The 60948-nt window shown below is 42.6% G+C and overlaps 2 protein-coding genes across 7 annotated transcripts; one reads left to right on the top strand and one right to left on the bottom strand.

Annotated features, from left to right (window-relative positions):
* Positions 1-2773: 2773 nt before the first annotated feature.
* Positions 2774-39845, bottom strand: cngb1a (cyclic nucleotide gated channel subunit beta 1a). 5 transcript variants are annotated; one of them, XM_085278787.1, is made up of 40 exons: positions 39483-39839; positions 36947-37073; positions 36351-36390; positions 36201-36252; positions 34080-34182; positions 32892-32911; positions 32762-32776; positions 32362-32461; positions 31839-31863; positions 31682-31754; positions 31002-31102; positions 30400-30457; positions 30020-30049; positions 29772-29832; positions 29646-29673; positions 27129-27262; positions 26089-26186; positions 25800-25937; positions 25570-25611; positions 23878-23997; positions 22041-22055; positions 20967-21180; positions 18768-18804; positions 17459-17600; positions 15239-15340; positions 15003-15151; positions 14524-14754; positions 13162-13370; positions 13023-13073; positions 11987-12073; positions 11843-11907; positions 9042-9164; positions 8274-8415; positions 8020-8179; positions 7830-7927; positions 7640-7723; positions 7384-7502; positions 6908-7054; positions 5774-5966; positions 2774-4510 (listed from the first exon to the last, which is right to left on the bottom strand). In XM_085278787.1, the coding sequence occupies exons 2-40, from the start codon at positions 37070-37072 to the stop codon at positions 4250-4252; spliced, it is 3993 nt and encodes a 1330-aa protein (XP_085134913.1). In that variant the 5' UTR covers position 37073; positions 39483-39839; the 3' UTR covers positions 2774-4249. The 5 variants fall into 5 exon arrangements, with proteins under 5 accessions (XP_085134913.1, XP_085135072.1, XP_085134987.1 ...); XM_085278946.1 differs by lacking the exon at positions 32762-32776 and having other exon boundaries at positions 39483-39845; XM_085278861.1 differs by lacking the exon at positions 22041-22055 and having other exon boundaries at positions 39483-39841.
* Positions 39846-43906: 4061 nt separating this feature from the next.
* Positions 43907-53127, top strand: LOC146582709 (annexin A2-like). 2 transcript variants are annotated; one of them, XM_085278660.1, is made up of 13 exons: positions 43907-44001; positions 46753-46814; positions 47354-47447; positions 49024-49118; positions 50185-50298; positions 50426-50516; positions 50623-50702; positions 51148-51207; positions 51662-51755; positions 52110-52205; positions 52403-52461; positions 52553-52675; positions 52784-53127. In XM_085278660.1, exons 2-13 carry the CDS (start codon positions 46764-46766, stop codon positions 52841-52843), a joined length of 1017 nt encoding a protein of 338 aa, XP_085134786.1. In that variant the 5' UTR covers positions 43907-44001; positions 46753-46763; the 3' UTR covers positions 52844-53127. The 2 variants fall into 2 exon arrangements, with proteins under 2 accessions (XP_085134786.1, XP_085134852.1); XM_085278726.1 differs by lacking the exon at positions 43907-44001 and adding an exon at positions 46538-46674.
* The last annotated feature ends 7821 nt before the right edge of the window (positions 53128-60948 follow it).

Here is a 60948-nt window from a genome sequence, read left to right as displayed (position 1 = left end):
AAAACAAGGAAACGCAGAGATCGTTAATCGACTCGAGATCACAAACCGAAACCCCCCAAATACCTTCCTGTTTTCTAAAACAACAGTTTGCATCCATGCAGTGTTTATAAGAGACACACAGCCTCTGAGTGACGACCTAGACCTGCATTGTTTGCAACAGCCAGCAGGGGGCTACAATAACACAGAGAAAACCTCAACAATCACGCAACCCCTCTATGAGCAAGCACATGGCCACAGTGGGAAGCAAAAACTCCCCTTTAACAGGAAGAAACCTGGTAATCATCTGCTGTGGCTGGTCAGGAGTGAGAGGAGGACGTCTATGAGACAAGGAGCCTCACCTCAGCTCAGTGAACACTTACCTGATGACTTTGGTCTCAGTGCCTTCAGGTTTGTAGAAGCTATCTGCATTTCTACACCTGTGGTCATGGAAGTGATGGAACACATCCGGATGGTTGAGTGACAGAGTGCGAGCTTTAAAGGACCGACACTTGGAAGCAAAGTCCATGCTGATATTAAGCAGTCAGACTTGGTGTCACGAGGTTCATTTCCAGTCTTTGGGATGACCATTCTCAGAGGAATGCTTTTGTTTGCTTAAACCTCTTAATCCCAATCTATGAATCATTCAAGCATAAAAAGGCTCCCAACTGAAGGGATGAATTGGTGTTGTGTCGACACGTAACAGACAAGTTAGCAAAGAACCTGTTTGAGCTTCAGGCTCTTTGTTACGAGCCGCCTGTCACAGAAACACATCACTGATGGCTAATAAGTTTCTTAATTATTTTGTGGACAAGGTTGCTAGTTTGAGACCTCCGACTCTACCTATTGCTGACCCAGCCATGCATGGTTCTTGCTCAAGTCTGTTCTCTGCTTTTCTACCAATTGTTTTATCTGATTCAGAGAAACTTGTGCTGAATGCTAAACCGTGTGGCTCTCCAAATGACGTTGTTCCTCCCCGTTTTCTTAAAAAGGTATTTCCTATCATCGGACCACACATTCTGAACATTATTAATACTAGTCTTTTGTCTGGTCAGGTACCTAGGTAATTTAAGCATGCAGTCATGCATCCTTTACTTAAGACAGTTCAGTCATGTCAAATTTTAGACCCATCTCTAAGCTTCCCTTTCTTAGTAAGATTCTGGAAAGGATTGTTTATACTCAGTTGATGGACTACTTGAATGACTCTAAATTGTCAGAAATCTTTCAGTCCGGCTTTAAGCCATTCCACAGCACGGAGACAGCCCTCGTAAAAGTTATGAATGACTTCCTGATAGCAACAGACCGTGGTAAATATGCAGTGCTGGTCTTGTTGGATGTGACCGCTGCATTTGACACAGTGGATCACGATTTGCTGATCTCCAGCTTGCAGCACTGTGTGGGAATTTCTGGTTTGGCACTTTTGTGGTTAAAGTCTCTTATGTAGGACCTTTTGTGTTAAGTTGGGGTCGGCTTCATCCTCTGTGGCCCCTCTGCTTTGGGGTGTGCCACAGCGATCTATTCTTGGGCCGTTATTGTTTTCGTTGTACCTTTTGCCTCTTGTCGCGATTTTCCGAAAGCATAAAGTGCCATTCCATCTATACGCAGATGACTGCCAGCTCTACTTACCTTTTAGTCATTCTGATAGTCTCCCAACTGGACCTCTGCTTGACTGCCTTACTGATGTCAAAGCATGAATGGCAAAAAACGTTTTAAATTTTAATGATCGGAAGACAGAAGCAATTTTATTCGGCCCAAATCGTTCTTCTCATACTCCGGATGTTGATCTTGCAGCTTTGACTTCCCAACTAAAGAGTTTGATCACAAATCTCGGAGTTAAAATTCTGCACTTCTGTACAATCAGCATTTTATCAACTCAGACGTTTATCAAAGGTTAAGCCCTTTCTTTCCAAGCGTGACTTGGAAAGTGTTATTCATGCCTTTATTACCTCACGTTTAGATTATTGCAATTCTCTTTTAATAGGGGTTGGGCAGGGCAGTTTGTCACGCTTGCAATTAGTGCAAAATGCTGCAGCACGATTTTTAACTGGCAGAAGGAAATTTGATCACATCACTCCGATTTTGGCCTCTTTACACTGGCTTCCTATTGAATTTAGGATCCGTTTTAAAGTCCTTTTATTGGTTTTTAAATCTCTAAAATGGTCTGGCACCTGTTTATTTGTCTGACAGCCCCACGTCCCCACTCGTTCCCTTCGGTCAGCTGAGCAGTTGCTGCTTTCGGTCCCAAAGTCAGGACTGAAACTTAGAGGAGACCGAGCGTTCTCTGTTGCTGCGCCGATGCTTTGGAATAACCTTCCTCTCCATATTAGACAGGCTGCATCAGTGCCAGTTTTAAGTCTTTGTTAAAAACCTATTTTTATTCCCTGGCTTTTAACTCTGTGGATAACTGATTCATTATTATTTTTTATTTTATTGCTATGTCTGGTTTTATTACTATGTGCATATTGGCAGCAGCTTCATTTTCAGCATAACAATGCCGTAAAAGCACACCTGGTCTATCGGTCATGGGTCGGCCTCCCCAGAGTCGGACCTCAGCGTTACTGAAGCAGTGTGGGATCATCCTGACAGAGAACAGAAGGAAAGGCAGAAACACCCAAAGAAGAGCTTTGAACATCCTTCAAGAAGCCCTGAGAATAAAGGTGCTACACCAAATATTCGCTTTAAGCTCACCGGAGTCGCGCAAACTCTGATTTTGCCTTTATTTCCATGTGTGTTTGCATGTTTCCCTACAAAATATGAAGAAATGAAATGTGCAGCAATCTTAGCTGAAACACAGACGCTCGTTATAATCATTTTATTTACAAACTGGTTTTTAATTCTTACAGTGACGTCGTTGCTTCAGTACAAATACAATAAAACCTGAATTCTGAGCCAAAGCAGCACTGTCACATGTTTCTTCTTCTACTCTCGACAATCAGCAGTAATCACGAAGCTTCCTGTGCTGCATTGTTTCTGTTTTCCCGCCTTTTTCTCGGCTCGGCCGACACAGTTTCCTGCGCTTCCTGAAGCTTTTCCTGTCCTGTATAAACACTGCAGCAGCTCTGTGGGCAGGAGCTTCTACCCCCAGGCTCTTTATCCTATCATAAAGCTCAGCAGCGCCCTCCAGCAGCTACAGCTAAAATGACTGTAGGCTTTATTGTATTAAAGCTTGCCTCATGATTTCATTTTTAATTGCTTATTTTAGATTTTTCATGTGCGGTTTTTGTTATGAACAGAAGCTTGTTTCAGTACATTTTTGACATCATAAATTCAAAATTTCAGGTTCAGTATCCCCAAATTTTATCTTACTTAGTCAAACTTTTTGGGCAAATTTTGGTTCATAAATGGCAGAAAATCTTTTTTTCTATGATAGAAACAAGCTTCCAGAGTTCAAACAGTGAACCATTTGTTCTAACTATGATATTTTTTACTGTGTTATAGGAAAAGCAACATGTTCAGACATTAAAATATATGCTGCACTTTTGTGCGTGCTGATGAAGACCTCATGACTCAGAGGTCCAAACTGACCCGCTAACCCTGAACCGTCATCCTGGTGACCCTGAATGACCTGGAAGCTGCCGGCTAAAATCATTGGATGTCCTCAGAGCTCAGCTGATGTCAGACAGCGTTATCGAGCAGCTCTCGGTGGAAAATCAATCAGCGGCTGTCAGATCTCTCACACGCCACAAATACATGTTCAGTCTGTTTTTACATGAAGAAGACGCAGCTCACGCCTTTCTTCTTCTTCTTCCCGCTGCTTCCTGTAGTTCCCAACACATGCCTCTAAAATCAGCTGAGGGAGGGCCCCAGAAAGTCAGTGGTTAAGAAGCTGCAGGACAGAAACCGGGGATTCTGGGAAAATGAGTTTCTTTAATCATTTCTGTTACAGACACACTCCTCCTGCGTGGTGAAACAGCGCCCCTCTGGGTTCTAATGGCTGGTACATGTAAGTCAGTTCGTGTGGCCAAAGACGGTACTGCAGCCAGACAGTAACCTCCGTGAGATCAAAGTTCTCTGAAGCTCTGAGACCTGAAAAAACCTGAATTAAGGTGGGAGGAAGGAAGAAAAGAAGGAAGTATTCTTTCCGTCCTTGCTTTATTTCCTGCTTCCTTTCATTTACATCATTCTTCTCCTTCCTTCCTGTCATGTGACAGTTTAGATGAAATGTGTTTTTCTGTGACAATAAAATCCACCACAGAAGAAGAAGCATGTCCTACACCTGAGAGTGTCCTGTTTCCTCCTTGGAGCAGGTGGAGGGCAGCAGCTTCCTGTCAGCTCACTCCTTTGACGGCTCCTCTTCCTTCTCCTTCGTCTCCTCCTTCTCCTCCTTCTCCTCCTCCCCCCCTCTCTCTCCTGCCTTCATCTCCACGGTGAGAACCTCCTCCCCTTTGTGCCGCGGCGTCATCCTGATGATGACCGAGCTGTCGGCTGTTTCTGCCACCGTTTCCTCTCCGTCTTCCGGAGCTGGACTCAGGGGTACCGGAGACCGGCGGTGCATTGGAGAAGGGGGCGGGATTGGAGAAATGGAGGGAGGAGCCTGAAGAACAAAGAAGGAAAGGACAGGATGAAAGATGGAGGACAAAATGACTTTCCTTTGCTGCTGGTCTCTAAGGGCGTCTCCAAAACACACAGGAAAAATCCAAATCCTGAAAAACCCACGATTAATTTTTGATCCCTTTTAGCTTCCTTCCTTTCCATCTTTCCTTTACAGTCTTTCTTTTTACTTCCTTCATGCTTTTCTTTATTCCTTCTTTCCTTTCCAACTTTCATTCTCCTGTCCTTCCACCCTTCCTTTCTTCCTTCCATCTTTTCTTTCTTCCTACCCACTCTTCTTTTCTTCTTTTTACCTTCCATCCTTCCTCACTTTCTTCCTTTCTAACTGCTCCTTTCCTTTATTTCCTCTTTCCTTCACAAACATCCTTCCTTCCTCTTTTCCTTCCTCCCTTCTTTCCTTGCTTTCTTTTCTTTCCACCTTTCCTTTCTTCACTTCTTTATTATTTCCTTTCTTCCTTGCACCGTTACTTCCTTCCTCACCTCCTCCTTGCTTTCTTTCATCATTTCTACTTTTTTTCTAAAATTCCTTACCGCCCCCCACTGTTCCTTCCTTCCCTCCTAGTTTGTGCTGTCTCCCAGGTGCTTTGCTCCTCTACAGAACTCCATGGCTAACATTAGCTGACATGAGCTAACATTAGCTAACGTTAGCTACCTCTACCTAAGAAATGGAGTCTGCTAATTTGAGAAAACTCTATGTGGGCACAAAAATAAAAGCTGATCCAGGTTCTGAGAGCGTTTAACGTTATCAAGTAAGTTAAGGTCAAGCAGTTTTAGTGATTGAGGTGAATGTTTCCCGAAAACAAACGAGCAAATTAGCTTTTATATGAACATTTCTATCAAGGGATGATGTTCTAAATCTGTTTCTTACCAATCAGCACGCATTAGGACATGAATCGTTTCATTTCAGTTTTGACACATTACTGATATTCCTAATATGGCAGTGGACGCAGTAGCCCCTCCCACCTGCTGATCAAACCTTCTGTCCATGAAGAAGACCCAGTCAGAATAAAGCTGGTTTAAAGAGGAGGAGTTAAACAGCTCATTTCAGACATGGGATAACGTGAGGGCCTCCACAACAGTGCAGCATCAGATTAAGGTGGCTTATTATAAACTGTGAATCATTCAAAGCTGCTCTGGTGGAGTCACTGAATAAAGCACTGAAAAGAACCTTTCAGTCTCCTCACTTTATCTATCTATCCTTCCTTCCCTGCAGCTGCACAGAGGTGATGTGGTGATGCTGGCCTACCTGTGCCTCTCCCGCCTCAGACGGTCTGTATACTTTCTTCAGCTTGGCGAAGGTTCCCTCGATGCCTGCCTGCTCCGTCACCTTCAGGGCGGCCTTGAACATTTCTGGTGTGTCCGGTCGTGGCGGGATGACTGTCTTTGCACCTTTACCCTCCTCCTTCTCCTCCGGCTTCTTGTCCTTCGTCAGCATCTTCCTGCACAAAGACAAACACAGGGCGGCAGTCCAGACAAGCTCAGAAACTGAAAACCTTGCTCCTACATCTCCAAACCTCCACAATCTGACATTCAGCAGCTCCGGCGGCTGCCGCGGCTCCGGCCGGTCTGCTTCAGCGCCATGGCCTGACTGAGCAGATAAAGGAAGGTGGATCACCTCAATGAGCTGACCCGATTCTCAAACACAAACTAGAGCGAGCGCCGTAAGCTGATTAGAGGTGAGTCTAATCCTGTCCCGGACAGAGAGATCAGACAAACGAGAGGAAGGCGAGCTGAGGAAGCAGCAGAAACAATCAGCCTCCTATTAACTGATGGTTGTTATTAGCAAGTGGGGCTGCTTTACTGACATGCTGGATCCGCCTCCAGCCGGATGGTGACCAGAGTCCGGCTGGTTAAAGTACAAATCTGTCCTCAGGTATTCATCTGTAAACTGTGGTAACATAAGTGTGTCTCTACAGACTCTGCAAGGTCATGAATGCAGTGAATCAGTATTTATTAATAATAGTGTTCCTACTGTGACAGGACAACAGGACCTAACCCTTCCAGCTCAGTGTGAGAGTCTTTACTGCTGTTTATAAAACAGAGCTGGTGGGACGCAAACACTAACCTCGTTGTCTCTCCACCCGACGGCCGTGGTTTGGACAACGTGTTGCAGGTTAGCAGGTTCTGTAATAGTTCTCCACCTTAACTTCCCAATAAACCCTGACAATATGCTTTAAAAAATGCCAAGAAGGTTTCTTGGGGTTACGATGGCAGCCATAAACCAGAAGGTTGTAGCTGAAGTCTTTGCTGCTGCGAGAGTAAAGATGCTGACTCGAAGACGAGCTGGTTGTGTTTAAATGTCGTAATTCGGTGTGAAAGGACTCGCATTTGGATTAAAATAATTAAACTGCGTTCCGCTCTAACAGGGTCTCGGTCTTACTTGGCCTTCTTGCGCAGCAGTTTTTCGGACTCGGGGTAATGCACCAGGATCTCTGCCAGGTCATTCTTATCCAGGATGAACAAATTGGCAAATCCGTGGGCCTTCACGTTGGCTGTGCGCCGGTTTCCTCCGCCTCCCGCCAGCAGACTGACCAATCAGAGACCACAGAGAGTTTTTTCAAAACATCCTTTATTATGATTATTGATCATGAAAAACTAATCTACTGACATGATTTCACTTTTTTGAAACATTTAACACCCTGTTGGGTAAATTTCATTCTCCCTCTGTGGTATGAAAGTTGTCTTATTTTTATCATTTTAACAAAACATAATCACAGTATGATGATATATCTATAATATATTTCAGTCTGGCGTGCTGCCCAGCCGCACATCCTGAGAACGATTGAACGTCTTTATTTGCAGCCGCCACGTGCAGGTTTTTAATTGTTTAACAGGATGACGGGAAGCAGCTCTGACCTGATCTCTCCAAACACCGAGCCGGCTCTGATGGTGACGAACACCGTCTCCAGGTCAGGACCGCCCACCACCTGAACCTCGCCCTGCTTGATGATGTACATCTCCCTGCCGATCTCCCCCTGAAACACAAACACACACACACACACACACACACACACACACACACACACACACACACACACACACACACACACACAGAGTCTGTGTCACCATCAGCTCAGTAACACCTCTGCCGGCTCGACAGGTGCGTTCTTACCTTTTTACAAACAAAGTCTCCGGGCAGGTACACGACAGACTTGAGCCTCATTAGCATGTCAAACACCATCTGCCTGTCACAGCCCTGAGACACACACACACACACACACACACACACACACACACACACACACACATTTATGCATTCATGTGTATAAAAATGTTTTTATTTTTTATTCGCCGTTTCTGACCTGAAACAGGGCGACTTTACTGACGATGGCGTAGTTAACGTCCACGGCGATGTCCATCCTCATCTTATCGGGAAGCTGGATCAGAAGCTCCTGCTCATCTGCACACGGGACACCACAATGCTCACTGTTACTTTGAACTCGAGGCGTTCAGGGACCAGGTCTCAGACAGCTTCTCTCAGACATTTCTTACCCAGCATGCCCTGGCTCTTCCAGGTGTAGTCGTACCAGGTCTTGATGCGGTTCTGGACCTCGCGAGGGATGTTGTAGGAGGTCATGTACTTAACCGTGCTGTCCATACAGGCACGGTAGTAGTTCTCCCCGGCAGTCGCCGCTCCAACTACATCCCTCATCTGACACATTGCACCAAAAACCAAAGGGGGCGGAACCACGTTAGGTCATGGATGGCCAAAAAGAAGCAGAGCTGTAAATGGTGGTTTTACCGACCTGACCGATCATGATGGAGAAAGCAAAGACGCCAACAAAGTAATTAATGAGTTGGAAGCAGATTTCAAAGACAGTGGTTGGGTCGGGCAGTCCTCCAATGGTGATCAGCGTCTTCACGGCAAAGTAGTAACAGCGGATGTACCTGCAGGAATGAAAACAGTCCATCGATTCATGAAGAGCTTCAACTTTAGTTTAGTGGAAATGCACTTTTAAGATATTCTAACCTGATTTGAAGAACCTAGAACATTTTAAAATTCAAACTTCTACTGGGTTTTGATTCCTTCAAGGATTTCAGCAAAATGCAACATAAAGCTGACGAATCTGTGATAGTTAAAATTTAATTATATGGGTAAATTCAATCAATAACCCAGCCACAGCTGTGAGGCCAAACTAACCATCACCTGTGGATCAGAGACACAGTATAACACATTCACATCAGAAATTTCCTGTCAATTACAGTGAATAAAAGGTTTTGTTACAATAAGTCGGTGACCCTGATGTTAGTAGATCTGTCCACTGATGTCTGAGCTACAACTATAACCAAATCAGACATAGTGAAAATGAAGCACGATCACACTGCTCCAGTTTTACAGATGACGTAACTGCCATACAGTCTGTTTGCCCTGTTGAAGAGCAAACAGTTATGGCTCTTCTATATTCAGATTTCCTCTTTCTTCCTCATTCTGACATCCAGAAACAGACAGAATCAGTCTCACATCGTTAACATTGAACCCTTCTTATTGCAAAAATATAAATCTGAATTCTTACGCGTTGCCTTTTCCATTGTAGACCCACTTGGTGGATCCCAGTCCTTCATAATCGGAGCCCCAGTAGAAGAGGCAGGCGTTGATGTGCAGGGAGTACAGCAGGTACATTGAGGTTCGGATCACCCTGACATACAGCGGCAGAAACAAAAATAACATCAAAAATTCAAGAACAGCAACAAGAAAGAGATCTACTGAAATAAATTATATTTAACCTGGGCGTTCCTCAAGGATCCAAACTGGGGCCACTACGAATGCATTTAGGCTTTTTGCAGATGGTACACTGTTTTTGTTGCTCTGGGTAAAAACTCTTTTGGCCATTTTTTGGTGCCTAAATGACAAAACCTTCTCCCATCAAAATAAAACTAAAATGATGACCATTCTTATCAGCTGAAAAAACTGCACCATGTCCCTGAACCCTGCCACTGAAAACTAAACTAAAGTAAAAGAATAAAATAGTTTTTCTGGGTGTGTATTTTATATTTTTATGCTGTTAAATGTAATATTTTACCATTTTTATGTTGCTATTTTCATATTTTCTATGATCTCTGAGGTAAATATTTCTTACAGGGCAGAGTCAAAAAAACATTTATCCTGATCGGAGAAAAGAAGTTTAACGAGGTTTGTGACATCATCACTTGTCAGTTTAGATGTGTGAAGATTCATATAGAGCTAGAGACAAGACTGGCAACCTTCTGGGAACCTTCGGTAATCAGAGATGGGCAGTAATCTGATTACTTTTTTCAAGTCACGAGTAAAGTAAGGGATTACTATTGCAAAAACGGTAAATAGATTACCGTTACTTTCCCGTAGGAGCGCTGCGTTGCTGCGTTACTAAAACCATGATTTTTTTTGCGAGAATGTCTCATGACAGTGACGTAAGCGAGTGCGACGTTCGTGACAACAGCTGTGTGCAGATCAACAGTGGATCATATATCGAGTGCAGGAGAGAGTATGAGCGTGCAGCGTTTAAAGCGTGGAAGTACTGACCTTACTTTGAGTTTGATTCCATAAAAAGTGACAAAAACATTAGTGTCCGTTGCTCACTGTGTGGGAAGAAAACTTCTTTTTACAGCGAAAAAAACCCCCAAACTTCCAAGCAAGCACCGAGTAGCTACGACGTAATGGGAAACTCACAGAGAAACTCGCGGATTAATAATAATAATGGATTGCATTTATATTGGGATGCCTCAAAGCGCTTTACAATACCACTATTCATTCACTCTCACATTCACACACTGGTGGAGGCAGCTACAGTTGTAGCCACAGCTGCCCTGGGGCAGACTGACAGAGGCGAGGCTGCCATATCGCGCCATCGGCCCCTCTGGCCAACACCAGTAGGTGGTAGGTGAAGTGTCTTGCCCAAGGACACAACGACCGAGACTGTCAGCCGGGGCTCGAACCAGCAACCTTCCGATTACAAGACGAACACCCAACTCTTGAGCCACGATCACCCCCCCCCGGATTCTTCAACTGACCGCTGCAGCTCACCTGCACCAGGGTAAACCTCCGCCTACCCCACTCCTGCTTTACAGGTGAAAATAGAGCAACAGGACCGCTGAGTCTTTGATTTGATTTATTTTCTGCAGTGTTTTACTTACTTACTTTGAAAGTAAACACAAAAAAGATTTTATTTTATGAGCTGGAATGTGCAGAAAATAGGTTTAAATGTTAAACTAATTTCTTCCAGTCAGAGAATGTTGCATATAATTAAATTTTTGCTTGATGCATAAAGTTAAAAGATTAAAACTAATAAAACAAGTTTTAAAAAGAGACTTTTCCATTTGATTACATTTTGTATGATGGATTATGCAGAAAAAGTAGAATTGGGCTGAAAGATCTATCGCTTTATCACCTCTTCAGGTTGTAAATCGTGTTTTTAAAAAGTAACTAAGTAATTAATTACTTTTGAAAATAAGTAATCAGTAAAGTAACGGGATTACTTTTTGGGGGAAGTAATCAGTAATTAGTTACTGATTACTTTTTTCAAGTAACTTAACTTAGTAACAAATATAGAATGTGCTTCCCTGACTGGTTTGTGAATAGTTCCTGGTGTTTCCTGGTTATTGCTCACAGTAGGACTGCATGTGTCTGATTGTACACATCTTGGCATTATGGGCTTGGAGGCAAACGTTCTCCATTTCTTGCACTTTTTCAAGTTTCACTGCAGCTAAGAATTCAGTTAGTGTTTACAGACAATTCAGAGTCTTCCATCAAATAACAGACGACCGCAGCAATCCTATGGACGGTTTTGGTGCATCGCACTCTTTGGGACTGATGACATCCAGCAACAGCCAGCAACCACTCACCAGCCAGTCAGGGAATATGCTTTCGGTAAAGACAAAAGGCTGCTGGATGGACTGCAAGCCTGTGTGACTGAGACCTAAACGACTGATAAACCTGCTGAAGGTAAACGGGACAAACTACACCCTCAGCAATGAAGTGAAACACTTCCAGGGTGACCATCGTGCCTGTTACGTGGAGAAATTGAGGGCTTATGTTTACTTACTGCCTCCGGGCGTGTTTGATGCTGTGATGACGATTTCATTATGTCATCAACAACGCCTCAAATTATACGGGACAAGATCTGAAGACCTACAAATTTTGGGTGCGTCTTGGTATTTTGTGCCAGGATGGGTTCAAACATCAAACACAGGAACAGGAACAGGTGGACACCGGTCACTGCTGAGGTCTTTAAAACATTTTCTTTACATTTTCACCTTCACACCTCCAACCTGAACAGTGATCCTGAGTGATGTTATGTCCAGGACAAACAGTGGAGAGTGAGGCTGGAGACCTTCTCACCTATAGATGTACGCTTTCTTCATCACAGATTCCATTCTGTCGTTGAACTCAGAGAAAACCATGTACTGAGAGAGGAAAACAGAGGTCAGCTGTTCATCCCGACCACAAAGATCAGCTGTGAACAAAGCAGAAAAACCTTCTGACCTTCAGCAGGCGAGGGAACCTCAGCAGAGAGTTGACTCCAGTGAAATAGTAAAATACCTCCAAAGGAAACAGGCTGATGATGTCCATCTGCAAAGCACACAGCAAACACTCACCAGGGGGAAACCAAAGGGTTAAAGAAGTTCTAGAGATCTGAATCAATCCGTACTTTATATTCAGAGAACCTGAATATAAAGTACGGAGACAGCTGAGGTTGTGCTGAGTTTAAAAAACTGTGTGCACAATGTAAAGACGCAAAAATATCAAAGATGCAGACTCGTTTGTTTTGTTAGGATTCATGAATCTATAGGATTATAACATCTTTTTTCCAGCAGCGTACACATATTTTAGCATCCACATTACCAGATACATCAGCCATCACTAGAAGCCAGATTTTATAAACCGGTTTATATTTATACATCTTATAAACCCACTGGTCCTGTTTTTAAGACTTGTCCATTGGCATCTTAGATTTTTGAAGCCAGACCTCATAAATGTGCTTTATCACTTTTCCCCTGTAATGTGACCATGATTCACAAAATAAAGATCAACTTTAATGTACTAATATTTAAAACTAGAGACTGAGACTATAAACTGTGTTTACTGAGGTCAGACTTTACATTCGCCCCCTGCTGGACGTTAGAGAGAATGCAGGCTTCCACAGAGAGTTATGGTTTTTATATACAACAGCAGATCCTAAACTTCAGATGAATGCAGCAGTTTTAGAAATATGAAAATCTTTTCTATCCCAGCCGAAGCTTTAGTGACAGCTGTGTTTCTTTATTATTATTTTTGATCTCATCATTTTAGTTTTTCCTGCTATTTGAAAAAAGAGAGTTCCGGGTTGAGAAAAGGTCAAAGGGAGAATAACGTTTGTTATTTTAAGTGATTTGATTTGTTTTTTAAAAAGGGAATATTAAAATGTAAACCCAATTAAAACATAATTTTTTTTAAATTATTCATTGTATTTTCTAACTTCCTGTGGCCCGCTTGCAGTACCTTTACCATCCACCAGGTGGCCCTGGCCCAAAGTTCTCACCTTAAATCTCTCTGTGGTCATGTAGTGCTCCCTCATGTCCTTCTTGTCGCACTGTGGAAAAGAAGTTCCAGATCAAAGGTGTTTGTGAGAGTTTATGAGATAAAATCAAAGTTTTATTTATCGTTTCATTTCTGCTGACCACGATGTCTCCTCCGCGGACGAACTGCAACCTGGGCTGGAAGACGAGGATATCAATGATGTAGATGAAGTCGAAGGTGTAGTCGGCCAGCAGCCACAGGTGGATGTTTTCGGGGGTTTGGTAAGGAAACGCCCAGCGGACGGGGATCAGCCATACGTTCCAGTTCCACGCCGCCACCACGAAGAACAGCCAGATGACGTAGATCAGGTCTATGGGGCAGAAATCCACAGTCAAACGTCTCTCTGACCTCCGTACATGACGGAAAAAGAAGAACCCATAAAAAAACCCTGGTAGCAGAGAGCTGACTATCATTTAACTTCATGTTCTTACTGCAGCGCCACCTGTTTGTGGTGACCTGAACTTCAGATAACCAAGAACCTGATCTTTGTGTAGCGCATCGTAAATTCGTCCCCCCCGGTGACAGTCTGACCCGGGGGGATGACCTCACCTGACGCGTCATGTTTCATCTCAAACCAGCTCAGAAACTTTTTGGCCACCAGCGTGACCTTTGCTCACCAGATTTCACTTCCTCTGACTTCGTCCACGTCCCACAAATAAAAATCAAGTTCAATCAAATTTCGATCCAACCTTAAAACTTTATGGTCAGTGCGTCAAGTGTGACATCATCAGATCCCTGTGACCCCTGATACAGGCACTTACGGTGTTCTGGCCTCTCTGCACCTTCTGAGGTGTCTCCTCCACAGGATACATGAGAGACTGCACAGCTTGTGTTTTACACTTTGCTCCAGAAGGTGCCCTGATGCTGCTGCAGCATCGCCCTCTCACTCGTCTGGGACCCGCTGAGCTCCTCACTGATCTATCTCTGAAAAGATATTAAAGACCGAGCTGCACCTGCTGGGCCAGAGTTTGAAGATCCAGAGGTGCAAGACAAGGTGAAAGGACACCAAAGCAAGGTGCGCACTGCCATTCAACGGGGAAACAATCTACTTCTTTGTCTCTTGGCTCCTCCCTTTAGGGGCCACCACACCAGCTCTGTCACACCAACCCCCTGCAGTCCTCCTTCACTACATCCATGAACCTCCACTGAGGTCTTCCTGGCAGCTCCGTCTTCATCCTCCACCCTCCCTCCTCTGCACATGTCCAAACCATCTGAGCCTCTCTGAGCTGTCCCCCTGATGGACGCTCGCTCCCAATAAACATCTGAACATCTTCAGCTCGGCTTCCCGTGTTTGTGTCTGTGCCAACGAATCACAGCAGGTCTCACTGCCATCCTGTAAACCTCCCCTTCCCTTCTGTCACAAATTACCCCTGAAACTCATCTCCACCCAACTCCAGAAGCTGAAGCAGTGGGTGAATATGGCTGTCCTGAAAAGTGCGGTGATGGAGAACTTGATTTCTCACCGGTGAACGGGTCGATGCTCGAGGGGAAGCGGAACTCCAGGATGGCTCGGAGCCAGCCAGGCATCTGGGGAAGTTTGGGCAGATTGGGAATTTTGACCTCATATCCCAGAAGCTCAAATTTAAACTCCTTTTCCTCCTCCTTTTCCTCTTCTCCTCCTCCTGCTGCTGTGTCTTTCTTCTCCTCTCCCGGGGGAGGCGGGGGAGGCGGGGGAGGCGGAGCTTTGCTTGGAGCTGTAGGGATCAGACAGGAAGCGCGAGAACATCATTTTGATGGTTTTACACTGATGCAGCTGAAAATCATTCAGTATTTGATGCAAACTGTTTAATCTCATCATTTATTCAAATCCTTCATGCACGAATATTGTTAAACTCATACAATCACTGAGCAAACCACTGCAGCGGCGTTTTGATGCAGGATTTGGTTCTATCTTATCAAAGCTTCTGACTCGACCTGACTCGTGAAACCGGTTTCTACGTACAGGCTGTGGGACTTTCTTCCTCCGATTCGTCCGGGTCGATCAGCCGTTCTTTCTGCCGCTCCGTCCGACCTTTGAACAGTCTGACGAGCTCGTTGAGGCGGTCCTGGACCATCACGCTGCCGACGCTGGTCGCCGACAGCGGACGTGTCCTGCAGGAGGAAGAACGGGAAGGTAAACATGGTGGACAGACAGATGGAAGCAGGGAGCTCATTGTGAGTCTGTGGGGTTTCTCTCACTCGTCGTCTGCAGACAGGTGGTCTCCCTGAGTGGACCAGACTTTCAAACCGACCCTCAGCAGCTCGGGATCGTCCTCGTCTGCAGACACATCACCTGCAACACTACAGACATCAACACGGACACGTGGAGAGGAAACAATAAGATGTTCCAGCCTACATTTAGTCCAGATTCAGAATGGCAGAACACATTAAAGCTGTCAGAGACTGATGCTCTTACTGAGGTTAAAGGAAGTCCCTCCATCCAGAACACAGCACGATAAAAAATGCCTCTAAAACGTTAGTGAGCTCAACAAATCAACAACAGCACCAATCACAATACTGAAGAGAGCTCAGTCAAATCAGAAACTGTGAATCATTTTCAACATTTCCAGGAGACGCTTGGTGTTTCAAGGCCCACAGAGAACCCGAAGCTCTTGTGAGTTCAAACACAGACTTCAGACTTGCTTTTATCTTCATCAGACAGGGACCAGATGGGAGTCCTGGACAGAAATTTGTCTGCTCTTTCAACAGAGAGCCAATCGGGATTAAAATTTGCAATATTAGTGGGCGTGGCCTCTGTGACAGAGGGGGATGGTGAACCCTGAACTGGACCTCTGCACCGTGTTTGTGCTGTTGGAGCCTTTTGCAAAATAATTTTACTCCTTAGACTTCCCCTACACACAATATGTTTACTTTTTGTGTCATAGAGGGTTAAAACGGCAAAAAATTTTGCCAGTGGGATTAAATGGGTTAATGACATCATGTGACCAATAATATGGCTGCTTTGAGGTCACAGTACTATTGTACTATAGTGAGAGAAGTTCACCAAAAGCGCAGGTGTCCATATGATGCTCACATACCGTCTGTGGAGACAGACAATCTTAAAGATGTGTTTATCGTGGTACAACAGAACATCGCATTGGCCCCTGAATCAACTGATGGTTGTCTAACTTGTGTAGTAGAAGCAGAAAAAAAGCTCTTTAAACTGTTGTTAACTGGTCTCAGTGATCAATGACAATAAAGTCAAGACTCTCCACTGACTCATTCAGATAGTAGCCTTAGAATAACTGCCCCAATAACCACCCAAGACGTTACTCACACGGCTGCTGAGCGGCGAGACCAGCTTCTAATTTCGACCAGATTAACAAGTCAGCTTCATTAATGGTTTCAAACACAGTTTCAGATTCACAAAGCTTTTATTCGAGCTCTGTACTCCCCTACATTTACACTGTCAGACTCTCTGAAGCTAATCTTCAGTTGTGGCCACACATCTGAAAGCATATTGATTTGCTCTCCTGATATTTAGACTGAACCACTGTGAAAAGTGATTCTAATTTAATTCTTTGGGTTAAAAACTGCTTTAAAGATTTTGGCTTCGTGTAGCTCTGTTTTATTTTTATTCCACCGAGACGTCATCTGAACATACGACTTACCTCAAAGACCATCGGAGGCCGATACTGCGCAGGAAGATTTGGGATGAAGACCCTTCAAGCAGAGCAACCGTGCATTGCTCTGCTTGTCAATACTGACAAAGTTGTGTATATTGTAGTGTGTATTGACCAGCAGTGTTTGTCACTACTGGTCATTTACAAATATTCTTTGCTCCCATTGGTGCCTGCTTTCATTAAAGTTGCGAGAATATTGACTTGGGACCCGCCCACTGCGTGTTTATTCCGTCTCTTGTTGCTACACGTCGAGGAATTTCATTGATATCTGAAGATTTCTGGTTATCTTTGAGATCAGCAGATACAAAAATACCACCTACTGGCCAATCGGATCTCTGGAAAAGCACGTCTCCATTCCTGTAAAATTCCTTGGATGTTTGTGTGCTGAAGGTTAACTGGGTTAACTTATGGAGCTGAAGACCACCTTCAGGTGACCTCTGACCCTGACAGTGATAACATGGGTATGTCAAACGTCCTTTGGTGTGCAGGCCTCTGAACATGGAGATATGAATCAGTTCAAACAGTTTCAGAAAGGATGGAGCTAAAGAAAGATTTAAGGAAACCATTTACATTGATTTTAACTCAGAGTTGTGTTTTTAATCATATTTGGAGCTGTTAGATGTTTCGCTCAGCAACTTTTAGCAGGACAAGAACAACCATGAAAGGATGCAAAGTTGGACATGAAGACAGGATAACACAGACATTAAACATGGATTCTTTCATACATTTACATGTCTTAGCGTGGTAACAGCGCCCCCTGAAGGCCGTGAGCAGCAGCATACACGTTGTGTGTTACCTGAGCTCTGGGGCTGTGAGATTGTTCGGTTCTGGTTCTGGGGTGGTGATAATCTGGGGGATGTTCAGACCTTTCCCTTCCATCACATCCATCGCCTCCACCTTCAGCTCTGAAGCTTCAGCCAAACGTTTACTGCAGTTTTCTGAGGACCAGAAAATAAATGCAGTTGGACCTCAGGCAACGTCTTCCTACACGAATCAACTCGCCCTCAACTGAACCGCATTTCAGGTCGACGTGTTAAACTGCTGTTTCCAAAGCACCAGCGCAACTTTAAACTTCTGCTTTCATTTATTTGTAGATGATAAAATGCTGATTGTTGCCTCTGGACACATCCAGAGGAAAAAAAAAAAAGAACTGATGAGGTTTTATGGTAAGAAAAATGTGTATTTAAATAAATATATAAATTTTTATACGTTTACGGGCCAAGTGTGTTCTCCAGTTTACAGATGTGTGGTGTTTACAAGAGTTATTCATCACGCTGCTTCATGAAAATCCATCACCAGGGGCAACAACGTGGCAGATAAAGAACTCTTCAGTAACAAATCCCATCACACAGACTATCGCGAGGTAAACATGGAGATTCTGTTGCCCAGTTTTGTTGGTGATTCAGCTCTAAACGACTCATTAAAAACAGCAAAGGGACAAGCACACAGCCTACAGCAGCTCAGACATCCACCTCCTCCTGATTACCTGTGGCGCGCTTAGTTGGCAGCTGATGGTGAAGCACATCAGAGCTGCAGAGCATGATAGGAGTGAGGATGAGGGGGAAATAGGACGTTCGGAGGCACTGGAAGTGTGTTTGTTTGGTTTGGCACTTCAAAGGTTTCGATCTACACAGATTATCTAGTCTATAATCTATAAGGTGTCTCTAGGAGTCTGCTGGAGGGGGGTGGGGGTTACGGCTGCTAAGGATCCTGGGACTTGGAGTTAAGGCCCCTGAAGCGGCTGTAGATGCTCATACAGCACTGCTGCGCCTGCTTGGTGAGCTGCAACAGCTCCTGGGTCAGCTGGGCGAGCTCTGGCGGTGGTGCCGGCACGGACAGCGTGGGAGGGGTGAGGTTATGGTTACGCATCAGCTTTGTGCAGCTCTCCAGGCACTCGGCAGCATGAGGGAATCGAAGCAGAAAGCTCTTTATCGGAGAGCAAATGTCAGGAACTAGACAGAGAAACAGCAGTGAGAAGGGTTAGCGTTAGGGTCCTAAAACCGGACCAGTGAAGGTAACGAAGGGCAAAGAAATCCATGAAGAGAGCAGTCGGAACAAGAGAAACAAGAAGACCGAACAGATAAAACCTGATTTTTCAGTCTCACCTCCACATCCACCTTCTTCTGCTTCTGCTGTGCTGGTCTGAGAATTAAGAAGAAAACAATTATTAAAAACAAGATATAACTGTCAATCCGCCCTGCAGTCACAGGAACATGACATGGTTGAAATTTCCTTAGAAAACCAGTGAGTGATTCTCAAGTAGAGATGCTCTTTTCCAACTGTTTCCAAGGAACCACAGGAATTGGATTTCTCACCGACGTCCACACGAACTAATGACCTTTAACACCAACAGACTGATCTCCACGACAGCTTAGCCAGCTCGGTCCTCTGATGGAGACCACTCAATACACTGAAAGCTCAGGACAAAGTCAAGCAGCTGGAACTCCTTTCTGACATTTTAGGTGAAATATCTGGGATAATCAGAAGAAATTAATCAGAGATTAACTCTTCGAAGTACGTATAATTCAGGTTGTAGAGTGCTGGTTTAGGAAGTGAGAACATACCAAAAAAATTAAGACCAATAAATAACAATGCCAGTGGTATCTGGCACCAGGTCAGCAGATCTTTCAAGTCCAGAACTTTTTCTAATGTGTCCTCCAATAATAAGTTCTTCAAGTTCCTAGATTGTCTCTTTGACTTTCACCAGGTTCTTCCTCTTGCTCTCTGGGAAAGAAGCCACAAAGATTCAGAGCCACTTTGACTCGGTCTTTTGTACATTCCTCCTTACATTCCTCAGGTTCTCAGCTACACCTCCCTCTGTACTCTTCCACCTTCAAGCTCATGGAGGGACACCGATTCATTCCCAACTAGTCGAGAGACAATCTCTCCAGCTTGTGTTGGTTCTACCTCACATGGGGTCTCCTCCTGGTTCGACATGCAGCAGGCATGCAGGAGACATCCTGGGCAAATGATGAACCACTGCAGGTGGCTCCTTTTCAGTGTGTAGGAGTCATGGCTCTACTCTAAATGAGTTCCTCCCCTTCCGTCCAGAGTCCCTTCAGGAGAAGCTCTTTTCCACAGGATGTGTCCTCGATCTCATTCTTTGGGTCACTACCTCATGACTAGGGATGTGTACCGGTATCCGGTGCCATGATGGCACCGGTTCTGACATAAACGGTAGTAACCAGACCGAAAAGCAGCGCACATTTCAGTGCTTTATTTCGGTCCTTTTTTTTTTTTTTACTGAGATGTCACACACTTTGGATTCTAGCCAATCATTTTACCTTTGCGAGCGTAGTAGGCAGGCCCAGGTACGTCCGTTCTTTTAGAGCAGAGCTACAGATTAAAAATGCCCAAGGCGAAGCGGTCAAAGTCTGGCTGTACTTCACAGCAAAAGATGCAAACTCAGCAGCAACAAGTGCTTTAAGCTGATACTGTGATACTGTGCAAAGGAGGTAACACCTCGAATCTGATGAAACACCTGGCGACGCATAGCATTTTTTTAAAAGCCGAGAAATGCGCCGTATTTGATAGCTTGCTGCGAGACCTCACACCGAGCACATCTACTGCGGGTGTGGTGCCTGTTATCGGACCCGGAGTTAGCAATATCCCCCAAGAACCCAAAGAGGAGAGTCCTGGCCCCTAGCCCTGCCAGTGTAGCAGAAATGATGAGGATGATGATGCAGCAGCAGCCGTTCTTCTCTGCGTGAGTAGCTTAATGTTGTTCGTGTGTAATTTACGTTGAGTAGGCTAACCACGTTATTACATTAATGCATGTAAGGTGAACTAGCAAACACAGACGTAGTTACATGCGGCTGTCTTCTTGTTTGATGGCAGATACTCCCTTCACCCTGGCCAAAAAGGCTAAAATGACCAAAGAAAAAGTGGAAAACAGTTAAACATGAGAGGTTTAGGACAAAGTTTGTGTTTTTTCCATTGTTTAAGCACTGCTTCCAGCCAAGAGTGATACCATATATGCCCCATAGCTGCAGAAAAGGCTAACATTGTTATCTTTTTACAAAAAGACAGCTAAACGAGGTTTTTGGACAAAGTGTGTGTTCTCCATTCTTTGAGCACCAGTTCGAGCACCGTTTAAGCACCAGCACCGTTTCAAAAGTACCGGTTTGGTACTGGTATCGGATAAAACCTAAATGATACCCATCCCTACTCATGACCAAAGGTGAGGGTAGGAAACTAGATCAAACAGCCCTTCTGTCAATCTACCGCTCACCTGTCAACATACTCGAACTCTTCTGCTTGGATCAAACTACCATCTACTGAAGCAGAATCCAGGAGACCATCACCTGATCCGTGGTAGTGGGTGGAGTTTCTGGAGGCAGTGGCTCAGGTTGTTGGGAGACTGGTTCTGCATCTGTTGAAGGAGTGGCTTCCTCTGGTGCTTCAGATTCAGTGGGTGGAGTTGGGGGCTTGTGGGTTTTGTCTGGAGCAGGCTCCACCTTTTCCACTTGAGTTGTTGCTTTGATTTCATCTTCAGCTGGGCAGACGTCTACCATGCACCTGGTGAAGAGGAGCAGCCGTCATTAACATCATAGAAGAGCGAACCAGACCTGCACAAAAGCTGCAGAGCTGATCCTTCCACTGACATCATCTGCACTGACAAGCAACAATTCACAGCAACGTTCATGTCAGAGTTTACAGTGTGAGGTGAATATCTCAGTGAGTTTCCTATGAGAAGCACGTGGGCACAGGAAAACTTACAATTGCAATGTAAGTGGCTTCTGTTTGAGGTATAATCTACTGTGGAAGGATCTGATAGGGAAATACTGACATTTGTACTCTTGGGTCCTGTTTTTCTAAATTATGAGACAAAATGTTTGCAACTGGTCAAACATTCAGGCATAAGGTTGTACCCTGAACCCCATGGGGCAAATATCTGAGGTGAGATCTTTTCTCATTTTTGCCGTTCACTGGATAACGTTGTTATTATGGGTAAGTGTGTACAGAGGACACGAATCGCATTTAAACACATCAAATTCTTTCTAGAAATGGTGAGCCAGTTTAGTTTGGTTTATTTTGTTAATTGTTGGCGGTTATATTAGAAATAACAGGATGCTGTCAGCATTATTTGGGAACATCAATATAATCGATTACAATACCTGCCCTGTTCAAGCAACACTGCTAAAGAAGACAACACTGGGCTGTGTCTGGGCCTGTTAGTATTTTTTTGTTCTAAGTAATCAAGGTAATCGATTATACAAAGCAAAATGTGCCCTCTTGGCTGTATCTCGGACTGAATCTTCAACTATAGTTAACCATAATGAAGCCACCAGAAGCAGGTGAAACACAGTAGCTGGCTGACAAAAACAGAACTGCTTTATTCTGTGTGGTTATACCGCCTATAAAAAAATCCAACCTACCTTTTGAGATCTGCCCTGATTCACAGAAGAAAAGTAGGCAAGACGCAGCAGAAAATAAAAGGTAAATGTAATCACTGGAAAAACTGAAAGAAGCAACTTCTACAGGAGTAGTGCATAGTAAACGTCTGGGCATAAAAACTATTTGAACCAAAGTCCTGCCCTGATTTCTGGATAACCATAAACTCTGAAAGCCCCTCTATACATACAACAAAGGAAACATCTAACGACAGAAAGTTAGTTGTTGGAGACCAAAGAGAGCTTTACCAGGAGACTCCACGTGAACCCATCATGCCAGTTTGCTGAAGTCAGGCCTTTGTCAGCGTAACGAAACAAGTACAACATGCAGTGAAATGTGTTGCGTCCGAGCTGCAGACGTAGCCACACCATTCCAGGGCATTCGTGGCGATCGTGGCTCAAGAGTTGGGAGTTCGCCTTGTAATCGGAAGGTTGCCGGTTCGAGCCCCGGCTCGGACAGTCTCGGTCGTTGTGTCCTTGGGCGAGACACTTCACCCGTTGCCTACTGGTGGTGGTCAGAGGGCCCGGTGGCGCCAGTGTCCGGCAGCCTCGCCTCTGTCAGTGCGCCCCAGGGTGGCTGTGGTTACAATGTAGCTGCCATCACCAGTGTGTGAATGGGTGGATGACTGGATGTGTAAAGCGCTTTGGGGTCCTTAGGGACTAGAAAAGCGCTATACAAATACAGGCCATTTACCATTCCTTTGGACCTAGCCAGGACCCTTACTGGATACTCGGAAGGAATCAAACTTACCACTACACTATCCAGCTGCCAAAAGCTTGCCCATTGTCTGCTTACCAAACCCCAGGATTAAACCAGGGACCTTTAGATCTACGGTGTAACGCTCTCCCAACTGAGCTACTTCAGCTGGCTGTGTCTGACATTCACCGTTAACAACAGGAATCAGCTTCTTAGGTTAAATCTGTGGTGTGAGGTTGTGTTGTTCAAAGTCTGGCCTGCTGTGCTTTTTGGGGCCGAGCTGTTATGACAGCTGGCTACGCTGGTGCAGATTAGGTTTGAACTTTTTATAAATATGCATTTATGTACAGGTGTCACTGATGTGACACATTTAAAATGTTTTCACAGAAGCACTGTATGGCCAAAACACATGTAGGAAATTAAACAATGTGTGGGCTGGACGTCATCAGTGACCCATCATAGGAAGGGCTGGATTTTGTTTTAACTACATGGCAAATTTTAAAAAAAGTCTCTAACATTCATCTTGGGTATACAGTTTAATTCAATTCAATTTTATTTCTGTAGCACCAAATCACAATACCAGTTACCTCAAGGCGCTGAAAGTTTAGTTTAACAACCGAATGACAACTTGAAGATTTGAAATGACCATTTCTCGTTAGGTCTTATTCATTGGCGCTAGAAAGGAGCCAAATAAAACCGGGTAGTGTTTTATTTGGCCAACCAACTCCTGCAAATACATTGGACTCTTTAGTACCCAGGCAACATTAGTGCTATGGAAAAGTAAACGAGCTGTGAACCAAGTTTGAGGAAAAAGCTATGGGAGAACTGACAGCGCGGCCCTCTGGTTTTATCCTTCAGGATGTTCTCCAAGTGACAAAACTGATTTCAGCTCTTAGTGCAGCGAGTCAAGTTCGAACAAACACCTGTTAAAAAGAAGAGATACCAGCCAGGAACGGGGCAGGACTTCAGTTTGCTCTAAAAAGATGTAAAAGGTTTAAAGCTTCATAAATCTGATAATGCCAGCAGGCACATCAGCCTCTTAGTGCACACTTGTGTGTGCAAACTATTTGAGTATCTTTTAGTTTCTTACTCTACAAGCAGACCAAATTCTATGACCAAACTTACTGATCAGATTTAGTCTCTTCCTCAACAGTGGTCTTGATTTTATCTTCCTCTGTCACTTTATTTTCCTCAGGACTCTGATTCTCTGTGCTGTCTTCACTGTCCTCCTGCAGGTTTTGTAACCTGAACAGCGTGCAGCAAATGTTAAATAAGATGGAGAGTCCCAGTCAGACACCTGAGACAGCTGAGCTCATCTTTCAACCATTCTGAAGCTAAAGGCGGTAGCGACAGAGCTAAGCAGAGAGCAGCGAAGGTGCATGAAGATGAAGCCTGCTGTTAAACTAAAAAGGCTAGACCAGCAGAAACTGTCCACAAACTACACTACTGTTATCCATGGACACATGGATATGCACACAGCAAACCTTTGGAGGCCTTATGTTGAAAATGTTGATAAAATATTTCATAACTCTACAAGAACAGAAACAAGTCGCACAGAGCGACAGCAGCGATCTCAAATCAATTTTCTATCAATTTAAAGAAAAACAGGCTGAATCCAACAATAACGCTTCCTATTCCAACAGCCTGTTCTTTGAATGGGACCTGAATGTATAGTATTTTTACGATTTCGTGCTCTAATTGTTTTAGATGTTCTCATAATTATAACATATAGAAGTTGGAATTTTTCAAGGTTTTATTTTTTTTGACATTTAATAACTAGTCGACTGGTTTGCGGAACCTGACTGATGTGGAAGGTCAGTGTTCAGGGAAGGATCTTACAGATGGCGTGACATAAAAACAGCTGTTATGAATGACACACCGACATCAGGGGTCTGTATGACCTGTATGTCCTGTACAGTGACATTGATGCCATACACCTTGGCTTTGTGTTGTTACATGACTTACTGTTGGCTAAGGTCAGTACAGTATAATGTTACATGTAGTACTAGTTAGTGTTAGCAGTTGTTTTTAACTTAGATGTAGCCAACTAGCCAATAAGCATTTACATTCCAGTGATTTTCTCAAGTAGTAACTTGAGGACACTACGGTTAGCTAGCTAGCTAACTTAGCTTACATAGCTATCTACAGAAATATGTTAGCTGTGTTATTAGCTAAATATAACACTATTAGCTAAATATGTTAGCTAATGTTAGCTGATAAAGTAACTTAGAAAAAACTAATTTATCTGCACAAACAGCCCTGGGAGTGAGGTGTGTGAGGTAGCTTACAAATCTTTAAGACTAACAAGTAAGCTAGTTTTTGCTTATATTAGCCAAGATTGACAGCTTTCAATCAAAGAGCCCCCATCAATAAAATGCTCTGCTGACGATAATCCTCATTTCCCCACACTTCAATTTGGCTAGACAGCATTCATTAGATGAAAAAGATTTTTTTCTAGTTATTGTTATCTAATGTTGCTAGCTAATGTGGCATCCTTTGATTTGAGTGCAATCAAAGATGAGAGAAACCAGCCTGTTGTTAAAGGCATCAAAGAGAGCTGGGAAATTTCTCTTTTCATGAAAGCGTACATGTTGCTGATAGGAGTTCAGCAGTAGCATGTAAGTTATTTAACACACTGTTCAACCCAACACTTGGAATATAAAGTGCTATGTGGATTGTGTTTGAGATAAGAACATTGTCTCACCTGTCCCATCACTTTCAGGTGATATAAAAGCTGCAGCAGCCTAAGCTAGGAGCACAAAAGCAGCATGTAAGACCCACAGCATTGTTATTTGGGCTTCACCAAAGGAAACTTACTCTGGATCATCCTCATTTTCTTCTTCCAGGATATTGGGCAGCCTGTTCAAAGCAAACAGGAGCAATTCGAGGTTTCAGGTCACGTTGGACTGTTTTCTGTTTACCATACTACTGCTCAGATGTTTGAGATACAACAAGGATCTTTTTTGATAAATCCCAATAAGCTCATAGGTTAGAGCACTTTGCCATGGCGCTGCTCATGCGTGATGTTTTGAATTGATGTTACTTACTGTTCATTGGACTCTGGTAGTGTTTCTATTACAATCTTAGCTGAATGCTCCACCTCGAGCTGGCGGACTGCCTCCTCCGCTGCCTTTCTGGCCATCTCCTCGGCCACACGAGCTGCCTCCAGACGCTCCTGCTGCAGCCTGTAACAAGATCAATCAATAGTCATGGATAGAAGAATTTATGTGACTTAAATAACAAAGACATCTTGCTAAAATTGCTCCCCAAGAACGCCCAAGAGACATCATCATCATCATCCTTATTGCACATATGAGACAAAAGACTGAGGCTAACCTTTCCTCCATGTGAGCTAGGACTGCCTCTCCAGCCTCCTTTTTGATGCTGTCAATCAGTGGACTCAACTCATCCACCTGTGATTCTGCATCTCCAGTCTGCAACCAGCCATGATTTTAGTTACTTAGCAACAGTTCACTCGAGCAGTCATCAGTCACCTAATGAACTCTGGTAGCACCATGATAACATTTACACAAGGCCTTTGTTAGTATTACCTTATCCTTCCCCATAGTGCTGAGACTGGAGTCTGATTCTGAAAACATTGTCAGACATAAACTGGTCCATGGTGCAAAAAAGGTTGGGGACTGCTGTCATATATCACACTATTTACCACAGTGTTTACAGTTCTCCTGCCATTTCACTTTTGCCATGGTACTGGAATACTGGTATCCTGGGTCTGCAAAACATACTATGGTACAACCAGTACTACAGTGGTATTTGAAGTGCTGCAGTACCTAAAGTGCTTACTAAATAACTTATTCTGGTAGTACCAGTTTCCCACTGAAAGTGTTAATTCAAAAATGACCGTGGTAACATTTAGATGGCCACAGTACCAGCACTGGTATTAACACTTATCCTTCCAAATGCCACTGGGGTTATTGGACCCTTGTTCTTAAGGACAAAAGTTTATACACCATCTACAATATTTACTACAGTGGTAATAGAAGTGCTGCCATTACTTTGGTGCTACCATAGTAGAGTGCCCTGTAGTTACTGTGAAACCATAATACCAAACATGGTACCATATAAATAGACACAGTGCCTACACTGGTACTACCATGTTGATTGTCCCATGGCATTGGGATACTGATATCCTGAAGGACATGTACTGGTAACTGAAGTGCTGTCATGCCTTTCTGGGACTACGACTGCAGAGCTGCTACCATACCATTCTTCCACATGGGTTAGTACCATGTTAGTACCATGTTACCTGTGGCAGAACTACAATTTGATTTAAAATACTTGTGTTCATAGTGAGCATATTACACTGGTGTGGCTCAGAGCTGTGTGTTACAATCATGCGGTCAGGTCAGGCTCACCTCCTTTTTGGATGGCTTCACATCCTCTTTCTTCTCCAGCTGTGGCTCTTCCTTCACCTCCGGCTTTGTTTCCTTGACTTCTTCCTGTTCAATGTCCTCCAGCACCAGGTCTGTGTTCTTCTGTATGATACTGACTGAATGGCACATGGCAGGAAGAACAGGGCTGAAGACTTTCTCCATATTTATGTGTTTAGAAGTCTCCAAGAAGGTGCAGTAAAAGCTGGAGTATTCATTTAAAAGGTTGTAATAAGAAACATACATCAATCTAGTAATCCTAACAGATGGCTAGTATGAAACTTTTGCTTTAAAAAGGTTAAAGTAAAGAAATGGACTGTGTTTGGGGTAATTCAGGTAATTCATACTGAGTAACTGCATTTTCATTCGTTTTAGATGTGCGGGTTTAATTATTAGAACGTCTAGATTTTCAAACGGCTCCTTTTGGTCCATATTGTGAAGTATTTAAGCACCTGCTACTTAACTGGCATGTCTGAAATAAATATTTTAATTGAAGAATTTAGAAATAAATGTGCTTTGAGTCCTAAAAAAGCTTAAGTTGCTAGAAATGATTAGATTTTTGAACAGTTGATAACTGATTGATTGGTTGGTTGATTGATAGGTCTATTGCCCTTTTCAGGTTTATAACAACAACACAACAGACACCTTTTTTCCAAATAATGTCTTTATTATAATAAATATTAAGCAAAAGGCTTCCTTTGTAGTCGTCTGCAATGATTTAGCAAAAACCTTCAAAGGGGACCAGTTGTGCTTTACCTCAGTTTCTGGCTGGTATCATTTTAATATGAATAAACATATTTATGTTTATTTGTATTCAAAGTTTCAAAGACTACGCAGAAGTCACTTGCTACAGGAACAGCACCCTCATGACGTACAGGCAGTACATCTCAAAAACACAAGGTGCTGCCCCTCTGTAGGCTTCCATAAGTCAGGCAATCAGAAGGCATTGGGCTTTTAGAGATGGGTACCTTGAAGAGACGGGAGCTAAAGCAGCTAGTTTCAGACAGGAAACTACATAAAGGGGCAATATACGATAAATAAGAATTATTTTCACCTGAGAATCTTGCCAAGTTACTCTGGTTAAGTTCCAGGATTAAAAGATTAAAGAGCTGGAAATGAGAACAACTGGTCCCCTTTACCAAGCAAGCAGTTGACGTGGACTACCAGCAATCCAGAGTTCCCAGTATGAAGGGGCACCAAAGGCTTGGACTTTAAACAGAGCATAGCAATAAAGACTTCCTAATCATAACTGGTGTTCATTAAAGGGGACATATTCTGCTTTTTGTTTGTTTTCCTTCAAATATCTCCTGTTCAGATGGTGGAAGTTCATATTAAACATGGGCAAAGAGTGAGATTAACCCTAATATGGTCATCTCAGACACGGATGCCCCGCCCACCTTATAAAGGGCAGCTTATCATAAGAAAGGGGGAGGAGCTAACATAATGTTTTAGACAAAGAAAGAACTTTGTGAATGAACAACGACCCGGTGTGAGACAAAGGATTATTTTGGACTTTGAATCATGCAAAGCTACTCTGTTAGAGTCAAACAATCAAAACAGGGAGCAGAAGCAGAATGAGTCCCCTTGAATAAAATCATACAATTGTGCCCCTTTTCTAAGTTTAAGTTCCGCACGATGGCTGTGCAAAACAAAAGCAGTGCAGCTTTGTGAGCGCTACAGGACTGAATCTTGCCGTAGCTGTGCGCAAACAGCTCTGAGTGTCCGTCAGTCAGTTAAAGTATCTGCTGCTGTCAGTGTCAGTGTGAGCGACTCTGTCCCGCTCTTCCTTCTCCTTTTATTTTAAGGGGCTCTGTCCGCCTTTCCCCCCTGAAACAGAAGGAGAAGAGCAGCCCAGTTACAGTCTGCCTCATCACTGACACCAACCCCTGACCTACCACTAACCAATCAATCAATTCGCCAGTGCACGTGTCACAGAATAATATAAATGGGGTCTTCTAAAAAAATAGATGTAGTAAGAAAATTACTTTTTAATTGACTTAAATCTGTAGCTCGGTTTAGGGTGTTTGTCATCGAAAAGTTTGGTTGTAACAATGAAACGCGAGAAATTTCCCACCTCACTTCTATTAAATCAGTAAATGTTTTTATATAGAACTTTAGTATATTTAATGAAGGCATCCAAACAACCAAATGCATTTTACACCCACTCCAAGAGTCACAGTGTAAGGATGAACCAGGTTTTCAGTCAGCATGATTTCTATAACCAACTTTCAGCCAACTTCAGAAAGTCTATATTGGGATCTTCATGTGTCAGTGGTGGCTGCTCAAAACAAGCTACAGCATATAAAAAGTCTCCTTTTCACGTGCATTTATATCGGATCATCGAGCTGCGTTTCCTGTTGTATTGTTCCCTTTGGGATGGATGGATGTAAATTATCTGTATCTCAGTATTTTCTGTCCAAGCTGCTCATCGTACAATTGGCCACTAATAAACTCACAACTGAGTGTGATGCAACTCTGATGTTGGTTTGTTGTTGTACTTACTGGTCTGCACCTCGTCATTTCCTGCATCCTGTATGAAGGAAACAGATGACACCTTCAGGTCACCTGACCTAACTGGAATTTTATGGCATGTTTGCGAGAGCTGAGCGTCGTGTAACAGCAACTCACCGACTTCTGCACGGGCTGAGGCAACATGCGACCGATCCCATTGACGATCCAGCCCATCATGCTGGAAGAACAACAAGAAGAGTTGACTACAGTCAACATCCGCATAGAATCATGGAGGTATGGTTTGTTTGGTTTTCAGGACCAAACCTGACTCTGAACTGCTTTTCTTCTGTCTGGACTAACGCTAGCTTCCCTGCTAACAAGGACAAAATACTTTTCTATCTCAACATAAACATGTTTCCACTTACTTTGGTGGCTCCTCGGCTTCCTTGGTGGACCTGTGAGGACAAAAGTAGGAGAGACCTGAGCTTCCAGCTTTGAAAAATCAAGCAAAGCTGCCTTAAACCTGCATTCTTCCTAATAACCAGCAGGGGGCGACTCCTCTGGCATGATTTTGTAGAAGGCTGTGAGAAAATGTACTTCCTGCTCACCTGATCTCTGAGCTAAGTAACACCTTCCGGTGAGTTTATGGTCTCAATCACTAGTTTTAAATCTTACCGAATGAAACATGATGCTCATTTTGTAAATTATGGTCCAATTTAGAGTAAAATAGATCATTCCGCAGGGCCTGATTCCCTTTTAAAGACTTTAAAACAGGACACAACACCGTGACAAAGGTTTGACTCACTTCTCGGCCTCTGGGGCTGGTTTGGGGACAGGTGGAGGAGCTGGAGGCGGAGCTTCAGCTGTTTAAAAGGGGAGGAGCAAATCATATTAGCACAATTTTACAAAACGGCACCACTGAATCCTAAAGTTTTACATGTCCAAGAAAAGGCATCTGGCAGAAAGAGGCTAAGTAGAATTACAGATGTTGGACGCAGCTTACACTGCTGTTAGCAACTGCATTTATAGTTAAAAAAAAATCAGAAAGCTGTCATCAGTTCGTAAAGATTTTCTTGCTGAATAATATCTAAACATGTATTTCCATAAAATGCTGATTCTATTGGTTTTTGTGAAGGTTATCTACAACTATTCTGACCTCTGTGTTTTCAACCAGGACCAAATATCACAAAAGTACAGCCAGTCGAAGGTGATTAAATGTCCAAATGTTTGTTTTAGAAAGAATAAGTACTCTCTTTTCTCCAGCTGTCAGCAGAACATGATGTTTCAGGTGAACTCAACCAAGCAAAGCAGTTCAAATCAAACATTTACCACCACAACATGAAAGAAAATCTCTGAGCTAAATAGGTCTATAATGATGATTTGTGGCTGAATGAGAAGTAAAGATACCTTTAGCTGGAACTGGAGCTTCAGCCTCCGTTTTTGAGCGAACATGGATCTCTGGCTGAGGAACCACCTTCTCGATGCCCTGTTTGATCCAGTCTATCATGCTGTGAGTAAGAACACAGGCAGATTGAAATATCACATGAACAGTTAGCTCCTGTGAGGTGGCTGAGTTCTGTTTCTTTGTGTTAACCTTCTGTTTATGTCTTGTTTGTCTCATTTTCTCCTCTGTCTATCTCAAGTTTTACTTCTTGTTTTGCTTAATTATCTTCACCTGAGTCTCATTTACCCATCCATCTCTCACCTCTAACATCTGATGCAGCGGTCCACAACCTTTTATGCCAGACAATATTTTCACGGACCGGCCTTTAAGGTGTCAAAGATAAATACAACAAAATAAAACCAGAACCAGTACCACAAAAAAGATTTATTCATAACACAAGGAAAAGACCTGGGGAAACAGAGTTAACAATAAAGACATTTAAAAAATAAAATTAAAAAACGATAAAAATCTTGAAAACCATGAATTTCACACCTGAGCCTCAGCCCTAGTGGCCCGGTACCAAATGGCCCGGGGGTTGGGGACCGCTGATCTAATGTATAAATAGTTCTGTCCGCCCCTGCATCTTAATAAAACACAGACGCTTATTTAAAGGAAAGATAATGTTGTAAAACAGGACGCTGACCTCGGTGGCTTGTTTTCAGTTTTGTCATCTCGGTCCGGTTTCACCTCCACCACAGTAACCGGAGGCTCTGCAGCTGAAAGACAAGGAAACTGATGATTGACTGAGCAGCAGCTAAAATCCAGTCCGTGTCTGCAAACATATTCAGGTCTGTTCTCACCTGGAGCAGGTGCAGCCTGACGCACCTGAGGAGAAACAAGCATGTAACCAAGGCAGGAATATTTTTGGTAAAAAGCTAAAAATATGATCATGGAGATGGAAACACTGCAGAATCTGTAATCAATGATTTCCCAATGTTTAAGATTACTTTTAGCTTTCCACACACTGTTGGGGTTTCAGATTGTGTTCAGGATTTCTTTAAATGATTGTGGTGGATGTTGGACTTTAGCAGAACTTTTAAAAAAAGAACTATTAATGATCTAAACACTCCAGAGTCAGATGTGTGTTTTTGTTTAAAATAAAATTGAAATCAGAGATGTAAATTAGCTTTAATAACTTTAGCTGACAGTCGATGGCCGGGTTTGGTCAGATACTTAAAACAAACACTATTTACAACAACAGTGAGACCTTCAAAATATGCTGACTGCTTAGGTGCAATTAAGGACTGGCCAGGAGTAACTTGGCCGAGACATGAACAGCTTTCAGATGAAGCTGCTGGAGTCCATCAGTCAGTGCTGGCGTACCTCTGCCGGCTGCTCAGCTGTGGGCGGCTCTTTGCTCTTCAACTCAGGCTGAGGAACAACCTTCTCCAGACCCTGAGATATCCAGGCAATCATCCCTTTGCTAAGGAAGAAACATGCATTAATAACTGTGAGAGGGATTTTACGGGACACTAGGAGGCGCTGCAGAAGATCCAGCGAAGCTTAATGAAGGATTAAACAGCAGCTCGCTATCTGGCATCTGATCTATTGGTGCTTTTCGTAAAGAATCTCGATCTCTGGCATCCTGCCTTTGATAAGCTGCTCACTATTTGGCATTCCGCTCATTGATAGGCTTTTCAAGCTGCTCACTATTTGGCAATATGCCTGCTGATCGGCTTATGAATCAGATTAGTATTTAGTTTTTATTATGGTGGTTACTCACTCGTCTTCGGGTTTACTGTCAGGGCAGAAAATGCAAAGTCCATTACTGAGTCTAACAGTTCTGACGTTTCCGGCTTCTACACAAATATCACGAGACTGAACACAGAGCTGTTTCACACACAGCTGTTTACCTGGCTGGTTCAACTTCCTCCTGTGAGTAGGCAGCATGAGTGAAAAGAGAAGGAAACACTATGAGAACAATAAAAGAACTGCTGGATCCAGCTGCAGCAGATGTTCAAATCGATCAGACCAAGACTCGTAAAAACATCAGCGTTTTCTGAATCACAAACTAACTTCTCAAACTGGCCCTACGAGCGCTTTCAGAGAGACATCAAGCAGGTGTGGGGTTCAGATGAAGCTTTCAGGAAGGACTACAGGTATAATCCTGGGAAACTGTTAAGGTGAGATTGTTAGCCAATTATAAAGATAGTGAGCATTCAGGGTCAGGTCAGGTCTGGACACTAGAAGAGTCGATCATGCTTGGAGAATATAAGTCAGCAGAAGAAATGGGCAAAGAGATCAGTTTCTGACTGTAAGTGGTCTCTTTGTGTCTCTGCTTCTGTTTATTTTTGTCTTTTTGTGACTCCTATTATTAAAAGAAGGAACAGTTTATGTTCTGGAAGGTTCACAGCACACTTAAACCACTAGTGAGATTTTAAAAAGTATCATTATTATGCAAGACTTCCGTTTGCTGATTTCTCCTCTGCTTTTAACAAGATGCAGCCTCATATTTGTGCGAGAGCGCGAGTCTGTCCAGGTCCTTGTTAACGGACAAATGTCCAGTGGGATTGTGTGAAGCTCTGGTTCACCTCAGGGCTTTGTTCTGGCACATCTTCTTTTTATTATGTACACCGACATCTGCAGGACGTCTTATGAGAACAGAGCACTGTGATCCCGTTTTACCTGAATTTGTAAAGTGGTGTGATGATAACTATCTGGAGTTAAATGTGTCAATAACAAAGAAAATGATTATGTAGTTGATCATTTTTAGACATTTCTCCTTGTATTCTAGTTTTTATCTTACTTTTAATGTATTTATTTATTTATTGACCTCATTGTTGTCGATCTCTACCTTGACATGCAACAGTGTTTGTGACTAGTGGCTCTGTGTGTGTAAGCTGCGATCAATTTTCTGTTTTTTGAAAATCTAAATCTGAAAAACTGAAAAACTGACTAAGGGCTAAAATCAGGACTGCCACCTTGTAAACCAACAGAGATTTCATCTGATGTTTATGAAAACCTCACAGACTTATCTTTTTGAAAAATGAAGCTTGAGTCTGACTCTGCGTCAGACCCAGGGTCGTTTATCAGGACCTCACCTTGGCAGTGGAGTTTGCTCGGCTCATTTTCGGTGAGACTGCGGGTTGAGGCAAAGCGCCGCTGATCCACGTCAGCATGCCGCTCTGAGACCCAGCTGCTGGGCTGAGGATGTAAACGTTTAAATTCAGGCTTTTTATTCACTCTCCTGGAACAAAGCAAAGATTTTTTTTCCCTTCTAAAGTAACACTGAACCGAAATATAATCAGGGCTCAAAATCAAAAATGCTACTGAAATTATGCAGCTTGTTTAAAGGCTGAAAAACATAAAGAGATATTTAATCTTTAGTGTGTACAAGGAAAATGTCCCTGGTTACTTCCCTCACTGGAGTCAGAGGTAAGAAAAAAGGTACTAAAATCATTAAGAAGGGAAAAGTCTCTTAGCAAGCTAATGGTGCATTCTCCAGGGGAGTATTATCACAGATAAAATTAAACTATGAGACATTCACAGTGAAGAATCCATCATTAACATCATGTTTCCATCGTGTAGTACTGTATTTTTGGACCATAAGGCACACCGGATTATAAGGAGCAAAACAAAACACTTTACTCAACTAGTTCTTCTTGCTTCCTCCACTTCTGTACCAATGATTCATTAATATTGAATTCTCTCACAGCTGCTCTATTCCCATGTTATTGCAGTATATTAAAGACTAACTCGTATTGTGGATGGATTATCTCAGTTGTTCTCCTGACTGAAGTTTGGCATTTGTCCCTAATGATCGGGAACCCTCACGTTAACTTTTATTGAATGGAAAAAAGTTAGTGTTTATCCACCAGCTTCACGGTGTTTATGTTATGCTAACATAGCTGTGCCGCTAGCCACCACGTAGCACATCATTATATACCAGCTAGCCCAACTTCAGTAACCCTACAAACGTCACTACTGTTTAGTTTTCTGTCTTCATTTATGCTGGAAGTGATAACAGAGCTGTACGTTTGAATTGTTTCAGAAATCTCTCAGTCAGAACATGCTATATCATGCTCAGGTGGAAGCTAGCGAGCTAACTTCCTGCTAACTTCTAACTCTGTTAAATTTAATAAATCCTGTTTTCATGGATGCCTGGATTTTAAACTTAATTGTTACACCTGGTAAAGCAGCAACGCTGATCATTTTATTACAGATGAAAGAATTTAGACAGTTTGTAACTCTCAGTGATGCTGCAGTGTTCGTTTGACTTTGGGACCTGAAGCGGACGGAGTTTTGGATCCAGATTACTCTGCGAGGCTCCTGACTATGGCAGCCGTAATGCTCCAACAATCCATCAAGCGGTGCGGCTTCATAGCTTACCAAAGTCGTACTAAAACATTTTTTTGAAAGATTTTTGAGTGCCGTGTAGCACATAAAATCAGTTCGAGGTCAGTAAGCACAACCAGAATTCTTATATAAGGCGCACCGGATTATAAGGGGCACTGTTGATTTTTGAGAAAATTAAAGGATTTTAAGTGCGCCTTATAGGCCGAAAAATACGGTAACTGTTAATAAAGTCTAACAGCTGAATGAAACAGGAATTTTAGAGCTATTAGTACTCATTAGTAAATCTGTATAATATTAGGCTTTAGGATTAATAAAACCTTTAAGTTAGGTTTTACTGAAAAATAATAATAAAAATAAAAACAATAAAAAAAACATTTTATAAAATGTCATAAATATCCAGCTATTTTTTCTATAGAAGTATTAAGAAAATTCAGAGGAAAATTAGTTTTTCAGTTATCTTTGAAGGACTAGGTTAGCATTAGATTTCAGCTAATTTAGCAGCAGTTTAGGCTAATGTAGCTATCAGCCATAGCTTGAACTGGGAACTCAGAGTTGTATATTTATCAGTTGTACCATAATGTTTGTTATAATACTGTTCATGTGTACTTTTCCAAACAAATAAACTCATTTGGAAAAATATTTGTCCTTATAAATAAAACCAGTGTGTGTTGGGATTTGCTGGAAATACAGTTGTAACTTGCGTATAAATAACAACTAATTTTTATGCAACTATGAGGAAAGGTTTCAGGAAATAAGGAGGAAAATATGAGCTGCACTGCTGGCTCCTTTTGTATAGTTTAGGTTTAACATTGTGTTTAAGTTTAAACATTGTGTCTTGTGTGGTATATTTGCAGGTTATAACTTACCCATTCTCCGCTCCTGTCTGAGGTTCCTGCATTGGTTTTTCAGCTTTTGGTGCTGTCAGTCAAACATTGATATATGTTTAATATTTGTAAAAAACAAAGATGCCGACTGAGCTACACAAAGTTAAACGATTTGCATGTGAATGATCTTACTTTCACTTTTGACTTCATCTTGAAACTTCACTTTCTTCTCCTGTTTAACACACAAAGTCATCTTATATATATTTAACTAAAATAATGCATAAAAAGTAACAGTGCAAATACTACTTCTGGATAAAAGTATTAGTATCATGATGGACATTTAGCACACACACTTCAACACCATAGTTTACAGAATCATGATAGTCCATATGGATTTAACAGTGACCGTAGTGAATTTCCTGTTCATTTTCTCTGATCAGTTTCAGAAAAAAGAGTTTTAAGCCTTGAAACAAGCCAATTAGCTCCAAGCTGAATCAAGATTATTAAAAAAAATATTTGATTTTGATGATGAGTTTCAGGTTCAAATAATGGGTCTCAACATTTCCATAGTAACGGTAACCTCCGCCAATCACCAACATTGTTGTTTCAGTTTAATATTAGACATTGTTAATAACATGTGTTTTTGTTAAAGTGTGGCGGTACCACACAGACTTGTGGTTTCCAGAACAGCACAAAAATTTGAGTTATTAAGGCAAACAACCCATTCTGCCTCACAATGCTCCGTAAACATGACACAATAAAACATTTTTTAGTTGGGCAAAGCTTACAGTAACTGGAGGCGGAGCAGCTGCAGGGGGCGGGGCAGGAGCAGGGGGCGGGGCAGCATCCTTCTGTTCTTCTGATTTTTTGGGCTCAGGCGGCTGGGGAACAACTTTGACCACCCAGCTCAACATCCTCAAAGAAGAAGAACAGACACTGTCAGCCATTACAGTGTGAACCTATTACTAAATATTATCGTCTTCTTCATGTCAGGGCAGGCTCTGTGTTTACAATCACTACGGAAACGCCTGTGGATATGAGGACACATGGAAACCAAACACAATTAGCTTCCCGCTGCACTTAATGGTGTTTAGATCATGTCTGGCTGAGTGTCAGTCCGAATTAGATCAGACCGATGCTGACCCTAATCCTCCACAGGAGGCCTGGCAGCACAAAACGGCTTTTCACTGCAGCCATACGTTCATTTACACTGGTCTCCAGTTTGGCACTTTTACTTTCTAATTGGGGTATGTGCCAATTAACCAGTTGGGAAGCTGACTAATTTGTTAGTCAGTTTTCCTTTTTTCCAGTTCTAAAAAAGGAAAGCCAACATGGAAAGATGTGAACATGTTATATTTATATTCTAAAACACTGCATTTGATAATGAAATACAACAACATTACCATAAATTTAACACTGAAGTATATTGTGTTTACGTTATTAGTCTCTATCTGGCTTGTTTTCAACCACAGAACAAAGTTGACGCGTTAACTGGTAAAGCTGCATGATTATTGTGATAAAATGCAACGTTAGCATTATGCAATGTGTTTTTAGGGTACAGATGTTACCATTTTAGGGCTGTCCCACAAAAACCACCGACTGACTCATGACGACCTGGCATCAGGATCAAGGCGCAGCAATGTGAAAGTATGTTGCGTGCATTGAAATAATGGACTCATCTAACAGCCTGAAGTCTCTTTGTTTTTCTGGAGTTTAAAGGTTGGTCGACTAAAAATGTCTTTTTCAGTGTTTAGTTGGACTAAGTCACACTAAAGAATCAGCTGTTTATTTTTTATATTTATATTTAGTTTTAATATATTTAGCTAGGTTAGCTAGCCTGGTTTCATATGCTACAATTAGCATCTTGATTACCGTCGCAAAGCTAATCAAGCCAGGTTGTATTAGCAGATAACATCACAGACTCACCTTTTTTTTTTTTTTTTTAAATATACGCAAGTCTAGCTTTAAAAAGTAAAACTTAAGGATTCATCTGTCTGTGTCTTCATGGTGTCTGTGTCTCTCTCACTTTTTGTTTTTGTCTATAAAGTAGCTGCTAAGCTAGTTGGCTCTTTCGCCAGGTGAGCGAATCAGCTGGTTTAGGAAAGCAGTAGAGCTTTTCGAATTGACTGGTTATTCTTTTTAGACTTTCAGATAACTGCCAAAAGAGAGAGCTTCCTAACTGATCGAACCCTCAGGTTAAACCAGATTTATCAAAACTAATCTGGACCATTGTTTTCATCCTGTAAAGTAACTAAGTATATTTTTTAAGTTACTTTCATTTTATGCTTCTTTATGCATCATCACCTCCTTATTTATGAGGTAAATATTCTACCTTTTGTTGCATAATGATGCGTTACACAAACCGTAAACTTAACCAACGAACCATATAAAGAGATATTATTATATTTCAGGAGTGTAATATTTAAAAACAGAACACTTACACATTGAATTAGTGCATAAATGATATTTTTACTTTTGCACTTTATATTTTGGGTTAATTAATACTTTCACATAAGTATATTTTTAATATAGGCTGATTTTTTGGATTTTAAAATTAGTGTAGTGCCACTTTTTACTAAAAGATTCGATTTTTGTTTCCACACACTGCAGCTCATTATTTGTGTTAAGTCAGTTTTAACTCTGTCATCCCAAATTACAAATTGCTCTCAAAGGATTTCAGAGTCACCAACACCCTCCAGCTTCAGTTCAGGTAAAGAAAAACTCACAGAAGAGCACCTCTGGTGAGTTTACAGCAGACATAACTCGGAGTTTTAAACCATTTTGACTTCATGAGCTCAAAGTTACTTAAATATACCCCTCACCCGGTTCAATTTTGCGACTTTGGGAGCTCTCCTGTTGATGCTTATGCTAAAATGTTAAAAAAGAAAAACATCTTTTGAAAATTCAACAGAAACCACGTTTAATTAATCTCTGCCTCAGTTAGACCTCCACAAGACCCAAAACTGGGGATCAATATCAAACAAATGAGTGTGTGTTAGCAGAAGTTCACGGCATCAGCAGCAATCAAGTTTATCAAATTTACAGGACAACCTGATAAAACCACAGACCAAGAAGAAAACAATAGTTATGGTTCAGCCTTGTGTCTCCTGCCCTGATTCGTTGGTTCAGGAAGCTCAAATTGAACTATAAGTATAAACAAAATTAAATAGTACAAATCACCAGCTACTACCATTCGAAACCAGGGCATGCACCTGAACTGTAAGCGAAACAAGGCACCTAATCGACTTTATTTCATTGTTCTCAAAGCTACGCAGCATCCATGGAGGTGTCAGTGGTCAAAGTGTTGGGCGTCTCTTGTCCTACCTGAGTTGGTCAGTTGGGGTCCAGCAGCATCCCACAGAGCTGCGGGGAATAAGCCGTGTAGACCTGCAGGGATCTGAACACTGTGGGAGGATTACGCAGGAACTCTGCTAACAAGATTACTAAGCCGATGAAAGGCAGAGCAGGGCAAGACATGGAATCAGGTTACACTTTCAGAAGCTGAACCATGAAGGGAACCACAGTCCTCAAACCAAACCACAATGGTTTATCAATAAAGTTCAGATCTATCCAGCAATCGGACACCAAATAAACAACTGAAAAACAATCTTCCGATGGAAACCTTGGGTACCATCGATGTAAACATTATCCCCGACCAAGAACATCCCCTCTGTGCAAATGGCAACAGCCGACCCCTAGTCAGTCACTCTTTGCTAAGGAAGAGCTCACTGAGCAACAAAGAGCCCGAAGTGCTGATGGGACTGGGGATGATCAGTCTATGTTCCTGCCTCACCTATGGCCACGAGAAACAAGCTTCCTCTGGGCTTAGAGGGCTGAGGAGGTGCAGACCTGCTACTCCTCTATATCGAAAGGAGCCAGTTAAGGCGGCTTGACCATCTGACTGGGACACGTCCTGAATGACTCCTAGTTGAGGTGTTTTGGGCATAGAACAGACAAGGGGCAGAAAATGAAAAAGCTTTCTTTTGAGGTTCTGTTTTTAATGAAACGATCCACTGATTTATTTCTCTGTTGTTAGAATCCCACCTGCTCCATATGACTGAATCTACGTCAGGGAAAAAGCTTCCAGGTCCAACGGTGACTAACATGTCAAGTTCAGTACCATCTCTGTCGCTGACTTGTTGTAATAAAGCTGTTAATAACTCTAATTTACAGGTTTGATTCCACAAGTCAGAGGCCTCGTTTGTCCTCAGAGCCGTGGACGTTTCACTGCCTTTTTTGTCTCTGGTTTGGATAAAGGTGGTTTGGTAAGGGCCTGGTTTTGGTTCTGGAGCTTGTTTACAGCTCTGGGCTGCAGCACACTGTGGCGACTCCGTGTTAAAGCTGTTAATGTGGCCCTGAGGATTAGCTGCTAACGAGGTTAAGTCCAGTGTCAGCAAAACAGAGGATCGGATGAGGCACTGCAGATACCTGAGCGCCATCTCAGAGTGCACCTTAAATAAGGGTCGGACATTTTTCTGTCCTTCCTTCCTTCTTCTCTGCTTCTTTTGCTTTTCCCGTCTCCATTCTGTTTTTAATGTAATCTTCTCTTCTGTCCTTCCCTTGTCTCCTTTCCTGCACCCGGCAGATGTTTGACCTTCAGTTCTGCTGCATCATAAAAATTTCATCCTGTTTGCTTCATTTTTCTTTGTGTTGTGTCATGAAGTGTAATAACAGTCACACAATGAGCCTTTATGCTCTGCAGTGGACTCGGGTGAACTGGGCCTTTGCTGCCCTCTTGTGGATGATCTGTGTCGTCCTCAGTTCCACACACGGAGCAGACCTGGCTCTCGTTTCTCAGCTCTCATATCTCTGACGACATTGAGTTTCTGATTGTGTTATCAGCGCCACGCAGACAGCCCTCATTTTCTTTTTCTGCCCCTCAGAGTTCAGCTCGTCCCTTCGAGGGCAGCTTGAACTCAGCTTGCATTCCTCTGCATTACACCACTGTGTAAAGCTCCTCACCTCCCAGCAAGTAAACACCCTTCATCAGGACTCTTCACTTTTAGAGAACAGCTTTCAAAGGAGGAATCACATGTTTACATTTTTCTAGAACAAGTAATATTCAGAGACGTTGTTTATCCAAACAAAATATATCTGCAGCCAAAAAAAGGGGAGTTTTACACCTGCACAGATTACTGTAGATAAAACGCACGCAGCGGTATGAAACCTTTAAAGAAAGAAATCTTTTGCACAACTTATTCAGAGAAGCTAATCTCACTCATGACCCCATACTGCACACCTCGTTTTTATAGCCCCAATACACAGAAGCCAAACCCTGTACCATGAATCCAGTCCAGCATTCCCAGGATATCTTTTTCTTATCTGACTTGTCACATCCCAACAACATTGTCAGGATCATCAGGGTGGTTCAGTAAATCATCCCAGGGTTTCCCAATCAAGCACTGACTCATGGCTTTGAGTCTGGATTTTATCCAGCAGCTGTGGAGAAAGCCGAGGGTGGTGTCATCACCGTGCAGGTCAACCTGCCTGTGCTATGCACAAAATTACAAGCCATACAGATTTCAACAGAAAGGGATAAACTAAAAGGATCGACCACAGACTGTGAAACTGCTTACAGCATGAAGCTCTGTGGGCTTTGTGTCTGTTTTTTCTTTTATTAACTTTTCTCACATAAAAGCTTTTTATAAAAGAGAAGCAGATAAAAAGGAAGAGAAAACTTTAGCTTCTTTTTCAGGTGTTACTCTGGTGTCATTAACGAGGTCTACAATCAAGAGTTTATAACGAGGTGCAAGCCACGGATTACACTCAAGAACAGGAAGTCGAAAAAATCTAGAAGAGCCAACACAGCGCTGAAAAAAAATTGTTTGGTGGAGGAAACCAAGATGAACTTTTACCAGGATAATGAGAAGAGAAAAGTATGCAGAAGGAGAGAAACACCTCATGATCTAGAAGCATCCATATCATGTGTCTAACATGGTGGAGGGGTGAGAGAAGGAAGAGAGATAGAGATTAATAACAGGTATGATTCAGTGCAGAGAGGTCTATTAACACATAGTGAGTGAAGAAGAAACACCCAGTGCATCATGGGAATCTTCCAGCACCTTAGACCTATTGCAGCATAATTCAGGTAACCCTGAATCCTCCCTGAATCCTGGTCACCTTTTCCAGCTGTTAACTGTTCTCCAGGAGGGTTTCCTGCTGATCCTGCTCCAGCTGTGACCGTCTGTGGTAACGATGAATGTGCCTGTTTCTGTTCATGCAGGGAAGATTAAAACTGTTGGGATCAGAAAGGCTGACTCATGGATGACTGCTGAATGAGTGTGACGACTCGCTCAGCATCACCATAGCAGCTCGTTTAGACCATCTAACCTGTCAAGGCCCCGATTTCTCTGGCCACCATCACCCCCTCCCTCCACAGGGAGGTCACTTCCTGCTGGGACACACCTGAGACCATGTGGCCCTGTTACGATCAATAAAACTCCGTCACTGTCCCGCTCCACCCCGCCGCACCTGCTTTATCACACACTGTCTGGATAAATATTAGCAGGGCTGAACCACGCTGTCTCACTCGGGCCGTAGAAACTGTCAGTGAACCTGTCGATAAACTTCAGAAGAGGACAGAAAAGGGAAGTGTCACTGCTGAAGAGTGATCATGACATACAGTCTCTTAAATCTGATCTGACACCACTGTAAAAAAAACTCATAATTAAAAGTGTGCAAGTATAAATTGATTTTGTTTTTAAAGGCGACCCATTCTGCTCAGTTTGAGTTTAGTATTTTTATTGTGGGAGTGCATCAGAGCAGCTTTGCATAATAACACGATAAAAAAAAAAGATTTTAAAAAAATCTTTAAGTTCCTTAATTCATCATCTCCATGAAACAAGCTGTTTTATCTCCTGTCTCTTCAAGGTCCATCAATCAGAAGATAGATGGACCCTGGATGTTTTAGAAGCATGCACATGAGTTAGAGGTCACTACTGGACCTTGAGTACTGCTCTTCTTGTTCCTCCTTGCACAAAGAAGATGATACCTGTGCTGCTGGGCTGAGAGACACAGCAAACCTACTTCTGATGACACTTGGATGTGGATGTGCCATCACAGAGGAGCAGGACTACCTGCACAGCCTGAGTGGGCTGGCTGGTAGCCCTGGTAGGATTCAAAATCCTACGTCACCTTGTTCTCAAGTTAGTGCATTCAGAAGACTTTTAGAAAACCTGACCTCTGACCTTGAGGTTTTTAGCAGATGCATCTATGGTATCAATCTGAAAATCCTAGGTGACTTCCTTCTCGAGTTATTGCATTTAAAGCTTAGGTGTTCACATCTTCTGCCCACCAGCCCGACGGGGTGACGACAAAGATAACAAGCTAAAGTCGGTGACCTCCTGTGGACCCCGCTCTGCCACGACACTTGAGAAAGGCAGACTGACTCTGTGGTTATATAACCAACTTGTTAGGCCCATCGGATGATATAAAACTAGCAGCCTGACTTCACCTGACTGATCACCGAGCAGAAACCTTTCTGAATCGCCCTCATTCACTTTGCTTTGTTTCATGAACTTGACTCACAGACGATGCAGGAAGGAGTTAAATCATGAGCTCAGATTGAATTTAAGAAAGAATTTGTATCTAACTTTTAAAGCCTCCCACCAGCCAGCCAGCCAATAAGAATCGAGTGTTTTCTCGGCCCCTGGCGAGGCGATTTGAGCCTCGCTGAGGAATTTCTGCCCATGTGTCCAGCCTGATGTGTAAAACTCAGTGAGTCATGCAGGCAGTCAGAAGGCAGAGTGTGTGTGTGTGCGTGTGTGTGTGAGTCAGCCTGTATTTAAACACCACACCCAGCCTCGTCCTGGCTCATAACGGAGCTGCTGCTGCGTCTCTAAAGGTAAGAACTCATCAGAGTGAGCGGGGATATCGGGATATCAGAGAGCTTTAGCAGCAGGAACGATTTACGACTTTTCTTCTTTTTTCTACTTCAAAGAGTCAAAAAAGAACGAATCGTGTTTGTTTCCTTACTTAGCAATGACTGGAGGCTTTTATTTTGAAGCCTAGAGGATGGAGAAGTAGTTTCACTTACTTTTAAAGTATTTTTTAACCAAACATTCAGAAACAAAACCATCAATTCAAGTGTTTGTTTGTAATTTTTTAAGCAGCATGAGCAGTTTTTACAAACGCTTCCTCTAAAATCCGCCAAAATAAGAGTGAAATGAGTGAAACCTAAAGCCACCGGTGATTAATGCTGGACAGAGAAGCTGCAAACAACAGTGATTTTATAAAGCTGAAGTGCTTTGTTGATGTAAAATGTCTGCGGGGTTATAAAGCTCAAAGTCCGCTGCAGATGGAGTCGTTCTGTCGTGCATGGAGCCGAGCCGCCGCCTCGGAGCGATAAATGAGGACTGGCTGCAGTTCGCTGTGCTTTCATGTCGCCTTTCATTCTTCAAGCTGCTCAACTTATGTTAGCAACTAAAGTGAGTGCGTGGGCTCATTTCTGACTCTGAGTTTGGTTCAACAGGTAGTTTTAGGTTCTTCCAGATGTTTGGAAGTAAAAACAGCTTCACAGGGAAACATCGCTGTGACCATCATCTCCACACTGCTCTTTATCTATGACAGATGTACCCTCAGGCTCAGGGAAGCTCTTATTTTACACTTGGGTCATAGAAACTACAGCTTGTTTTACAACAATATAAACCTGTAAAATATCTAAAAATCTGAGCTATATCTGTTGTATCTAAGGTGAAAACAACATTTCTCCCAGGACATTTACTTTTTCTGCAGCCCCAAAGAGCCCCAATCATTTTGGACCAGCTCAAGAGCACCCCCTATGGGACAGGCTTTCCAGACAGTGGGAGCTCCTGAAGACTAAATTAAGCTGGTAAACTTAAAGACACAGGAGTGAAAAAGGGTTAAAATGATATGGACTTTAAACATGACAGCAGTCCTACATACAGTACAGTAAAGAGACTACAGTATCAGAGAGAAAATCCACCAATCAGAGAGGAAGAAACCTCCAACGTAACCAGGCTGATGAAGCGGTAACCATCTGCAACGACTGGCTGAGGGTGAGGGGAGAAAAAGAGGAAACCATGAATAACAAACAAGAAAAAACTAACTGAGGGACAGAAAAGACCAAAATCTAAAGAACACAAATAAGGAGAAGTTCTCAGCGTATCACTGGAAGTCCCCCTGAGCCTATCGCTCCACTAAGCAGAGGTTCAGGGCCATCGGGGTCAGCTGATCCAGCTCTAACTATACGCTTTATCAAAAAGGAAAGCTTAAAACTAGCGGCATTGTTTTCTCTATCCAAACTGGGAGCTGGTTTCCAGCTGAAGGCTCTCCCAGTCTGAGAGCAAAGTGCTCTATTGGGGTGATAGGTCACTATGAGGTCATTAAGATAAGATGGGGCCTGATTATTTAAGACCTTGTATGTGAGGAGCAGGATTTTGAATTCTGGATTCAACAGGAAGCCAATGAAGAGAAGCCAATACAGGAGAAATCTGCTCTCTCTTTCTAGTCCCTGTCAGGACTCTTGCTGCAGCATTTTGGATCAGCTGAAGGCTTTTCAGGGACTTTTGAGTATTTGAGGATAATAATGATTGATCAACTAGTTTTGGATGTTGAGTTGAAGGAGACTCTGGAAATATAATTATGACTCTGTAAACAACCATAATATTGTTTCTTCATGTAAAGATGCTTTTGCCATGTTGGGCCATTAGACACCAGCAGAAACAGAAATCACTACGAGTTTTAGAAATACTAAAAAAACTATACAAATATTTACAAACCACCCCCAAATTTCAATGCACTGATCGGTAAAACACTGCCCCCTGGTGGTGAATGTCTTAGTTACATATGGCGATGAGATCTACAAAAAGTACCTTTAATAAATACATTTTTGTGTGAAGTGATAGAAAAAAAACTTATTATTATTATTGGTGTCTCTTAGACGCTGCTATAGAAAACTGGGAAAGTAGAAATTGTCAGATTGTTGTAAATTAATTTCTCTTCAACTATTAATCTGGTTGGTTCCCTGAGGAGGTTAATCGGGACGTGTTCTCTCTGTGCTCCGTGATTTATTTCGATATGTGGAATTCCTCTTTGAACGGCAGCAAGCAGACGACGGGACGAGCCGAGACTTCAGGACTGTTTGTAGCAGCTGCGAGATGAAATGCTGGCAGAGTCTGTAAGAGGGTCAAAGGTGGAGGAAACTCTGCAGTAATCACTTTACAGCTTCAGCTTCACCGTGTTACACAACGCACTCGAGATTCCTGCAGATCTGTTTGATTCATGCTCCTTATCTGCACACACGCCCTCCGCTGGCACGTCCCGCTCAATAAATCAAACACCCCTCCAGCGTATGAGTGTTTACAGCCTGCTGGAGTCTGAAGGCCATTGTTGGTCTGTTTTTAGACAGTCAGAGGAGGAAACCCAGTGTTTCCACTCAAAGGTTAAAGAGGACATATCACAGCTCCAGAGACTCCTCCAGAGAAGCTCGACTGCCAGCAGGCTGCAGACTTTCTGATCCTGAACCTTCTCTCACTGCCTTTTTCTTAACTATCAAGTAAGCGATAACAGAAACTGTACGACTGCAGAAAATGATGTAAACTCACCTTTAAGCTGCTTGAACTGTGTGTTGCAGGTGAATCCATCATGGCGCTGGTGTCTGAGTTTCTGGGTCAGCTGACGCTGTCGTACAGTGGGGTGAGTCACCGATAACACAGCAATCACCATAAATGACTTTGATATATCAGGTTATTCCTCCAATTACTGATGAACCCAACTGTGCCCTAATTAGAGCAGCATTACATCACACTACTGGTACTGTACCATAACACAGGTCTCAGGTACTGGAGGCATTTCTGTGTTATTCAATGTTTTCTGCACACCTGAAAAAATCCAAACAAAAACAAAGCAGTGAACTGACATATTTTCACCACCTCAGATTCATTAAATTAACACAAGAATAATGAAGTCAACAATAAACAGAGAACAAGAGTCGTTCTCCACCTGGAGTTCATCTGTACAGTTAGAAAGCAGATAAACTGATGACTGATCAGTGCTTCATTCAGAATTACTCCAACCTCAGAAAGCTGCCTGATGGAGAACTCCTCCCGTACCCCTGCGTGTGTCTCTAACAGTCTGTTGGGCATTACGAGGTTAAATCACAGCATCAGCGTCTCGTCCGGTGCTTTCTGTCAAGCAGCTAACAGGAGCTAATGGTCAGTTTCTGTCCTCTGTAGGAACCAGAGGCCAAATACCCCACCGTGGTGCCGGCCCGAGACTTCGACCCGGCCCGTGATGCTGCCAGGATCGACACGGCCATTAAAACCAAAGGTGAGCGAGTCCAGGAAAACTTCCTCCCTGATATTTCCCTGCCAAGCCCACCGGTCAGGAAGTTTCCACTGAGTTATGTAACTGTGATCCCACCACTTCTCTCTCCGAGTTTAACTGTTCAACTGTGCACAGGAAACACAGTGTCCACGACTCGGACATCACCGACACTGCAGCAACAGAGTTTTCTGATGGTGTTTCAGCTTCTTAACCGGTTTTTTAGCAATTAACGGATTACAAAAAGAGGAAAAGATATCGGTATAGCCAACAGTCAGGGGTTCAGAGCTTTGCTCAAGTGGATACTAGCTACTGTTTTACTGGTATTGTAATGGGCCTAATGGTTTATTAATGCTATGGTAACGAGTTTTAAGGAGATTTCACCATAACCAACCATGAGAAGAAAAAAAGTAGGCACTTTAAATCATGACCTTAAAGCTGCACATTTTATATATCTTTTTATTTAAAAGTTATTTTAAAAAGTGGTTTTTGGTTGTTGTTGTTTTTTAAGTTATTTAAATAAAAACCTTTATTTTGAAAAGTTTTTTTTTGCTAGCTTAATGCTAGCTTTCCTGCAAACATAAATCAACTTAAAGCTATCTCAGGAAAATGGTGTCTAGAATAGATCTGAGTGACTAATTCAACCAAACTGATCTAGTAACTTAGCTGCTCATTTTCAGATTAGTTTATCAGCTAACGTTAGCTAGCTTGCCAAATTTATTCAGCAGCTAATATGACCCATAATGCTAATTGGTGCAAATTCATGCACAATGTGAAACAGTAGTGATTTTAATGATCAATAAATGTGTACAGGTAGAAAGCAAAATGCATAATGTATAATATGTAGCTTCTACAGTAACATCCAACATGCCTACAGCTATAACTGAGCCACACATCATGAATCAGACACAGGTAGCCTCATCACGTCCACGTCAGCTTCGGAGTCATTACACTGTCAATATGCTCATTACAGTAAATGCAAAGGAGTGTTTGTCTTGTTAATAACAAATTTGTTCTGAGGTTAATTATTGTAGTATTTACAAAAACAGCAAAAAGGTTGAGCAACAAAAAAAAATCCTGATGGAAAGAGGAAGGAAGAACACGGGGACATAAAATCCGAACAAATAAAAGCTCCCAGCACTCTGAATCACAGGGTAACACATCTGTTCACATCTGTCCTCTTCAAAGTACAACATAATTTCATCTGCCTGGAAAGTGACTCACTCAGACGCTGCAGAGGACTTGCTGAGCGAGGCTCGGCCTCCATTTTCCAGCTTCCTTTGTGAGAGCTGCTGGAAAAGCAGGATGTCCCTCGGCAGAGAGACTTCCAGCATCAGAACAAAAGAAACTGCTGGAGATAATCAGAGGAACAGTTTATCAGGGTCAAAGTCACTTGTAATGATGACGGATACCTGAACCGTCACCATTCTCACTGGCCCTGTGAGAATGTGTGATCTCTGATTCTTTAGAAAAATAATAAAGACATGTATGCAATCAACAGGCGAAAGTTGTTTTGACGTCTGTATATGGTATTTGGTAGTTGAAAACAGTAAGTAACTTAGTTTCTTTGACAAATTTGCAGGTGTGGACGAACAGACCATCATCGACATCCTGACGAGACGGAGCTGCGAGCAGCGCAGAGAGATCGCCTTTGAATACGAACGATTTGCCAAGAAGGTCAGAGATGCTTCGCTGTTAACGAACAAAAATGAACCTTTAACGTATACGTTACTTTCATTATTTCAATCAATCAATATACAGAAACTAATCAGGGCCATCAGTTAATCACATTTTAATTTAAATCTTGGCTTCCAGTGATTATTAAAACCAGATAACTGAGGTCAAATTATTTCTGTTGCATTTTGTTCGTTGTGAGTGAAAATGTTATATAATCATTGACCAAATAGCTTATAATTTTTAAGGGTAGTCTTATAGAATAATTAAAAAATAATCACCAAAATGTTTCTGGTAATTTCCCTAAATATGAAAAATAAACGTAAAAATTTGTTGTTTTTTTCCCAGTTTTTACTCAGTAACGTTTAAATATAAATTAAACAATAAATCATTCAAAATAAATTGACCCTGATTGATTGATATTAACAATGATCTTGGATAATAACTTATAAGGATAAAAATAAGGAAATAAAAGAAACATCAAAAAGAAATTTGCTAAACATGATCTAGAGATTATCGCACAGATCAATCAGCTGGATGATGTAATTTACATTCATTTTAATATAAAAACAAATCACGACTGCCACTACTTTTAATTTTTGGCAAACTTATAATTTCATAAATTATCTTCAGAGTTTTTCATGAACCGACAAACTTTTGGTGGACAACAAAAGTCAGCAACACTGAGATTATTTTTTAAATCTTGTTTTAATAAATGGGATATTATTATTATCATGAATAAAATAGCGATTTCTGTAATGACAGGAAAATAACTGTACACAAACCAAACTTGCATAAACCTGAAGTCCACAGACAACCCTCCATTTGGAGCCTGATGTAAACCCAAAGGCCGTGAAGCAGCCATGGTGGTAATCCAGCCAACAGCTAACATCTCATGCTTCGAATCATGAGCCAAAAATAGAACCTTTACTCTGAAGGTCGATGGAAAATGAAGGAAACTGACAAACAGAAAAGGCAGTGAGAAATACAACAGATCCTGAACTTTTTGCTTTTGTACAAATGATTATTTCTAAAGTGATTTTTAACCCTGTGTCTGTGGTTGTGTCAGGATCTGGTCAGTGCCCTGAAGGGGGCGCTATCCGGTTCTCTGGAGGCTCTGATTTTGGGTCTGATGAAAAGCACCGCTCAGTATGACGCCTCGGAGCTCAAAGCCTCCATGAAGGTCAGTGTCACGCTAAAGACCAAATGAACATGGCTCACCGGGTATCTGAACGTTCCAGAAAAGACTCACTCTGATAGCTGAGAGCTGCTGTTGGATGTTTCACACAGTTTGGGGTTTTTTCATGCAGGGACTGGGGACCGACGAGGAGACCTTAATCGAGATCGTCTGCTCCAGGAACAATGAAGAACTAGCTGAGATCAAGAGGGTTTACAGAGACAGTGAGTCACGTTTCAGGAACCTGAAAATACTAAATAAATATATAACAGAGGTTTTCATGAGCTAAAGGCAAAAAGTGAGAGAATGTGACTTTGACTTTCTCTGCAGTGTTTAAGAAGGACTTAGAGAAAGACGTCGCAGGAGACACGTCGGGAAACTTTGCTAAACTGCTGCTGGCTCTGGTTCAGGTAGGACTTCATTTATCTTCACAAAGCAGGAAATATAAGAACTCTGACAGGTTCCCATAAAATCCTAAAAATGATGTTTCACATACAACACAGGAAATGTTATTGTGAGTATCGGGTCTGTGTTTAACTGCAATAACACATCTGACTTCATTTTGACTTTAGTGGATTTGGTAAAAATATTTCAGAGAACTAAATATTTTCTAAGAACAGTTAAATATTCAGACAGATATGAAAAAACCTACAGAAACTACTTTCACAATATTTAATAATAAGTTGATAGACTTTGTCAGACAGTGTCAGTTACACTGGTTTCTCACCGACACTCTGAAAACACGAATGCTTTTCTAGGATATTTATAGTTTTGATGCTTGGATAAGAAAATGAGCTTTGATTTATTTTAGTCGACAAAAACCTGTTTTTATTTAATCTGTTCTTTTTTTCACAGACGAGACGAGATGAACCTTCGAATGTCGTCGACTATGAAAAGATTGATGAGGATGCCAGAGTAGGTCAAAATATACTTTTTTTTTCTTTAAAGGTACTTTTTGTAAATTCACGTGACTTAAAAATGCTTTGAAACCTTCTAAGAGTTAAAGTTATCAAAAGAATATGAAAAAACAAAAGAAAGTGACCGTTATTGAACGGGGTAGAAGAGTAATCATTGTTACAGCGATGGCGTGAAATAAACGGGGGTGGACCAGAAATAATGATGAAACTTTGAAGCAACGTGTCTGAAAACATCTCGGTGCCCCCTGGTGGTGAAAGTTAAAACTCACAGGACATGATTACAAAAAGCACCTTTAAAGACTTGAAACGAGGTTTGGTGTCCTCTGAGGGGATAATCTATTCAGAGGTATAACTGTTAGTTTTGTACATGTGCTTTTTCTCTTTTTTATGTAAACCTGACCTTTTTTTTCACAATTTCTTTATTAAACCGTCCTCCTGTGTGAACCTCCCAGGCTCTGTATGAAGCCGGAGTGAAGAGGAAGGGAACCGACGTGGTGACCTGGATCGAAATCATGTCTCAGAGAAGCGTCCCCCACCTGCAGAAAGGTGAACTGCATCCTCAACACTGATGCAACAAAGCTTTATTTATACAGACAGCACATTACAGTGCTAATGTAAAACTCAGTCAATAACTAAGAGCAATAAAAACAAAACAAAAAGGCAAACGACACCAACAATAGGCCAGAAAACACGAGAACTATAAATATAAGCAGGACAGATGAAATGAAATACTAAACAACAGGAAATGTAATGAAACCTACAAAATAAGACCCATGAAACCAACAAATGTACAAATAATATGGAATTATAGTTGTATACTTGAAAGAAACCAGTGCTGTGAAAAAGCATAGCTTGTGTTTGAAGCAAAGTCTCACGTTTAATGTGTGTGTTGTGTGTCAGTGTTTGAGAGGTATAAGAGCTACAGCCCCTACGACATGAAGGAGAGCATCAGGAAGGAGGTGAAGGGGGATCTGGAGAAATCCTTCCTCACTCTGGGTACGTCTAAGAAACATCAAATATTCAAGTCACAGATTTAGACCCGGTTTAACGGGGAAACCGAGCACGAGGGCAAGTCTCGTTTTCATTTTCAGCCACACGTTAAAAGAAATAGACGCCATCAGAACAAAGTAAGAGTGAAATTCTACTTCACGGTGACAGGACACATTAAGCAGGTGTGTATCGTTTGTCCACAGTGGAGTGCTTTGAAAACAGGCAGCTGTACTTCGCCAGCAGACTCAACGAAGCCATGAAGGTGAGTTTCCCACGTTTCTGTCCAACGTTTCCACCTCAACTAAACATAACACCTCCTCCTTCTCCGTCCATGCTGACATTTTGTGTCTCAGAGTAAAGGAGCGAAGGAGAAGGTGGTGACCAGGATCATCGTTTCTCGCTGTGAAGTCGACCTGATCAAGATCAGAACAGAGTTCAAGAAGCATTTCAAGAGGTCGCTGTACCAGACCATCACTGTGAGTCCTGCAATATCCCACACACACGGAGGGCATCGAACACACCACGGAGAGGGCATGTTTGTGTTTATTGTCGATGGATAATTTTGTGTGTGCGTTTGTGTTTAGGAGCACACTAAAGGAGACTACCAGAAAGCTCTGCTCAGTCTGTGCGGAGGAGACGACTGAAACTACATTTCCCAGAGGGCCGCAGGGCCTTCAACCATCAGATGAAATCCTTCACGGTGCTCAGATTAACCCTCTCAGGCTCAAATTAAGTTTTTGTTGCTAATGCACAAAAGAATACCTGCAGTGGTACTTCTGAGTAAAAAAACTCATAAAATATGTATGTGGGGTAATCGGGTTGTTAGTTTTTAACTGTTGCAAATCGGCAACGCCTGCCTCGAGAGGGTTAAACATGTTTGTCTCTGTGATCGACGTCAGTTTGTGGAATAAAAAAACGGGAAAAGAAATGATTTGTCTTTGTGTTGTTTGAGTGAAAGAACACCAGGGGGCAGCAGAGGCATGTTTAACACCGCGCAGGCCGCAGTACAGGAAACCACGAAGGATCAAACTCCGTGTTAAACACACACAGATGGCCTCGTTTACAAGAATCACATTGAGAATAAAATCTAAAAAAAATAAAAGTTTAACTAAAAACGCCAAAAATAAAAAACAGAAAATTATTTTTTCTAATAAAAATTAGAAAAAAAATCACTTCCTTTTAAGTCCATCTCTTAGTTCTCAAATCAGGTTATGGATTAAACTGTTCTTATACTCTGACATGCTGATTTTTTGTCACTGAAATAAAGACATCAGATAATTACTGCCATTTTATTTTTTAAAAAATTCCATTTGACTCTTTTTCTGGAAAGGGGACCAAAGTGTATGACCTTTATTCTGGAGCCACGTTTATCAGATCTGATTTATGCAGTTATTCATATTCAGGTTTTATAGACAATAAAATTACAGTCACTGCTTTTCGTCTTCGTGTAAATCAGCGCTGGCTCGTTCGTGGTTGTCTGCCGTGTGGAGAGACTTGATGTGCAGCAGGTTTAAGTTAACCACTGAGCCATAAACATCCTGAATGATTCTTTAACTCACAGAGCAGGATAACTCTGAGCTGTTTTCGCTGTTATTATGCGGTTTGGTCCACGAACACGTTGGTTTGGATTCTGTCAGGCTGCCGCGCTGAAAATAAAATCCGAAGCTGGCTCTCCTGACGATTGATCAGTGTTTGTAGGATCAAAGTCTGTATTTGATGTCAAAATATTGGTTATTAATTAGTCCCCGGCAGACTGACGTAGACACATATTTGTGGTGTGTGTTTGTGTTTGTACGGCTCCGCTGCTCCTGCGGCTTGTTTTTCCTTTAATCGTTCGTAGGTTTTCTGTTGTTTGTTTGCTGCTAATTTTTTAATTAAAGATGCTGATTTTACCTCGAGCAACACTCGCCGATTTGCATTTGTGGAGCTGAGGAAAAAAAGCTTTTGCTGTGTAGAGAGAGAGGAAGAAGAGGAGGAAGAAAGAGAGAGCAGAGAGCTGAGAAAAAGATTTGAATCTCCATGTTCACTGTGAAGAAATCTGACCTGAACTAAGAAGTCAAACAGTTCAACTTCCAACTTCCATTCCAAGGAATATAATTTAGCATCTAAGCTATAATGATATTCTTTTTTTGTTTATGCACCTATAGCTGCAGTTCCTCTAATGTCCACTGGAAGCTCCAGCAGTGAGTCAGTGTCCACAGACTGCAATGTTAAAATGTCATAATTAGCAGAAATCTCCGAATTATGATTCCTGGACCTCTGCACTGTGTTTGTGCTGTTGGAGCCTTTGGGGGCATTTGTAAGGATATCATGTGACCAATAATATGGCTGCTGTGAGGTCACCGTACTGTCCGAGAAGGCGGAGCATGATGTCACTGAGCATTAACAAGCTCTCAGACAGTCTGTGGTTGCTAACCAAGCTTGCTAGCATTAGCTCCATTAGATCTAAAAACCAAGATGGCGGACATACAAATTATAAAGGCTTTTTATAGGTTTTGCTGTTACGGTTTGTGTGTTTTATTAATATGCTCGGACATTTTATCAGAGCCTCTGGCGTCTCACATTCATGCACACGGAGTCACTTTCTTTAAGAGTAATTAATAATTTAATAGCATGACCTGTTTCTAACCAGCAGGTGATGCTGGTGTGAGAATGATCAAATTTAAGTGAATAGTAAACTGCTTGTAGAGGCTACGCTTGAAGCCACTGAGGTGTTTGAGGCGGCGTTGACGCGATGCCACCGTTATGAATGAAACTACAGAGGAAGTCCAATAACTCCAGCCGCACTTATCTGGTCCGTTTAACACATTTATTGCTCACCATCGGTTGCATTAGTTGTTCGACAGTTTCTCTTAGCGTCCAACATGAATCACAACTGTCACAAACTCGTTGCTCCTTCCAACCAACAACACTTGACGCTAATGAAATCTGCCTACCTTAAATATCAGTGTTTACAAACACTAAAAGTGACCCCTAGTGCCACACATAAGGTAATAAATGCAAAAATGACTCTTACGCTGCTTTTAATTAAGGCACACCTTTCCTCCCACAGGTAAATGTGGAGGAAAAGGTGGTTTAGGGATTCTTAGGCAGCACCTGGCTGAGAATCCCAAGGTTTTAATGCTTTCTTCAGTACTGCAGTGGGGGTTGTTGAACGTTCACTGGCTCATCACAGTCAGAGCTGCTAACACAGATTCTCCAACCTGTGAACAGCCACGAGCTACAGTAACAGCTCACAGGTGTCACTTTCCACTCTTAGATCACCTCTTCGTTCAGACGTGGATCAAAGTCGTGGGGAGATTTTGTGATAATGAAGTCGGCAGCAGCTCTACAGACTGAGTGTCGCTCTGCTGACCTCTGCGAGCATTATTTGTTTAGAGCCCGGCTAATCCTCGATTGTCACGCTCCTCTAATCCCATCGCTGGCCTTCCTTCTGAATCCCACCGCCTCCCCCCTTTCTCCTCACACACAGACTTCAGAAATCACCACGACCGCCACTCCAGCATGAACCAAATGTCAGCCTCAAATTATAGCCGCCGCTCTACCATAGGTCACAGCTCATCAAATGTATGTGGAGGACTGAGGAGGGGAAACTAGCAGAGGAGGCGGGTTAATAAAAAACAAACAACCTGTGCTGAGATTAAAGAAAGATGGTGACCATGTTTAACCACTTCTGTTTCTACCTCTGACCTTTAATTTTGGTCCAGAGTGAAAAATTAAAAGTAAAAACTCTTAGACCAACACACCTTCTACCTTTACTGTCCAACAGCGGCTGTCCTGTGGCGATGGTTGGGTTAACGGGTAAACTAGAAACAGGAGGCAGAACTAAAAGATCAGCAAACAGCAAAACAACGAAACTAAAAGTAAAACTCAGTCTAAGGGAGCTCTGGCTAAAATCATCAAGATTCTGTCCACTTTCACTCGCCTACTCTTAAACAGGAAGTGGTTATTTGTTGTTGGTAACCTAAACTACAACAGGAAAATCCACCTGTTAGCCTTAACGTGGAGATTTGTAAATAATAGTGCGATGTGGAGGACAACCTGTCTGTGACAAGATCATCAGACAAGATCAAGTGTACCAAAGCAGAGACGGAGTGAAAGTGGACATCTTTGGTCTTTCAACATAAAACTCAGACGGGGCAGTACAAAATAAACGCCGCTTAGACTGCTTGGCTAACATAAACTAATATAAATCTATCTATCATCTGCTTATAACCCGGTGATGTCATGTTCTGGACTGACACAAGACGGCGTTAAACATCTCGAGTCAGTGCAGTGGACGGTATCATTATACATGTGGTGTTTCATGTGCATTTTAAAGATACGTTGTGTAGTTGAAAACTTTGACAACATTTTACCGACGAGTGTTTTCGATGTGTGCAGCTGGTTTTAATGTTTAATGTTTCTTTTACTCATCTTTCCTTTTCCCAGGCTCTACCTTTAACAGGAAACTGTACTCAGTGTAAATATGTACTTTGCCTGGTTAACTCACTGCACCATCATGTGGTACAAACTGGTATTACATGAAAGTACAGCCCCTGCTCTGATTCAGCTCAAGCCAATATTTCTTAAACACATTCAAAGATGACGTAAAGTCATGAGGTCATAGCCATTGTTCCTTCATCTTCTAATTATATAATTAGATAATTGTTCAGATGACATTCTTCAGATAATTTCTGAAAGAAAAATGTATTTGAATTTATTCTGTTTAAATATTTATTTTTGATATTTTTCTTGTATGTCTGTGGAAGCAGCTGAATGAATAATGTTTGAATGACTGATGATTTGAGGTGTTTTCAATCATCTGTTTTTCAGTCATAACCCTGATTCACAAGGAGCCGCTCTCTGCTCGGACTCCCCTCGGTCGTGGTCCCGCCGCAGGTTTGGTTTTAATGGTGGCGTTGCTCTCGGCTGCTTCGTCTCAGACCGGTCTCTCCTGGATTTCTTTTTTATTGTCACTGAGCAACCAAAATGTTCCCAGATTAGAAAAAAAAAAGGTGGACACCTGAGTCGTTCTTCCAGCTGTGAACGTGGATAATTTACAGGAAGAAGCAATTACAGAAGATTTGAGAGATAAAAAGACAAACGATTCATGCATAATGCAGAGCAGCAGATTTCACTGAAACCATTTAGTGTCTTTTCAGCTCGAATCAAAGCTTCAAGTCCTGAATTCTGATGAGCGCACCAGGCGGCCGCGATCTGGAAAATGAACAATTAAGAAGCGCGTTGCTAATTAAGCGCAGAGATCAAGCGCCTTTCTCTCCCCGCCCTCGAGGAGCTTCTTCCACCGGGCCCACTTTGATCAAAGCGAGGCCCCGAGCGGCGATCGAGCCCCGCGACGGCGCGTTTCCCCCGCTGGCTAAACGCGGATTAGCACTCAGAAGAGAGAGGAGCAAAAACCGACAGAGGCAGAAAACACAACAAATATTTCCTGCTGAAGGATCCATGAAAGCCGCGGCTTGTTGAATCATCATGAGTGAAAACAAAGAGGCCCGCTGCTCTCTGCAACTCTGCTCTCCGAAGCCAAATGCAAATGGAGCAGCTGTAAAAGTTTGATTCGCGCATGTTTAATGTTCCTCATTCCTTTTCTTCTGCTCTTGTTCTTGGGGAACATGCAAAGTTTATCAGCAGGGCCTGCGTCCCGGCTTTCATGTCGGGCCTCAGCACGTCGACGGCGCCGCTGACAGAGATTGAGGAGTCAGGTAGGAGCAGAGTTCGCCTGCAGGGCCGCGTGACGCCCGTGTCTGCTAATCGGCGCTGACGTGCTCCTGATGGCAGCCCTTCATTAGAAGCTCCTTTAAAGGAGCTCCGACCTTCTGCGGGACCCGGCGCCCGCCTGTGTTGGCCTTTGATTCCCGCGCCTCCGCCGCTTTCAGCTCGTCATAATGACAGCGCCGCTGACAGCTCCTCGTCACGCGCCTCTTGTCGTCTTTTGTGGGAAGTTTTGCAACAATTAGCATAAATATTTGATCTCCTTCCGCCCTGATGCTGCTGCTGCTGCTGAAATGGGATCCGGCTGAAAGGCTGCCGGAAAACGGCAAACCTTTGTAAAGTGTACTTTTCTCCCCGTTAACATACAAAGATGAAGCGAGGGAGGCAAACAGCCAAACATATGTACCCTTTGTGGAATCTTTTATTGAACATATTTGGGAGCAAAGAGAGCAGAGTTTGATTACGAGGCAAATGCAAATCTCCCCACACTTGTACGCGTTATGTATTTCACACCAACTTATTTACATTCTAGATGGAAAGCAATCGGCTGGAAGTTTACCGAGGGAATCGCGGCTCCCCTGCCGACAGAGAGTCAAGAAACTTTCAGGTAAGTAGTGCAGAAAACTCACAGAGCAACTTTTCCGTCAGTTGTTGGCGGCGAGAAAACGAAGGCAGGAATGTGATAAGGCCATATTATGTTGTGCCAATTAATTTCTGTGTCTGCGAGCGCCCGCAGCCACCAGCAGCAAAATTAAATATATACTCACATGTGATTTCAAAGGGGGTGGAAACCCGGTGCCCACTGTGGAAGACTTTACTTAAGCTGGAGGAAGAGCATCATTAAAATTAAAGGCAGGCACAGAATTTTACCAGTCGCCGCCGCCGGCTACCGCTCAGCACTTCAAAACAAACCGCGCGGCCCGCCGACTCCAGTCAAACGCTCTTCGTTCACTATTTGATGCCGTCTGTTGGATCGGAGCTGATTATCTCCCCAGTGAAACATTCACCGAAAGAAAACGAGAAGAAAAAGGCGAAAACTCGAGAGAAACACGCAGCCTGAGATACGACCGGAGGCCCCGATTTGTTTGGACTAATCCAGTTTATCGAGGCTCATCGTGTGACCCAGAGAAATCCCACGAGTGCAGAAACCAGAACGTCGGTGTCCCGCCACGAGGCAGGAGCAATACTCCAGAATCATAGACTGGATATAAAAGATGGCTGTAGCCTGTAGGAATTGGCATTTTAACCAAATACACAGAGTGATATACACCGTGAGCGGTTCTGTGTATTTTTAACAATTACCCAGCTCACTATTAGTAGCTACAGCCACCTGTCAGTCACAGGCCACGCCCCTAATAATCCCTAAAACGATATGCCTTAAAACAGTTTAAACTGGTGTGTTATTAACTGCTCCCTAAACGTAAACATATTCATGATATAAGGTTATAACATGAGTCTATGGGGTCTGACTCACTGCTGGAGCCTCTGGTGGACATTAGAGGAACTGCAGCTTTTAGCACTCGAGCTTGCTGCCACCACACAGATAAAACTTGTGAAGCCCTGCCATGCATAACAGTGTGAATGGTTGATATGATTCCAGCTTTGGCTGTTGATTGGTTCTTTGGGGAAAGTGGTGGAACAACAACCGCCTTCACAGAGTCATCGATCGATTTCATCTCAGGACTCTTAGAGTGGCACGATGGAGGCTGGTGATCAGTAACAACAAACCAAAAAATATACTGTAAGACAAGGAAGAGTTTTACAAACTATTTTGATCTAACAAATAGATTATTTATATTTCTAAATCATGACCATCCCCAGTAGTCACTGTGACGTCAACCAACGGTTTGAGACATCCTGCTTTAAAAACCCAGCACGAGCATTTTTCCATCTTGGCCTTTTGATGTGATGAGTGATTACTGGTGACTACAACCAGAGACACCGCCCCCGCTGGACATTAAAAGAATGCAGGTTTATGACACTTACATTAGGAATCACACAGTAACTTCAGCACTGTTGACTGTTTCTGGTCTTCTTTAATGTTTCATTATTAAAACCTTTGAACAGAAGTGTTGGTAACGATCAGTCCCGAAGGCCTCCCTGTGTCCGTGGGCCTTCTTCTTCATGGATTATGAAACACGGTGTCGCTATCTGACAAATGCAGAATGTAAAGTTAAACAAAGGCATCATCATCACAGCATGATGGCTAACGGGAGTGTCACCGTGCGGCCACTTTAAAGAAGAAACGGGTAATGATGTGATTCAGAGCTGAGCTTTGATCCGACTCTGTTGGCAGTTTTCACCTCCTCGTCACAGTTCTCACTTTTGTTTTGTATATACTTTGTATGTCCAGCCCATCTCCACAGAAGATGGTGATTCTCTCCCACGTGCTCGCTCTTCAGTCTCTGAGAAACAGCTTTTCACTCCAAGACCCTCATCGTCATCTGTCACTGAACTTCCTAACAAAGCCGTCATGTAAATGGACTCAGTCAGCTGTGTCCTCCATCTCTGATCCTCCTCTCCTATATATATATCATCAGCATAATAACCCTCATCCACCCTCACCCGCCCCTGGGTGACCACAGGACTCCACCCACCTTCAGGCACTGGCAGCACCACTGGGATTTATTACCAAAGGCATGGAGGGGATCCAGCACAGGCTTCATTACAGGATGTCACTAACCCACGTCGACGACGTAAGATTCTGACATCTCGGCCAGCTCTGCTTCTTTGATTTAAGATTAGTTTATTTGGTGTAGTGTTGAGGAAAAAGGTCAGAGGACTCGCAGCAGCTCATCCATTATTTCTTACCAAATTTAAATTTCGCGGTACAAAGAAAAAAACACGGTATACTAAACTATTCTGTTAAAAAACAGCATGTAAATAACGGAACTAACCACAGTGTTTACCAGACTTTATTTCGGGGGTTTTTAGCTCTACAATCTTGATGGTTTACGAGACTCTCCTGGTCTCGCCGCCTGCTGGGACGCCATCTCGTCCCTGGCGCTCTTCAGGCTGAGCCAGGCCCCAATGAGTT

The sequence above is a fragment of the Mchenga conophoros genome, linkage group LG1 (assembly GCF_057382185.1).
Source record: "Mchenga conophoros isolate Kocher_MC1m ecotype Shallow Benthic linkage group LG1, M_conophoros_male_GT1.1, whole genome shotgun sequence".
Classification (NCBI taxonomy): Eukaryota; Metazoa; Chordata; class Actinopteri; order Cichliformes; family Cichlidae; genus Mchenga; species Mchenga conophoros.
Note: the sequence above shows the minus strand (reverse complement) of the source record. Positions and strands in the feature narration are given on the sequence as shown.

Excerpts from the sequence above, each read along its gene's own strand:
- cngb1a (XM_085278787.1), bottom strand. The coding sequence starts at position 37,072 with ATGTTGAGCTGGGTGGTCAAAGTTGTTCCCCAGCCGCCTGAGCCCAAA. Across the intron at positions 27,263-29,645 it reads AAATGACGAGGTGCAGACCA|TCAGTATCATACAGAAGAAC; the intron begins GTAAGTACAACA and ends TGTGCCATTCAG. Across the intron at positions 4,511-5,773 it reads CTGAGGCGGGAGAGGCACAG|GCTCCTCCCTCCATTTCTCC; the intron begins GTAGGCCAGCAT and ends TTTGTTCTTCAG.
- LOC146582709 (XM_085278660.1), top strand. The coding sequence starts at position 46,764 with ATGGCGCTGGTGTCTGAGTTTCTGGGTCAGCTGACGCTGTCGTACAGT. Across the intron at positions 51,756-52,109 it reads CGTCCCCCACCTGCAGAAAG|TGTTTGAGAGGTATAAGAGC; the intron begins GTGAACTGCATC and ends GTTGTGTGTCAG. Across the intron at positions 52,676-52,783 it reads CGCTGTACCAGACCATCACT|GAGCACACTAAAGGAGACTA; the intron begins GTGAGTCCTGCA and ends GTTTGTGTTTAG.